Source organism: Halichoeres trimaculatus, unplaced genomic scaffold (genome assembly GCF_033239565.1).
Source record: "Halichoeres trimaculatus isolate MK-OKI-2021-1 unplaced genomic scaffold, fHalTri1.1 fHalTri1_scaffold_10, whole genome shotgun sequence".
In the NCBI taxonomy this organism is placed as follows: Eukaryota; Metazoa; Chordata; class Actinopteri; order Labriformes; family Labridae; genus Halichoeres; species Halichoeres trimaculatus.
In genome coordinates this window covers 18170023-18242111 of record NW_027437187.1, presented here as the reverse complement: position 1 = coordinate 18242111, position 72089 = coordinate 18170023, and the positions used below count along the sequence as shown (strand labels likewise).

The 72089-nt window shown below is 40.4% G+C and overlaps 1 protein-coding gene across 1 annotated transcript; it reads right to left on the bottom strand.

The window, feature by feature from the left end:
* Window positions 1-18802: 18802 nt before the first annotated feature.
* Window positions 18803-57456, bottom strand: wnt7bb (wingless-type MMTV integration site family, member 7Bb). Its single transcript, XM_074677516.1, has 4 exons — window positions 56976-57456; window positions 51114-51340; window positions 25430-25701; window positions 18803-21569 (listed from the first exon to the last, which is right to left on the bottom strand). Exons 1-4 carry the CDS (start codon window positions 57056-57058, stop codon window positions 21090-21092), a joined length of 1062 nt encoding a protein of 353 aa, XP_074533617.1. The 5' UTR covers window positions 57059-57456; the 3' UTR covers window positions 18803-21089.
* Between the last annotated feature and the right edge of the window lie 14633 nt (window positions 57457-72089).

The window sequence follows — 72089 nt, the reverse complement described above, 5'->3', positions numbered from 1 at the left end:
GACTGGTACTGGAGTTTGGGGTCTCAAATGCACTCCATGCAAATAATTTCCAGCAATAATGGTTGTTTTTGAGAACTTAAAAATCTTAGGATTTATATTTCCATCAAAGTAATTCTGTTAGCAGTACTGGAGCTTGAGTTGATTATCACATCTGTCTTTCCAGCTCTTTCACGGTTTCATTTTCAAGACAAGTTTACCAAGACAGGCTTAAGAATGCCCGTGTCAATGAAGACAGTCCATTGAAGGACAGATAAAGGGTGCTAAAATGCATTTGTTCTAAACAGTTTCACATGCAGAGGACTACTTTATATCCCCCTGAAGAGTTGAGTTTCAATAGTCTCTGACCCTGAATTTGCAGAATAGCCTTATTGAGGAGGTTGATGGGATGAACTACATTCCAGAGACCTGCTGGGAGAAAACAAGATGGCTGTGTGTGACATGTGGCTTTGTTGGCTAGCAAGGGATGCCTCTCATGGTCATCAGGGTGTCAGGACTGGTTACCTCTAATCGCCCCTGAAAGGCGGAGAGGGTCTGGGCACAACGGCAGGGCCTCGTGATTCAAATCACAACCGCTTACAAAAACCCACCATGACCACACATTGACAGATTAACATTCCGCATGTTTAACTCATATCTCAGGAGCTGTGAACAAGAGGAGGCAAGCTCCCTCCCAGATTCCAGATCACATTGTTCGACCTTTTTTCCCTTGCACCCTCCGTGCTGTGAACCTGAGCAGCGGCATTGGAATGTCCGAGATGGAATTCCTCTGAATGGCCGTTTGACCTGACTCACCACTTAGTGTCAGCACAAGGAACATACTCAATCATTAACGACTGGACCATGGTGACCGCTGACTAGAATGGCTGTTGTGACCCAGGCCTCATGACTGGCATGGCCTCTTGCATAGACTGACACAGGCAGGGAAATCTCAGGGCTCTGACTCCATCATTAGCCATGACCTTCCTCGAAAGGAAGCTCGGTGGGGTATTTATTTGAGTTGTCAACTGCTACCCAATGAATGATTATTGTGATGGTACGATTTGTTGGTTCCTGATGGGATAATTGAACCGAGAGCTTTAAGTAAAACTTCAAGCGGAAAACCCTGACTTGTGAAACTGTTATCTGCTAAGCTAAGATAGCTGGGGAAGAAAAGTTGATTCAAGGTCTGGCTGCTGTAAAGAATCAACAAGGGAATCATTAAGCATACAGGCCAATGACGTTGATGGATTGAACCATTTCTAACCTCTTCTTAGCAGGAATCGGTTCTCAATGTCCGTCCCTCTTCATTCAAGTAGAGTGAGCAGCACTCTCTCTTTCCTCTCTTAACTGAAGCTGGCAGTAAAGACACTTTACCATCGGTTGAAGGAGAGGGCAGTGATGGCGTTGCGTTAGTGGCAGTTTCTTTACAATGCAGCCTGTGAAATAAGATACTTAAGAATCATACGTGTTTAGGAATAAGATCACGTACACGTGTGAATCGAGATTGGGATCTTTTAATGTTTAAACATAAAGCCTTACTGATGGAGCAACGCTACTACTTGTACCAGTTTTAGTGGATTGAAAAAAAATATGTTATTTTATGTTCTATTCTATCCTTCTTTAGCTTTGTAATTGTTGCCCCACTTCCAAATAAATTGGGATCCTTTGTGGAAAGGGAATCAGAATTTGATGGTTTTCGCAAGAATTGATCCCTATATTTATTCGAAACAATTGCAATGCATCAATGCAGACCAGGACTGGTCTTGAGAACTGTTTGCCTAGTCACTTTTTTCTTTTGTTGGAGTTAATGTTGCTTGGCAAACCAGCTCATTTGTGCATTATTGCCAACATCGTGTGTACGAGAAGTTTGTCAGAAACAAATTTTCTTTTATAACATTAAAACATTAGCAAATTAATTTTTATTTCATACACCAACATGTTCGAGAAGATGTCTCAAAATTTAGAGGAAATATGCAACTACTTGGGCATTCTGGAGGCCTGACATGACTGGAATATGGAGTGGCATTGTCTTGCTGATACATGGACGCTTTCCTTTAACCTCCATGTGTGTATACATTAACTATCTTCAACAACTATGTTTGCTGGTAGCGCTTAAAGCCTAGCTGGGTCAGGTTTGTTGCCATTTTAGTGCTGCCCCTAAGGGTGCTAAGATAACAGTATAGATTCTAGCCTTGTTCCATCATGCATTGTAAATAACCTTTTCTTTCAAATTATCGTCAGGTTTATACCAAAGAAAGAGGTTCATCCTCTCTGAAATACCTGTTTTTTTTAAATTGTAGTGTCACACTAATTATCCATATAACTCAGAGAACTTTGCTACAGGTGTTTTCCAGAGTTTTGTTGTTACTTTTTTTTCTTTTAAGTAAAACATTTTGTGAAAACTTTATGTCTCTGGAGAGGTAGACGGTAGTTTTAGGCTTCTTTAAAACTAATCTCTGGTTAGAGTAGCACAGCATCCTCTAGACTGATGGTTCCCACTTTGTTGAGTTGCGAAACACTAAAAAAAATGAGTTAAATTTATATAAAACCATGCAAACAGAAAATGAGCTAAACCATCATCCAAGCACCCTATGTTTTCTAAATGTTTCTTTTGGTACCTTGGCACAGATCCTCTGCCATTACCAAATACTCATCTGTTACAGCTTGTTAAGCCACTGTAGTCTGACTCATAAGCATATGACCATGACAGAATAAGTGCAACTTGTGCCAAAAACTGTATTTATACGCCCCTTTACCAGTCTGTCTTTAACTTCTTCAACAGGTCTTCCAATTCATAACCAGTTGAAGTTAATGTCTGTTGCAATGAATTGTATTTCTTACAACTTTTTGCTGTTCAGGAAAACGTCAGTACTAACTTTCTAAATTCCTCCTGCAACATAATCCAGTTGCCTACGCTCCATCTTTGTTTTTAAATATTGTTTTTGCCAAATATGTGTGAATACACATGGACTCCAGTGCCTTTTCCTTTGTAATGTTACAGCTCAACTCCCACTATGATCAAAACCATTTGCAAGTCACAAAATATTAAAATTATTGATCATACTGCAAGTCATACTGGAACCCTCATTCATAAAACAGCTCAAAACAACAACAGAACAATGACAGCATTTGAAGTGTGAGTAAAACCTGCTGTTAAAAGTTTTTACAACTGCAATTCTTTTTGCAAATCCTATACTTATGAAAATAATAAATTCTGTCACACAATTTCTGAAACCAAAATGGCTGAGTTATTGAAAATAATTTTAAGGATAGCAAAGATGTGGCATTCAAATACTTTATTTGTCAATCAAGGATTCATGTCTTTGTAAGTAATTTTTGTTGTTTGTGTTAAACAGGGTTGTTGGTACTTTTGACATTGTTAGAGAAAATTAAGGCAAACACATAATCAAAGAATCCAACATCTCTCATTAATCCAGCATCCTGGTTCCATGCATTTATTAAACTTTGTCACTCTTATACGATAAACCATTCTGAAAACTTTAGAATATTTTTTCCTTTACCAGAGCTGGCCTATCTTTTCCTTTTAACTCCCTCTTTGACTGATGTTGATATTAATACAAAAACCCTTTGTAATATATCTGACTGGAAGCATTTACTGCATTAGTACTCCACTGTAAGAGTTTGACTTAAATTTGGTAATACTTATCCACCAGGTTACAAAACCATACCTGTGGGACTGTACTAAACTAGTCCACAGAAGTGGGGATTTAAGGTTGTTTTACATTGTATCACAGGCTTGAGAGCTAAAATATCAATTAGCCTTTTTAAGCCTACACCTTCATGATGTCAGAATGTAGGCTTCTGATCTGGCAGTTGTTATCTTAGCTCTGGTTAATGTTATTTTGTCCCTCTGCTTAACTAACACACATCCATGTGTCTCTCCCAGGCAGCTCTGCACAGCTCCCTTCTTTACCTGTAGAACAACATGTCAAAGACACAACAATCCTCTGTAAAAACATTTGTTAAAATTTACAACTACTTCACACTTCCAGACTTTGGTGCACACCAATCTGAGAATCCTATGCCCCATAACGTTGGCCCACTGGTGGTCCAGCCCTAGCCATGACTCCCTCTCCTCTTCCTTGAAACAAACCACACAGGTGGCACAGTACTTGTTTCATAGCAGTTATCTTGTTTCATGAGCGTTGGGAGCAGAAATTATCATTACCTCTGCCAAGGAGGTTGTGTTTTTAGTAGAGTTTGTCTGTTTGTTTGTTTGTTTGTTTGTCTGTGAACAGTATAACTCAAAAAGTTACAAATGGATCTTGATGAAATTTTCAGGAAATGTTGAAAATGGAATAAGGAAGAACTGATTAAATTATAGAGGTGATCTATATTACTGTCTGGATCCAGAATTTTCTAAAAGGATTCTTTTGCGTTGTGAGATAGGGCTGTTTTCGCCATATGTGGCCGGATTGCTTTGCAAAACAGTACAATGCAAGGTCACGGTAATTTCTGACAGATGTAAAAGTACAATACACATCCTGGAAATGTTCTGGATACTAAGATCCGGAATCTAAAATATGTACTTGGCCATAATAATTTTCAACACTGTCAGCTAACAATCGTACAAACCTGCAACTAACACCAAATTGTAGCAGACAGTCTGCTGAAAGGGAGTATAACATTAAAGTAGGACTTTGAATGCGAGTGTTGAATGAGAACCACCATATGCTTGGCAGAGTTGCAACTGAAATGTGAAATATTGCCCAGTTAAAACTGGAAGTGAAAACACTGCAACTGAATTACCCCCCCTCCAAAAAGATAATAATGATCAAATAAAAATAAAATAAATAAATAAATAAAAATCTATTAATTATTTAATTAAATAATAATAATAATAATAATAATAATAATAATAATAATAATAATAATAATAATAATAATAATAATAATAATAACAATAATAATAATGATGATGATGATGATGATAATAAATGATAATAATAATAATAATGTGTACCATTGCAGTCTGTTTGGAATAAAATCAGGTTGACCCTTAAATCTGCAACTGCTTCAAACAAATGACAGTGAACGCAGCATCTGGTAGAGTATAGAACACGTGGCTGCCAACACTGTGAGGCCTCCCTTCACCACTTTGACCACATGTGGCTCCCATATAGTTCTTCTGGCCCAGAACCATAACAGTATGCCATATCTCTTTTTCACGTGATATATATCTCCTACTGTCTTCTCACACAATCCACAAGGTCATTATGTGGATTGAGGGTGATACTGGGTTAGTTCTAGACATAAGCCTCTTTCCATGAGGGTCGCGGTGGTGCACCTGTTCATCCAAAGCCCAGAAAATGTTAGAGCTGCCGTGGCAGACGATGCCTTGTCTTTTTGAGTCAGTGTGAGTGTTAGTGAGTGTTGGAGGCATCTCATTGCTTAGCCAAAATTGCAGAGTGGAGTTTTGCTCTCCACACGAAAACATGCGCTGTTGGTTTCATTTGATATCTGATCACAGATTATGTTCCCAAGTCGTAATTAGAAAATATCTCTTTCAAACATTTTGTGCCAGCAACATTATATTATGGTTACAAAAACTATTTTTGCAATGTCGAAATAGCAGCACTAAAGAAATACGTCACTTTTGAAAAATGCACTCAAGTATTCCCTCACATTGGAGGCCTGTGTGTTTTTTTTTCTAAGAGCACCCAATTAGTTTAACCAGCACTTGTCATCAGCCAAACCATCAAATAACTTACAGGCAACATATTTGAAACCAAATGTGTGCACGCTACCACAACAACTCCAACAAAACCAAGCTCTTCACAGGCAGGGGGTCATAAATGATTCCAAATAATGACACAGAGCCACTGAGAAACAGCTGTTGGGGAATGATGGGAAAAGAAAGTGGATTGATAGAAGTGGACAAGGGACACATGTGGGGTCCTGTTCAGGGCTGGGGGAGGAGGAGGAGGAACCTGGGAAAGAGCTACCAAGAGGAGAGGATCCTCTCATGGCCTGTTCAGCACAAATACTGCTACCTCTAGACCTGTTCATTCAGTCACAGCCATCAGCTTAAATTACATGCACATATTTTTTTTCCATATATCTGCTCTTTGGAAGTTAAAAGCCTAAGTTAGGGGCCCCAATTACTGCAAAATTATCTTATGACACCCTACATACTGCACATACGTTTTATAACTCTTTACAAAGCCTCAACATAAATGACCAAAGAAAAAACACAAGGCACATTGGTAAGAAAAAAACAGGTTCATTACATGAAGCCATCTGATATTACTGATTTAGCTGAGGAAATAAGAGAGAGAAAACAGAGGTTAGCATACAGACAGTTACCAAAATATAATATTATGCAAAGTGGTTCTACAGGCCCATCTACACCATAAAAGCCAAAGGGAGTCCACACTTTTACCACTTGAGTTTGCCATATCAGCACCGTTGTTTTGTGTTTTGTTTTTTTTCTTCTGTAACCTTGGCCCAGTTTAGTTTAGGAGTGTCCCCTGGATAACATGTGAAACGGTGACTTGACTCGCAGAGGACTAAGCAGGAATGATGAAGGAAGTTTATAGCTATAGCTACTATATTTTAATTAAAAAAAAAAAAAGATATAAAAAAGATATGCGGTAGGAATGCATTGATAGTCCATAGAAAGGTTAAATATTGCGATAGTTTGCTGGATCTGTAGTTTGCACTCACTGAACCTTTAGGCAGGAGCCTCGCTAGCAGAGCAAATTATTGTGCAACAGAAACCAATGACACAAAAATTAGACAGACTTTTGGCAACAAAAAAAGGTTCCTTACAAGTATCATGAACATTACCTATAGACATTAATGTGTCTTTAGGGTGTATTTAACCACACTTCTCAAAGTAAATCAGTCAGAGATTGCTGAAATAATGAGTTAACTAATTTTGTGAGGAATCGCATGATTTCTTGATGGCTGGTATTTCACTATTGTCTTTTAAACTCAACGTAAAGCTTTTGAACTTAAAGCATGCCATTGTAAATCTTAACTCGAGCCAAATATTCTTGACTTTAGGCATTGTTAGTATTAATGTGATGATTTTGTTTTAATGTGAAGTGTGCCTTATGTAGTAATGCAGTACCCACTGTGAAGTGCTACAAGAGGAAGAAGACGGAGACGACAGGGAGAGGAAAGATACAGCACATTTTTAAAGAAAGGTTTAAGGTGAATGAAAATCAAAACAAGTGAAAAATAAAACAGCATTGCTGTAACTTGGGACTAAAAAATGCAACTTTAAAGATGATGTTCATAAAAAGAGACATCCAAGGTGCCTTCTCTTTTAATGCTCACACATTTTGCTTTTTTCTTTACCTGTCACTAACAGTTCAGTGTTTTGCAGCCGTCACTCTGAAAAAGACAGAAACGATGCTCAGCTCTAGGAATCGATTCTTTGCTTGCTTACATAAGAACAAGAAACACACACTATCTCATGGCTAATTATCAACACTTGAATTTATCTGCAACTAATTTTGACAAATGCATCAACTAACTGGTACACTCCTACTCACCTTGCAGTTTGGGTTGTAGAAAGAACTAATACATAAACACTTATGATAAAGCCAGCTGTGTAATACCTTAGAGGAGTTATCTAATATCACCGCGGAAATATGAAATGATCTTCACTTCCACTCCTTACCTTTACTGTGACTCAATGATCATCAGCTTCATGCTGACTCAGCTCCACTTTGATAATTGGGTCTTCTATACCACGTCTTGACTTTGTGGTTATCCAGCACTTCCATCACAGGGCCTCTGAAATACCAAGTGTTGAGCTTGCGGATTGTTTTGCTTTTACATCCAGCCTGTAATCTGCGAGATTTATACCTTTGCCCAGGTCTGTAATTAACAGACTTCCTAATAACTCACCTCATACATTTAAAACATTTACTATCCCCACATATCAGCACCAAACAGGGCCTATTGAGACATAAGCTCCAAACTAAAACATGAGGAGGTTGCCATAGTGACAGTCATCACTCATATTTCCCCAACCCAGCTTCAAGCTGTGTTCTCTATTTTTTCCTCAGCCAGATCTTAAGATCCCTGTGAGGGAACTTCAAGTAGCGTATTTTAAGTAAAAGAAGAGACCAGTTATGACCAGAGAACAGGATTACTGTTGGCCACAAATCACTGTTTGTTTAGCTGTGAACTTACTGTCAGAATTAGACAATCCTGAAGTGACCATGCACACCCAGGAAATCCAGGTCATCAAAGCCATCCAGTTTCATCCTTGCTTTCATGGACCCTGGAAACCAAAGCACTGCAGCCAGAAGTCTGAGGCAGGTTTTAGGGTCAACTCTCTGCCTGGAGCTCAGCGCAGTAGCACAAGTGTCTGGTCAGACCCGCTGGTCAGGCACCACGCCCTGCCAACAACCACTGTCTGACAGCTGCTGTTGCCTCACCAACCTGCGCACATGGGAAAAGTCCAAGGAAAGCCAAGCAGACAGATGGGACATGACAGGACAGGAGTGTCTGCACTGACTCCACGTGGAGCTGGCTGTGTTCTCCAGCGGCCTGAGTGATGAGAGGTGTAACTGTGGGTCACAGACGAACAAATTGCCAGGGGTTAAAAATGGATTTTACTGCTGCCCCATGACAGAACTAATAGCGCTTCCCATTGAGGTCTAATGTGTTTATGTATTTGTGGATTACGTTTTATTGCAATTCAGCTCAATAAAACGGAGAAATATAAGGGTAGGTGTTTTCTTTGGAAGGATGATACACCGGTCCATATGCAGAAGCCATGATACTCAGAATTAGAAACATATTAATTTTTCCTCTGCTTTCTGCCCAAGCCCACTAATTGATAGAACATATCCGAACACTGGTAAGGTAATCCTAGAATGAACCTACTGAGTAACTAATCTGTCGAACTGAATTCCATCTCATGTTGTAAAAGGCAAAAAGAAAAAAAACCTCCCTGGGCAAACCCAAAGAACTAATTGCACCAATTATTAAGAAAAAAAAAAGTTTTTGTTTCCTAACTCAAGAATATAAAACTGATTTGTTTTGTTTACCAAAGCAAAAGTTCTGATTATCACCATAAAATGGACCATTTTCCCTTTTATCCTTTCATGAGATTTATAACACATATGGTTCTTTATTGTCGTTTTATTATCTCACACCCACGGCCGCTATTGGTTAAGAGTAAAACAAGAGCTTTTCTCTGAATGGATAGGAAATATTTTTCAGCTTGATCATAAATAATTACAAGCCCCAAGTTCTGACTCTTAAAAAAACCTGTTCCCCTTTTCTAAGAAGTAACAGTGAACTCAATTACTCTGTGGTAGCACACAATATTCTGCTCAGAGAAAACATGGTGATGCTTGGTGCCAGTGTGGTTCCTGCTCAACAAGTTGACAATTGCACTCTGAATGAAATGATTACTTACATGGCTAAAGGAAACTGACTAAAAAGACAAGCCTCACATCTGTGTGTCCAATACACTTAATACCCATTATCCAAGTGTTTCTGGTACTTAATTTACGTTTCAAAGCAAAGAGGTCTCAAACTGTAGCTGTATTTAGGAAGTAGTTTTAGTTACATGTGTCGTTTTCTGTAAGTTTCAATCTGACTTTGTGTGTCGGCTGATGTGAAACCAGGAGGATAAGGGATGGAAAGACACAGTGAACAAAACTGCCGTGGGGCAAAGCAAGTTAACCAACAGCTGTGACATCTGGTTTAAAAAAAAAAAAACCTCTTACCACTGCACCAGAAACAGCAAAATACTGACAATCATAGCATCTGAATCACACTTTGTTCAGTTTGGATGTGATACTCAAATGTGTTTGTGTCATAACAGTCCATAAATTAAATTCTGTAAGGGTTTAATGTTTTAATTTTTTTCATTTTTTTTAATGCTTTGAAACACTGAGGATGCTCAAACTCCCTTTATCATAATATTTGTACAAAAAAAGGTCTTAAACAAAATCAGTCTTGAAAAAAGGAGGTTGGTTTGAGTCAATACAATACTTGATTCTACTTCAATTTATCTGAGTTAATTTTACTTTTTTCACTTTCTGCATGCAAAAAATGATATTTTATATTTCTTACAGATTGCTAACTCCCAGTCACTTATTACTGTAAAAGCAATGTTTCTAGAGTTTATGAAACACAGCATGCTGTGGAGCTGGTTTAGCCTAGCTGGTAGAGCAGGCATTCCGTGTAAAGAACTACAAGCCCCTGTTGCACTGTTTGTTGGATTTATTCCCCAGTCATAACAGGATATGGTACATGTCATCCCTAATCTTTAAGCAATACAGTATCATTGTTAACCATTGTACTATTTGAGATGCAAAGGTTGATGATATACCTATATCTGTCTGTTTACTGTAGTCCCTAAATTTGAGGCCTTTGTGCTGAGCATGCATCATGCAACTGGTGGGCTTGGCTTAGCACAAAGACCTGACTCTTGACAGCTAGCCTTGCTTGGACAGGTACTTACATTTTCCAGAAACCAAGAATATACGTATTATTCTTTTTGTTCACTATTATGATAAGAGAAAGAAAGAAAGAAACTCATCCTCAGCTTAAACTGCCATTGAGGCAAAATTTGAACTCTTGCTATCATTCAGTTTCACAGTGAGGTTAAAAACTTATCGGGAGAGTAGTGGCTGGATCTCCTCTCCATATCTTCTTCCTGGTAACTCTGATGGGGTTTCAACAGAAGGAGCTTGGAAGAGGACTGTCAGTGCCAGAGCTTTGCCTTAAACAAAGACATGTGTTACCAAAAGGATGTCAGCCTGCCCACTCTGCGGCTCTGTGTAACTCAATCTCCCCACATTCTCATCCACCGAGGGGGTTCTTAGGAAGAAAGGGTTAAGTACATTGATCAAAGCCCCAATGATGGACTGAAGGGACTCCTCAAATTCATCAGTGTGACCTCAGTGCATCATCAGCCTATGGGACATCCATACTGCAGCGACGCAAGGCCCAGTTGGTGTGGAGGCAGGGAAGGCAGGAGGGGGGGCTGAGGGTCTCATGAAGCTGGGTTGCTGACAGGGCCTGTGTGGTGCATGAGGAGCTGGTTGGGGGGAAAACAAGACCCACAGAGACAAGAAAAAGAAGGGGAAAACTGGGAGGAGGGTTGGAGGATTAAAGCCCCAACCAGCCTTTAACTTCTCCCAAACCACATGGAGCTGGTGTCCAATGCCCTACATATTCAAAGGCATGTACACGAGCCCACTTCCAGCCGGTGACACAGATGGAGACAGAAATATACAAGCACTGGGCAACCAGTTTCTCTGATGTTGCTTTCCATGCGGTGCATGCTGCTGACAGACTGAGTTAGCCATCAACTCTCTGAACAGGAGATGGACAAGTTCTCTTGTGTTGGGCTGACGTTGTCAACCGTGCTGCTCATCATTACCTGCCACAGCTACACTTACACTCTGTGTTTCTCTCAACATGTGGAGTTGGAGCCGTTTGTGTGTTGTTCCGGTGACCTTCCATTCCCATGGAAAGCCAGGGATACACCAAAAACTTTCCATGTACATGACATCCACATCATGGAACCTCTTCACCTTCATCACTGCTCTTTCCACTGGCTCGACAAGGCAGGATGATAAACTGGCACTGCCTGTGCACTGGAATTGGCTGTTCCTGGACCACTCTGTGGACCTGACTCTAAAGTGTCCCTGTTTAGTGCAGAAAAAAAAGTAATGGACCTGTAGCTGGTGCTACGTCTTCTTGATACATGGTGACTAGGCTGAAGCAAATGAAAAGACTTCTTATATAGTTTTGAGATGAACTCCAGTTGTTTGAGGTGAAAAAATTATTTCAAGACTGATTCTTTTGTGCTTGTTGACAACATCTGCGTGCTGTGTCAGTAATCCAAAACATTAAAAATGCCAGTATTTTCCAAATGGCAGCTGCAGAGTGTCGAGTTCTGTGGTTTCAGCTGTGTAGCATATTGATGTTTTTTTATCGGAACAGATCATTTAGAGAACAGCACTCTGAGTCTTTCTGAATATCTTTGGTTTGGACTGACTTAATTCTTTGCAATTTAGTAAGTTCAGTTTATTATTTGCTGCATTAAAAGCGAAATGCCAAATTCAATTTGCTTAAAAAGATGAATCATGGTTAAGAAGTATAAACTGCTGAGCAATTAGCTGTAAAACTTCATGCTGAGTCCTTGGAAATACTGTACCTCAGTGTATGTTAAAATCAACAGGCCGTGGAAAGTGTATTTCCAAGATGTAATTTTTCATGCATCATCTTTGTGAAAATTGCAATTTGCTTCATCCAAACCATTTGTCTTCTGCTTCACCTCACAGAGGGGTGAGGGGTGAAGTGCTAAGAAAAGGGCCCTTAAGGGTCTTTTAGTTTTTCCCTAGGTGGAGTCTGCTTTTAGAACCCCGGCCTCACTTCATGAAAACAAAACGTGAAGAGAAAAATAACCTCAAGGAGAAGCCGCGGCCTAGCCAACCACTGGACACTGAGCAGCACAAAAGTGCGTGTGGGCTGTCCTCGAACTCCCAAAAACCAAACTCCTGTAGAGATTTGTTGAACCTGCATGGCAGATGCAGAAAAAAAATGCTCGCAGGAACATGAAGGTAGGGTGAGTAGACGAATTAATACTTGATGCTTTTCAAAGTTGCACACATGAGTGCAGACACAAGCACTGCAGTGCCGGGGGTTAGACCCATCCCGTCATCTCAGACTGCTGATGCTGTCCTTACTGGAGCTGTAAGGCCTGAGGGCGTCACCGCATAAGTATTAACCTCCCTCATATTTTACAAGCACCGCTTCGTGCCCCAGTCCAACATAAACAGGTGTGCATGCCAAATTGGGCGTCATAGCTTCCCAGGACTTATATCTTGTCTGCCTATACTATATAACGTCAAAACTTTCGCTTTGCTATCTGTGAATCTGAAGGTGTTTATCACATTATCACAGATATTTTCTTCTGTCAGATTTTACATATCAGATTAGATGTGTTTGTCCCTATATGGTTGTAAAAAAAAAACTTTAATTTAATCTTTTCCTTTTTATCATCATGCAAAGTCTGTTGGATTAATTTTGACAGTTTATTCAACTTCTTTTTATTGTTCTCAGCATGTTGTTTTAATATCACGCTATAGTTGTTCTGACAAAGGCTTCTCAGATCTTGTCTGATTATGCAGAGGAGACAACACAGACTTCTGCAAAAATAACCTCAAGCATGCACCAGAAAAGGAGACTAACGCCAGCCCATTACTGGGACAATGCAGCTGCAGTTGAATGGAGGCAGTCAGGTAGTGTTCTGAGTCCTCAGTTTGGGGGTCTTAAAGATCCCTGCTTTGCTTTGTGGTCTATGATGTCACACAGCGTTTTGCCTTTGAATGGCCATATGTTCCTCACCACTAATATCAAGCAGATGATGAGGAAAACCTCCAAGTGATGGTCTTTTACTGAGACAAGCAGTCAAAACAAAGTTGAAGGAACACAGAAAACACACATTGATCCCATTCAAAAAAAATAACTATACCTTCCTAATTGTTGCAGGTTGTTTCGCAGGCATTCGCTTTGTGAGTCTTGGCTCTATAAACCTGCATTATAATGACTGTGTATTTCATCTTGTCCTCGGGGATTGCTAAGCCATGCTCTCAGCACAGTAGTACTTCCATGTTTTTCTGTTACCTTTGCCAAAGCCTTCACATCCTAAAACAACAAACAAGACTTAAAGGATTGCCCCAGACTAGTCTTTCACCCCTGGGACTGTTTCACATCTCATAACTCAATGGAGGAGAAGTCTGCAATTGAGATGCAGCGTCTGAAAGACAACAGTACTTTTCTTCATGCTTGGTATCTGGATAATCTCTTGACTCAGCTCCAGAGACCTCTGACTGCTTCGTTTTTTAATTTCGTGTCTCTTTTATGGCACCTTGTGTTTTTGCCACCCTTCCTTCAAGCAGCCTGCTCTGCAGATGGACCTTATCTCTGAGAGGCTGAGCGTTCTTGTTGTACTTTGCCAAACTTTTAAATCAAGGAGTGGAGCAAAATGTTGGAGCTAATTCAAAATGTTTAGGGAGGGCTTTTGTCACTTTTAAAATATGGAAGGGTAATAGGAACAAAAAAAAAACAACTTGGCATAAAGAGACGTTTCTAATTTTCAAGTTGTTTTATCTGTCTGGGCTGCGATCAACTCAATTACCTACAGTAGAAAAAAACAGTGAAGTCTTTTTATAGTAAATGATGAAAAAGTTTTGTCAGCTAAACGAAGAAATCACCAAGGGGGTTAAAGGTTCATTTCTACGTTTTTCAGAGGAAAAGGCAACCGGTAGTCACGTGTTTGCTTATCAAAACGTGTCCAGTTTTCTGTCCAACTCTCTGACACATTTTCAAAGAATGTGTGCCACATTATTCAGCTTATTTTGAGGCAGTCTGATAGAAACATGTCTGCTGTATCAAACATAATTTGTAGATTCCATGAGGAGGATCTGTTTAAATTGGACCGCCTCCCTACCTTCTGGCCTGGAGTCTCATGCAATGTTGTAGAGATTGTAGAATGTTGTAAAGATGTGACTTTTAACCAGGCATGTGTTTGTTGCTGAACAAATTTTCTTTGTTCAAGACAACTTTTTACAACTACGAGGTAAGGTATTTATCAGTACAGGTACTTTGCTTGCTTGTTGTTTGGAATCTGACAAGCAGTCAGGGGCTACAATGTGTCCATAGGCTAATGTGAAAAAATGGAAACTGTCAGTTTATACAGTACTTTAGTAGCCGTCCATATTTATTAATTCATTTTATTAAACCTTTATTTAACCAGGTAAAAAAAGAAAAAAAAAACCATTGAGATCATGATCTCTTTCACAAGGGTGACCTGGCTAAGAGGTCATATGTAGAGCCACTGTCAGCCTGATACTATGAGATGTGTCAGTAATGTGTAACGTTAGTGAATCCTGGTTAGCTATGTCCTGCCAGTCATCTACCAAGCAGAGCTAACGTAACCTCATTTTATTGATAGACTCTCAAGTTTGAACAGACCACTGCAGTTTGACTCACAAACAGCTTAGCTTTAGCCTTTAGCTCGGGCTGTATCACTCTCCTGTCAACATTCTTCTGCTCTTCTGTCCTTTATCTGTCTGACAGTTAGGTTCCTGTGTCAACCATCACTACAAAATTAGTCACAGAAACTATTTTCAGTTAAGAAAAACACAGATTCTTCTTCACACTGTTGAACTTCGTCAGCCAGCGTGGTGTTGTCATAGAGATTTAGACGTGCCATAAATCAACTGGTCCTGCTAGACCTGATCTGGAAGCTATGAAGTAGCATTTCTAGATAACCTATATTGGCAGTAATGATCTCATTTTAAAATGTGCATTACAATCGGGCATATATCTAGAAGGGAGACTTTTTTTAAGATCCCTTTGAAACTCCTCACAGACCCTTTAAGCTCCATAATAAGCTTCAGAAAAGCACAGTTTTTTGAACTGTAAAGGCTCACTCAAGTTTTAAAAGTTAAATCAGAAAACTAAACAAATTGGTTTTCTGATTTAACTTTAAAAACTTGAGGTACATCTGGTGAACGGTCAGTACATCAGTTAGCCAAAAAAATGTGGACAGAAAGTGATGCTGATGTAGCTGAATAAACCACAAGTTTTATCTGATTTGATCCTGAAAAACTCTTGTCGGCAATCCCCACTTACTGACAACAGTTGCTTTCTGAATATCTGGGCATGGGCTCCCTGGTTAGCAGGGAAGTCTCTCCCCTCCTTTATTTAGTCTCTTGAGACTCTCTCCGGCTTATAAAGTTGTCCTCCAGTGTCAAAAGTGAATGGCTTGTCATCATAGCTGTCAGAATCACTTCATTTTAGCTTGGTCGTGTTTTTGTCTCTTCTGAAGCCTGCAAACACAATCAGCTGGTTGGTGCTTTAGGCAGAAGAACATAAATATGTTGCATTGGAAGGTGGTGCCAAAACAAATGGGCTTTCTGACAGCAAAGTAAAGCACTGAAAAAAATCTAAATATAGCCTACACTTACGCCAACATCGGTGTTTAGGTTGGACTTTCTTGAAATCAGCTAAATTACATGGTACAGCTTACCCTGTCTGTAGCGGTTGATACCTTATCTTCTGTGCCAGTTCTCTGGTTGGTCTTTTGACAAGGGGGCTGAGCTGACCAGGAACTGGGTAATACAATTACTATTGACAAGCACCTCACACAACCCTTCATCAAGAAGCCTATCCCTTAAAATCTATATAAGTTTTGTGCCCCCAGAGTGAAGCAGACCAGAAGCATTAACTTACAGAATACATTCAAGTCAATTAATGATCCTAACACCTAAACAACAGAAGGCACACACTCTGTTTGTCTTTCTCATATTTCTAATGAGAAAGTGTTTTTCAGAAACAGTTTTATTTTTCTCAATCCACAGTATAGTATGAGGAGCTTATGTGGTTCCGGTCCCCAGGGCTTCAGACTACTAACAAAACACATCTTACTTCTGCTCTGCTGCCCGCCTACAATGCTTTTCACATACAGGAGGACAAGTGGGAGCGTCCAAATGAATGAAATAGCATGGCCGTCTCTCACACAGCCACTTTGCAGACAAACCTGGATGGAATGACAATAAGTTTTCCTTAGATGAACATTTGAGAAAACTTATTGTCATTAAGAAATCCTTCATTGACTCAAACATAACGGTCATGTTTTAACCTCTGTTTTTTTTCTTCCTTTGTGATCTGTGATTTTATCACTAGTTCAGGGCAACTTGAAGATTAAGTCACTTAAAAGATTGAAATCGACAAATAAGCAATCAGATAAAAAATAACTGTGATACCATATCTTTAACTAGGCTTTGTAATTAGTCTGTAAGCGAGGCTTAGCTGCTCCTTAGTGTACCCACTCTCCCCAAACTGCTCTCAATTAGCTCCTCTCCTAAATAACCACTCTTTTCACTCACCGTATCCGGCTACACATGCATCTCCTTGTTTCATCAAGCCATCCCATCCATCTCAAAAACTCCCGCACAAAAGAACTACACTCCTGTGTGTGTGTCCAGAAACAAGAGGCACACTGAGCCACTTCCTCTTCACATCGAGTCATTTGCATGAAGGTCCTCTTCCTATTTAGTGACTGTGAGCACTTCTGCCAGCCCTAGAAAGCACAAGGAGAGGCTCAAGTGTGGAGCCAGTTATTCTGCCACTCTGCATCCTGAATCCTTCTGCAATTTAGCCGAGTGTTGTGAATTGTATCCCATAATGATTTTAAAAAAATGCTGCTAATTTTGTCTGCAGCTCTATTACAAAATAAACATGCAAAGGGATGAGCTACACACTTAGTGTGGGTGTCACAGGTGGCTTTAACCACCCAAGACAGTCAGTCCCAATTATCCTGAAGAAGCAAGGTCGCTTTTCAGTCTGAAACAAAAAACCATCTATCTTCATGAATAATCACATCTTGCACAGCAACTATGGATTTATTTTGTGGGCAGCTTTGTCTTTCATTTTAATGGAAAATAACTGTTTTCCATAATCCTTGTTGCGCCTTGCATTTTCCTTCCCTTTCTGTGTCCCTGATCCCGTCTGCTGAATACAGGCAGTGGAGAAGACTCTCCTTTCCATGCTGGGAGAGATTATTGACTGCTGCTCCGTGCGTGCCTCAATCAAGACAGGAGACCACAGTGTATTACCAAAAATCTGCTGTGTACAAAATAACGTCAAAGTCAGCATACTGCTTGATTTATTTATTTTTGATCTATAATGATTTATGCTCCCTAACGCTTTTGGCAGTTTCTATATTAAGCGTGGTTGGAATGTTTGAATAGCAGACTTCCACACAGTTTGGCTTCAAACCTGAACACACACAATGGCCAGATGTAATGTGTGTGTTTTTCTTCAAAGGGAGAGAATTTATGAAAATAATGGCTTTGGATATTTGTTGGAACAGCCGACATGGGTAACTGCACACTGAACAGGAACATTCTTGTACCAACATGCACTGCTTGATAAAGTTAAATAAAATGTGGATGTCTCACTGGGCCTTCTCTTGTTTTGTTTTTTTTCATACAGCCATTCATCCTTGAACATAAGACACATTAGCATTAATATGAATGTGAAATGTCTTCTATGTTAAGTTATTTTGATGTTTTGATGCTGTGAGCAATTCAAGAGGAGAAAAGTAGTCATATGGTTTAAACACAAGTAACCTTGAGGCCACCTGAAATGTCAGCAAAGATGTGTTGAAGAAATACAAAGCAACAGTAGCCACAGCTAACATTTGTACCAAATAACAGATATATGAGATCTGCTAAGACAGCTGAATTTACAGAACTTGATGATCCACCTTTGTAAGAACATGCAACTTGCTGCTTATTTGAGTATTTGAAACAGTAGTTTGGGCCTCTGTTAGTGTGCAGATGTATCCCTGCCTGTCCTGTATGAGGTAATCCTTACACACATTTACAGTTTGATTGACATACAACAATAGTCATGTTTAGTTTGATCATCCAGTGACTGGATGAAGTCTTCAACATGACATTCATTATTGCGAGCACAGGACAGCTCCAGGCTACAGTTAAAAAAAAAAAAAAGGAAAGTTACGGTTCAGAACAGTTCTTTGAGTTTTATGAGCTAAGGAAAGTGATTTCTGGTCAGAATTTAATCAGTAAATTTTATTTTTTCCTATCCTCAGATGTGAAAGACACACTTCATAATACAAAATATGTAGGGAAACTATTGTCACTTTTTCCACCATTGGCCATTAGCAGCAGATTATTATCAGTCATCAGTTTTGACTTAAAGATGTCCATCATGCATCTCAAGAAAAACAGGTAACACTAAAATCACCTGTTTTTCATATACCTCTTTTAGAATAAAAAAATTAAATGAGTCATCTGTTGTTATGGTAAAAAGTCTTTTAATGATTTTTCTTCTGTTAGAAGAAAATATTGGTATGAATTTCTCACAAAGTTTGCTCCAAAAGTCACAGAGCCATTAGCTTTGCTTGGTTTAGCATATCGTAATAGGGTGAAACAGATAGATTGGCTTTTCCCTTTTAAAAGTTCAAAATTAAACCAGCCAGTAGCTCTAAATCCTTCTCATGGAAACAATATCTGGTCTGTAAATCCATTGGCAGACATGTAAAAATGATCCTCTGTGGTTTTGGGATAAGTTTTAAACTTTAACAATTTTTTCAGAAGCCAGGATGCTCTTTCTTGCTTGGTCAACTGCAGAGATTTACTGTTGTTTGAGAAGAAATGGTTTTCAGTTCTGTAAACTATGATAGCATGAGTACTTAAGAAGTAAATAGCTTCATTGCTGAAAAGGTTATCTGCAGTTATCTATGAATGAGATGCCCAGTGATAAAATTGTCTGACAAACTGTTAATCACAGACTACCAATCACAGTTGACGGATGAGTTCATCTTCAACCAGATCTACTTGCTGTGGTTGTATACTCATAATAACCTACAATTTGAGAGGCTCACTATTGTGCGCACCAACAAAGTGGTTTAGAGACTTTGGGCAAACTGTTGGCTCGTTTATCGTAACACTGTGTTCCCAGATCCGAGCAATTACTTTGGTAAGTTAAATATTTTCATAAATGGTAAAATTTTCTAAACTTTTGCAACAGGACACCCGTTGTCATAGAGTTTATTTTGTCTTTATGGTTGTTGAAGACTAGGGCTAATCTAGAGAGGAATCCTTGTTTGTTCTTCTGGAACAAACAAGAGGAAATGATCAGACCCAAGTTAGTACTCTGTTAAGTAAAACACATTTACTTTGAAACTTTTGAAGAGCAGCATGGATCAATAACAAAAAATATTCATTTATAAAGGTTTTGTTGCGTTTTCTTTCATACAATATGTATGAGTGTGTGGTGTAATCCTCTGTTACTACACTAACACATTTACCGAGTTCTTAAAATGAACAAACTTAAGGTTCAGCTCCAGGTAAGATTTTACTGAGTGAAATGGGAGTTAATTGAGTTTTTGTGAGCTGTAGCTGAGTAGAAAATATCAGTGCAGCACTCAACATCTCCAGCAACATATCAGTTTAATGTTAAATCAAATGAGGAAGGATCTTTGCAGTTAAATGCATTTGTTCTACTTTTCTATATCTACTGTCTATCAGCTGAAATGGCAAAAGAATCCAGAAAGGTGATACTACTTGAGGGGAAAAAGACTGGAAACAATCTATGCTACAATGAAAAAAACCAAAGTGTTTGAATGTGAACCACACTGTATTGATGTTTTTGATGTCACACACCAGTAGCAAATGAGATGTTTTTTCTTTTTAAGAAAAAATGAGGTGTTGGAGGGGTTGGGGGTTCATTTACTAATAGACACACAACTTCAGTCAGAGTTTCTAAAAAGTATTTTTCTTTACACTTAGTACAAAAAAGACATCTCTACCCGTTAGTGCTTTGTTTTAAGATACTATAACATAAATAAACAATTTATTTTCAGTGTTCAGAACAGACAGTTCCAGTGTGACTGGAAAGCTAACAAACTCCACCATATTCCAGTTGCCAGCAGAGGCTTCAACAGAGTTCTCCACTCAGGTTTTGGCGCATCCAAGCGCACTGATATTACAAAATGTTCTTCATTTCTACAAACATCCAACAGGAGCCCCAACCAGTTTGAGGGCCATTCATTTAAAGGTTCACCTTTGCTCCACTTTAATGAAAATACAACAAAACCTTTCAAGGTTTTCATTCAAAGACTTGACCAAGCTCTGCCAGTCACAACCTCATGAGCTGCTGTCATTTTGATCAACTCCCAGGTAACTGCATTTCCTTTCCATGCACCAGTCTCTCAAGAATTTAGAATTAGAAATCCAGGAGTGCAAAGCACAGTTACCACTGAGGGTGTCATTCATCACCTGTAGTTCCAACTTCACTGTAGATAAATCAGTACATGAGCACAATCTCTATGTGATAGTACAGTTCTGGGGTATTATCTACTGATACTTGGCATTTATTTTCTGAAAAGAAATTAGATAGATTCTGCTGTGCAAAACATTGCCACGAAGAGCTGATAGTGTAAATTCCATTCTTTAGTTTCAAAATTATTTGTTGGTCCACATCACACTATTATCTCCTTTGCTTGAGTCTTCCTCAGCTAGTTCCTGGTGCCACACTTCCTGGTGCTGAGTCTCTCATGTCCTTTATTTGCAGGTGAACACCTCAGTCCTCTCACTGCACGTGTTGCACTTGACAAAGCAGCACCATTGGAACTTACAATTACACTGCCACACTTTGGTGTACTGATGTGTATTGTAGCCCCGCCCACAGCACATAAGGTCACAGCCATCTGTATGTGGTGAGGTGCGGTTGCACAGGCGTCCCTGGGTGCCCACGCTCCCTGTGGCTGCATCCTCTTCGCAGTAGTTGGGCGACCTCTCGATGTAGACAAGGTCTGTCTCCATGGGCTTACGATAGCCCTGAGTCTGCTTCACTTTGAGGTGGGTGGGCTGGCGCAGTCGGCTAGCCCTGACCACCTCCACATGCACTGCTTCGTTGTACTTGTCTTTGAGTACGTAGCCAATCTCACGGAATTTGGGGAGTGTAGTCCAACAGGTCTTGGTGGTACAGGAGCCTGAGACGCCATGGCACTTGCACTCTAACTTCATCCTTTCTTCTAGTACCTGGAGAGAAAATAAAACAAGGTGGGCTGCATTAGAGTTCTCACAGCACCATACTTCTGAACTGTGATACTGTTAAGGGACATGAAGACTATGTTACTTTAGCTTAGCATTAGCAAAAGTACTAAGCAAAAAAATAGTGAAGTAAAAATGAATTGAACTAAGTGGAGGTACATCAAGAATGACAGAGAAGATTTTTGAGATTAGGGATCACTCACAAAACCTGCTGCACAAATAGCAGCCAAATGATCCAACACATCATACCTGATGCAGTTTTTCAGAGCACTACATGCCTAAGTAAAACATAATAACTGAGTGAAATCACAGTAAATTTATGAATCTTAAACACTGATATGGTCAGGAATTTGGGACCAAACATGTTAGTTTCAATTGAAGGTGCCAAAAACAATCTTTAAAAAGTGATGAAGTACCAGGACACTGATTGAAAGCAAGCTCAGTATTTTTTTCAACAAATGCAAACCTATTAGATCAACTGCAACACTTATAATGTTTCAAAACAATGGGGGTATTTCTTATCTGGACTTAAACTTCTAGCAGATTTTGATTCTACTGATGACTATGCTTCAAACTCAGTTCATTTATGCTGCAGAAACTTAAATTTGGCATCCAGGAATTGGCAGATCCCGCTTGAGTGCTGCATGACACAGCTCTTTGAAGAATAGAAGCACATTGAATATTTGGTAATAGAGGGCAAGCAATGGCATGTCCTGGTGGAAAAGACAAATAGACTTACTGGTAATATTCACATTTTTTTCTTTCCACCTTCCTTTAACCACATCAGAGAAAACTCAGTAAACATGAATCTCCTACAGTTATCAATTATCTTGGGAAATATGAATCAGGGTTATTGTGTCATTAAATGTGTTGCACATGTAGTACAAAACAAAGACAAACTCCAGTAATTGTTAACAGCTGGACGTGACGATTGCTTGACTGCTTAAACATCAATGTGATAAATAGATTAAAGTGGTGTCGCCTCATGCTTGAAAGTGGATCATAGTTATAGATTCAGATGCTTAAAGTCAAAGAGGCATTGCAGATAAAGTTTCTTTTTAGGTTATTCCATTATTCAGAGATGGATTTAATTTCTCTTTGAGGTTATCTCCAACATATGGCAAACAGGGAGGAATGTCCTGTCCTTTCTGCCTAATCCTGCTCGTGTACTGTCGTCAGCATTCAAGCACTGATCCTCTGCAAGGTGGACCAAGAAAGTACAAAACTTCAAAATAGGAGCTCAACCTTTTTCATTTTCTACTAATGCAAGAAAAGCAAAGAGTGGGTGGAGTTTGATTAGATCATATTAACACTTCCGTAATAGCCCTTGCACAAATACCACAACTGTGAGAACCTCAGACTTGCTTCTACAAAGCACGTGTCATTGTTGTATAAGACGTGAGTTTGGTTGGTAGGGCAATTTTCCAGTGCAGTTTTTTTTTTTTTTCCTGGCACTGCGCCTTGCCAGCGGCACAAGTCATCATTTCTATCAGACACTAACCAAATGAACACAAGACTTGGTCATTATCAGTGTCTGTCTTGAGTACAGACTCAAGTTGTCCCGGTTTTGATTTGAGAACATTTGATTGAAAAAGTATGAACTATGCGACTTCATAAAACGGGGTAAGCTGTCAATCGTGCTGCAGATGTTGACTCAGATTGAGGATTTCCAAAAATGTAGAGCACAAAAACCACAAGGAATTCTGGGCATAAGGGGTCTGACAGATGCATGGAAACATTTACTTAAAGTGTGTCCATCAAAGCCTCTGATCTGGGACTAATTAGCTCAGTGTGACCAGATTCCCATTCAAAGATTGCTCGTTGAGCACAAAGCCCCAAAGCAAGAAGAAAAAGGTCTGCTGACCTAGTCTTCTCTTAGGTTTGATTTAGTCACATTTTGTATCGTATTTGCAGTTCTCTCTTTCATTTGACTTATCATCAGTCATTAGGAAACAAAATAAAGTACCAGTGGTTGCACAGCTCCCTTCTCTCATACAAGAATGACTGTCATTGTTATCATGAGTTTTATACTGATGGGGACTTTGGGTCAAAACCTAACAGCACATTTTGACATTAATGTAGTGATGTATGAAAAAACAAACAACTGTGATGAAAAATTTGAAAAGAAGATCATCTGCATGAGAAGTTTTGTTTTGATTAACCAAAAAAAGACCATAGATATCTAAATCATATTTGTCAACAGTCCTTAATCCCAAATCAAAGGCCTCTATCCACCACTAGCATTTCGCTGGGAACCAGTTGCACCTTTTTTTCTTTCAAACACAAAACCAGAGGGGTCTAACAGTTTTAGGCATATATGAACAAGTTAATAAGGGGAAGTTTCTCAACAAGACAGACCTGCCTGACTGTGGATGTTTTAAACTGGTCCCTCTTTTAAAGACAGAACTAATTCCTCCTTGAATCAAAAAACCATGGTGACTGCCACCAATGCATACCAGCCTGTATCCACTACTATTGCGTCCTTGGATAAACTTTGCTGGAGTTTGCTTCCAGACTAGTGGTAGGCAATTAAATTATGATATTCTAAACATCTGAAAATTATGTTGAACTTTAAGCCACTTGAAATGGATCTTGGTCCTAGTCTAGCAGCCTGCACCATGTCACAGATTCTGTGGTTCTGATTGGTTGTAACATCTGGAGGCATTTGCTCACTGATAATATTGTGGCCAAAAATAAAAGAAAATACTTATGAGATCCCTGAAGACACTAGGCAAAGATTCAGTGAAAATCAACATATTCTGCATAACAGTTTAGCTGCTACAATACAGTGTTAAAATATTGGCAAGTTGGTAAAACTGTCTATTGCCAAACACAAATGTAGCTAAATTTATGATTCACTGTTTTAAACATCTAGATATCATCCATCTCAAATACTTCTTCAGAGCATCGAAAATAGTTCTGTGAGACCCAGTAGTTAGCCATCCAGGAACTAGCTGAGGAGGTAAAAGTGGGCCAAATAAACTCTAATTAAGCTTGGCCCATTTTTTAAAAAACTTTTTATTTAGAGGGATATTTTTTCATCTACTGTTTCAGTGAACAGGAAATCTGACTTTGACTTACACAGCCACAGTGCCAACCCTAACCCTGAGAGTCCAACTGGCATGCAGATCAGACCCTATCAGTTTGCTGTGTTAACACCCGCATTGTTGCCCCGCTTCTTCACCCTGAATAGGCCCACTCAAATAGCAGTGACATGTTTTGGTGCTGTGTAGAGAACTGCAATAATATCCTGTTCCTGACTTTACACTTCATAACTCCATGAAAGGAACTGGAAAGAGGAGATGGCAGTCCTCCATCTGGCAACCATTGGCAAGGCCCCATTTTCCCAGTGGACGCAATAAAGCCAGAGTTATTAATGAGATCCATTTGTCGACACAACACCATTTTTTTCTTTTATTTACCTCTCATACTCATTCTCTTTCTCCTTTTCTTTACTTTCCTGACTGTTCGGACAAACAACAAACAGACGTGGACATAATGAGGTTTGCCATCACTTAAAAATGCCATCACCCTTTCTTAAAAATAAGAGGCAGCCTTTCAGAGCGTATAGAAATGTCAATAATAGGCTCAAGCAAAATAAGCTGCTGAAAAGAAAACCAGGGTGATAAATAACTTGGCAACTTAGTTCACCACAGTCCTTAAACTTTTAGCTCTTTATCTGGGAGTGTTTGCTCCTCTGTAGAGAAATACATTTCAACATGCACTAATGCATCCATGTTTCAACACAGTCTTATTTCTTTGCAGCTGAGTTAGTAAAATACTTTATCACATGGGCTGATAATTTATTTTTGCTGGAAAACATTTGAGGTTATGGAAGACTCTTTTACCTTTCTCCCAGCCTCATTGTTATGTAAGTTCATCAGGCGGCGTGGAGTCTTTTTAATCTCACGGGCGTCCACGAAGCGACGAGAGAACTCAATGCCATACTTGATGTCAGCAGAGCAGCCTCCCCACTTCCAGCCCTCCTCCTGATTGTAGTAGCCCTGCTTTTCCCGGTCACAGCCACACTGGCTCAGGTTGCCCTGACTGCACGCTGCAGTGATGGCGTGAGCCACCCCTGCTGCTGTGATGGCGTAGGTGAATGCTGCTTCCCGACTGCCTGAAAGAAGAAAGGGAGATCTGTCTTGAGAAATTCTCAGATATGATAAGATGTGAAACTTTATTCTGGATTCCGTACATGTTCCATTTGATTACTTCTCATTAAAGGCTACTGAACTTATTTAGCTGCTTCTTGAAGCACTGAAAACCAGTTCAAAGATGCAAAGCCTGTCGGGGAGAAAAGACAGCTCTAATAGAAGTGACCTATCTATCCTTTTAATTCCCACGTCCCCTAAAAAGAGTTCTAAAAACTATTATGCCATGAATTTTAAAAAAGGATTTACAATTTTGTATCATACTGCCATGTGGCCTAATGGCAAACACCGTCTTTTACTGTGAATTTGGTTCTGGCATTTATGAAAAGCACAGAAATTCCTGTTTGGCGGCATCTCCTTGATAAGCATTTGTATGTTTTCCTTCCTCTCTCTAAACAGCTTCTCTCCTGCACCTTGGAGGAAATGTGGTCACATTTCCAACCGCAAAGTCCTTGGCCTCGTCTGCGAGAGTGCAGTGTTGGAATTCCAGAGTGAGGAGAGTTGGTCTAGGTGCTGTCCAAAGTGCTGAATTCCTCTACAGGAGCACCTTGTGCTGCTGCCCACACTGCAAACAGCTGGGGTCTGCAGGTCTCCCCGCTTCCTCCACGGACAGGGACAGAGGATCTCTGAGCCTATCAAGGTAATGTGAGCGCTTGTGTCCTGAGTGAGAGATTCTCTAACCTGTGCAGTTAGCTTTACTTTGGCGATGCTAAATCAATCTCTCAGAAATCCAGTCCACTCAAACATATATTTAACCAGATCACATTCACAGTGAAGAACTTCTTTCATTCATCAGTAGGTATAATAACAAATTTCAGCAAAGGCTCGATGCAGCTTGAGGGCCCTATAATGTGTTTACTGAACCAATCTAACCAACCCACTCTACAAACAAGGGGTTTTATTATGGCCGATAAATAAGTTGATACATAACTGGGTTTAATTATTCAGTGTACCATATCTTAAAGATTTAAAAATGTTTCTGAGGGAAATTTTCTCACCTCAAACAAGTTGACTTTAATCTCAAGTAAAATAAAAAAAAATAAAACCATTATCTCTATATTTTACAAAGCGCAACAAGCAGTTTTTTCTTTCATTTAAACAATGACAAGGCATAAAAAGGCCATTAATATATTTTTTCTTGGTTGACACAAGAGTACCAGTGGTGTACTTGAGACAAAAACAGATCCGAATGACCGCAGTAGTCCCGTAGCCAAAAGGTTGACAACAACCTCAAAGTCTCTCTTCCTAAAATTTTCAGCATCCTCTGGTACTCTACTCCTAATGGCTGCAGAGGGCTGACTTAAACATGCTCCCCTGCTCCTCAGCAGACTGTGGGCTATTAAAACCCCAGTCTCCCTTCAACTGGCAGTAATCTGTGAGGCCGAGGAGCAGAAACAAGGCTAACCACAATACACAGAGGAATGTTTTGTAAGCCTTTCATGTATGTTGTGTAATGTTCTCAGATGCAATTATTTGAATTTCTCTAGGTAAAATTATCTTTTTTTGCATTTAATGAAGCACATGGTTCCCTTGTTGATGTATCATTTCATCAGTGCCTTTAAGAGAAACAGCCAATGTGTTTGTCATATTAGTTTGGCTAAAATCTTACAGCATTTCTTCTGATCTGTGCACCAAGTCAGGACCCTGTGACTTTATGTCACTGCACCCAGCAGACACTTAAAGGCAATCCAGGACCATGTGAGGTCAGAAATGTCAAAGTTATTGATGGACAGGGATCCAACCAAGGAAATCATACATCACTGCATCTAATATAAAATACACGTTTTATGTGACAGGTTTGAAAACAGTGTCCAAAGACTGCTGTTTTAACAAATGTGCAAACAACAGCTCAGAATCTTTAAAGGCACATTGTGCTAAAATGAGCAAATGCAGGAGGTGTGTTGTATAGGTGTGCAGATTAGGGATGCACTGATCAGATTTAGGTATGAGGTATCTGATGGGTACTGACTCAAAAAGGTGAATCAGGTCTCAGAGACAACTTAAACAAGCATCATGTCGACAAATACAAGTTCAATTGAACAAAATTAGAAGCTAAATTTAGGAAGTCAGCAATGTTAGCTGTGAAAAGTAACAGAGGGTTCTCTGATTTATCATTCAACACCACCACAAGCAGCGGTGTCAAGGAACAAAGTAAAAGTACTTTATTTTAAAGTACTTAGGTAGATTTTGGTAGGATCCATACTTTATTTGAGTTTCTAAATTCAACGTGACTTTTACTTTTACTTCACTATATCAAAAAGAAAAAAAAAATACTTTTACTCCACTACTTTGACATTTTCACTGCCGTTACGCACAACAAAATAAAATGTGAATACTGTCTCATCATGTATTGATTATCAGTACTGTGTGTTCTTGGGCGAATAACTGGCACCTACTTGCCAAGCTGAGACTCATCTCAGCGAGACTGCTTACAGCCTGGAAACATTCCTCGGTGTCGACAGCATGATGGAAGCAACCTCACCCACTGGCGGTAGAAGAGATAAAGCTACACCACCACCTGCTAGTTTTGCTTTAGAAAAAGACAGACACCTGTCACTGTATCTAAAAACATTTTCGCTTGTGTTGGGATTCAAGGTTCATCTTTCAGGTGTGCCTGTAGTGCCTCCTGTGTTTGCTGAAAAATAAGGAAATATTGGCGCTCCAAAGGTCACCGTCAAATAATAAAGAAAGGGAGCAAGAGGAGAAAGAAGGAGGGAGGGAGAGTCTTAATAAGGCTTGTGAGAAACAACTATTTCTTGTTCTTTTTTTTTGTTTTGTTGTTCTTTGACTTTTGATACTCAAGAACTTTTAATTTCAGCTACTTCAAGACTTTTGCTCAAGAGATTTTTTTCACTTTAAGGGGAGTAGATTTTAAGTGAGATATCATTACTTTTACTCAAGTAAGATGTTATAAGGAGGATCTGTTCGAATTGCACTCCCTCGCCACCTTGTGGCCCGGAGTCTCCACACACTGTCGTAAATTACTTTCAAGTATTCAGCTGTATCACTCTCCAATTTAGCTTTCTTCTGCTCTTCTGTCCTTTTTCTGTCAGACAGTTAAGCGCCCTTCACACCGTCGCTCGGTAACCGCCCTGAAAACCGCCCCGAAAACCGCTTCTCTGCCAGCGGAGACCCCTGAAATGCAGAGCATTTTTCAAAGCGGCTCCTGCCGCCGCGGCATGAGCATGGGGTAACAGGCGGCAGTGACAAAGAGGTGATTCGGCGAACATCACAGCAGAGCCCGCCCAAAAGTCCTTCACAACACTCCCTCCTCAAAAACACTACCCCTGAGTAGTAGTTTCTGTTTACTGTATGATGTGCATATGAAAGATTTTATTATTATTGTAGAGCTCTGAATATTCAGATACCAGCAGTATTAGCTCCTCCATTGCTTGTTTTGCCTCGCGAAACCTGCTATTTCCGTCTTTTCTTCGTCCAGGCGGCTGTGGCCAGAAAGTTCAACACGCTGTACTCCGGGCGGCAGGGGAAAATCTGTGCGCGTGCAAGTGGGCGGCAACCGCTCCTGGGTCCCACCGCCGCAGCCAAAACCGCTTGCTGTCTGCCGCCCGTCCCTCAATAAAATGACTGGAGGTGGCGCATTGCCGCACGGGGGTGTGAAGCCCCCTTTAGACTCCTGTGTCCACCATCACAACAAAATCAGTCATAGAAGACCTCTGTGTTTTATCTCATCTTACTACTGAACTTCGTCAGCTGATGTGGTGTTGTCATAGAGACCTAGACATGCCGTAGATTCGGTCCTGCTTGACCCGAACTGAGAGCTAAGAAGTAGCAGTTTAAAATAACATGTAACCAGCAATATTGATGCTGATAAACTCAATTGAAAGTGTGGATTACAATCAGGCATATATGTAAAAGGGAGCCTTTTTCAAGATAACTTTCAAACTCCTCACGGCCCCTTCAAGTTCTTTATACACCACCAACCGCAAATCCCAACAGTTCAGTGGTTAGATACAAGTTCAGTGCTTCGAGCTTAAATTTCCACAGATCACCCACCAGTGACTCAGATAGCCATTAAAGACATAACCAGTAGCCAGTCTGCTGAATGAAGTAAATGTCAGGCAATTTTTTTTTCTGTGAATTTCCATACATTTTCTTATCTGCATCATTTAGAAGTTTACAGCTGAATTCTGATTCCTGCTAGTTAAGGAGATTAATTCATCAAACTTCAGATTTTAGACTGGATTCTGGGTGAGGTTGGAAAATGCTTCCCTTGTGCAGATACAGTCAGGGCTTCTAGCTTTGGTTTCAGTCTAGCTGAAGAAAACTTTGTTTGCATAAGGCAGAGGACTAAAATTGTACTTTTATATATTATTTGTTTGTTTGCTATTTGCCCAATTCCAAATTTTATAAACTTTTATAAACTTTTTTATTGTACTGTGAAAGTATTTTGCATCAAGTGCTTTAAAGCTGTTTACATGTTGTCATCTCAGCCTTTTTTTAAATTCATTTCCGTTTCTTACCTCAGAGGGAGTTTTTGCACCTCTTATTCTCGTCTCTGAACTCTCAGAGGCATTTTCACCCAAAGCCACTGTTAATTTCCTATCTTGGCACTGGTGCTGCAGAGCTAATTCCATGGCCACAAGTTTTCCCGATGAGGACTGACTCACAACCACTTGCTTCTTTGGTTAGCTGGAGAGCTGTGCCCCACCAGCTTGTGGTAACATTCAGCTGCCCCCACCTCACTCACGTAGGCGCACAAGCAGGATGTATGTACGTTCACAGGCATACACATGGACGCAAATGCTGTTACCCACCGCATAATAAAAATACACAACACACTCACACTTCCCTCCACCCTCACTCACTCACTCACTCACGCTGGTAAAAACACATTTGCACTAGGACACACAAACAGAGCGTCACTGTAATGTTTAAAACAGGATAAAGGCAGTTTCCAGAGAAAGGGTGTTTCCCCAGGCCATAGATGCATGCCCATTTCTGGGCCCATTGAGTCGGGCTGCTCATGGGGAAAATGATGATGATGATGGGGCTTGTACTGGTTGTCACCCCCTGGTGGGTCTGGCACTGCTGAGGGCTCAGTCTGGCCATGATAAAAGCCAATTACACAAGCCATGGAGCTTGGTGATAAAGACCCTGTTTTTTCTTTGTGCACTGAACCCAAGAACCCATCAAAAATGAGATTCTTAGCTCCTAAAAGTGACGTGCCAAGACAATCAAAGATGAGTCTTTTAACACATTACATACAGAATTTGACTTTAAACTGTAGTTAAGCTCATGTGAAAAATAAAATACTTTTGGTGACATCAAAGGACGATTTAAAGACCCAAAAGTTCACTACAGTGTGAAAAAACAACAAATACGTCGATGTAGCCACTATGAAAACACTTTACATTTTATCACAAAGCCCTGTTGTCATGTGTCGCATCCACATCCTTTCATTCCCGTACCCTCTGGAAAGGAAAGACCTTCTTTTCTAACAGCTGAGCAGTTGATGAAATGCGGAGGGGAAAAAGCACCCATAACAGCAGCAGAAAGCCCTGCACGGGCTGGCCCCAGAGTCCTGACAGCCCTCCAGGAGGAACCACCCTGGGATAGCCTCACTGGCTGCCAGTGGAAAATTGGAGTGACCAGAAAAACCTCAATGAACTTGGAAACATCCAGGGGAGAAGAATGGGGGAATATTAAACCAGATGTCTAATGGAGTTTAGTGGCAAGTGTCTGCTGCACTATCCAAGAAAGTAGGGAGGAAGAGGATCAGGCGTGCTTCTTTTAGAACAGGTACCAACGTCATGAACACACAGAAAATATCCTGTTGTATTCCTGCGTCAGAGACTAAAACCAAAGATGTATCACAGGCTACTGACTCAGGATGCCTCGGCCTTCAAACTCACTGACCACACCACTTTGGACAGCAGCCTCCGCTGCAGTGCCCGGCGTGTCTTTTGACCGTCTGCCGAAAGCTGGGACACAAAAAGAAATCTCTGGATGCAGTGGCTCGCCGCTAAGACGGCAATCTGTGTTTAAAGCCGGAGGCAGGCACACCACTAGACAAATTTCACATGACACAGCACCGGAGATTTACAACCGACGACACTGTACAGGCCACGCTGATGTAGTATAGGCTATAGCTGATGTAGTAACATGGCCACTGACCTCAACAAGCCTTGCTTTCTTCACCTCTCATAATCAGTGGTTAGGCAATGATGCTGACAAGTGAAGACAGGAAAAAGTCGTACCAAAGGGACATGGACAAGTGGCTATTGAGTCCAGATCCAAAAATCAAGGGGTAAAAAATTTAAACAGGGGAAAATTTTTTTATTGTAAACTAGGCCCAACACTGCCAGGTAAACTGTATTACTCAATACTTTCTTTTACCTCTATGTGACCTCTATGTGAGATTTAGCAGACTGAACTATATTCCTGCCAAGGTGAAATGAACTGGATGTTGTTATAAACCGGTCACTTCTCTTTGATGATTTAACATTTATAGTACTTTGCATAATGAGCCAGGCTGCTCGCTGGAAGAGGTTTTTTTGTTAGTGTGATGTTGCCATTTGTAAAAAAAAAAAAAACACTGACAGGCATCAGCAGAGCAACAGATGCTGAGAGAACATGTGTGATTTGTTGAAATAGCCAAACAGTCAGGAAAACACAAAACAAGCTAACATCGGGTTTAAGGGAAAGGACAACTAGAAAATTTGATATATTAAAAAAAAAGGTGTTAATTTGTAAACAGAAAGAGGTAGGGATGTCTTGATCTGATCACATGATCCGAGATAGGGACTCAGTATTGGCTGATACTCAAAATCAAAAACTCGGACTCTGGGGCAAAAAACCTGATCAGAACATCCCTACAAAGAGGTAATGATTAAACCAAAATCAGGTATCAGCTAAATGGTTATTTTAAACATCAGTATCTGCCAAGATACTGATGAGAGGCTCTTCCTCCCAACATATTTTACAATCCTCAGAAAAAAAAACAAAACAAGAAAGACAGCTGTCAGTCATCCCAAAACGTGATGTAAAGCCTTGTTTCTGACCTCTTATAACTAATGAAAACTAAACTTTTCAGAATAAAGAGCACTTGAATACACGGCAGCTAAATAATATCTTCAAATCACCACAACAATCGGACGTGAGAAACATTACCACGAGGTGACATTTTTTAACGTATGACCACAGCCCATCTGGATTGTCTGGGGAGATGGATTTTTTTGACCTATACTGCAGCCAGCCACCAGGGGGAGCAGTTTTTGTGGCGACCTCACTCCTAGCCAAGCAAGCGGACATCCTTTTTTTTTTTTTTTTTTTTACAGTCTGTTGTACTCTGTGACATTTTTTCTGATTTTGATGGTAATTGTTCAAAGAAATCCAACATTATTCCTAATCAAGGAGAATATAAAAACTGTGAAAAGGAGAAGCCCCCCTCAGTGGTGGTCTGCTATAACTAGATGGCTTAGAAAATAGAAGATGCAAGCAGAGAGAAATGTCAGACAGACAGTTTTGGAGACACACACTAAAACAACAGGTGATATAATGCTGGCTTATGGTCACTATGACAACAAGAGTAGTAGACATATAACTAACTTTATAACCACAGTGATCACAATGTAACTCTAATTCAGGAGGCTGTGTTGATTGCAACAGATTTTGAGGGTTTATAAATAATCAAAATTCGATGTTAAATCCAAAAAAGTACAAAGACATCAAGTTGGGACAGGGACAAGGAAACACTAAGAATATGACAAGGCCAAAAAAAACAATTAAACCGGGCTGGGAATCTTCTGGCCTCCTGGCTCTCGGTGGCACTTTATTAAAAAGAGACATGGCTCTGTAGTGGAAATTAGAGATAGACCAATATGGATTTTTTAGGGCAGATACCGATTATTTGGAGTCAAGGAGGCCCATGACTAATATTAGGAGCCTATATTAATTTGTAGTCAAAGTGCAAATATTGGTGTCAAAATTTTGAACAATACAAACTCCAACACTTAACTTCATTCAAATACCTTTAAGCATGAGTTTATTAAACAGCTCCCGGGCTTAGCAGCATGTTTTATTGAGTTAAATGAAAAGTTAAAAAAATAAATAGCTGAAGTTTTCTACAGTAAATAAAGTTTCCAAAATTTCAGTGTAACTGCAATAACTGTAATAACTGCACTGCTGATTGGCTCTTTTCCAAGTCATGGCTCTGCTTGTAACCAATCAGATGGTACTGTGGGTGGGACAGTGCTGGGGACAGAGTAGTCACTGCAGACAGCAAGTTTTAAATTTGTTTCTTATCGGCTGTCAGATTAAAGATAAGGCCAATGCAGATATGCCTCAAAATGCCAAATATTGGCCCCAATAATTGCTTGGCCGATAATCGGTCTATCCCTAGTGGAAATCACTGCATGGGCTCAAAATCACTTTCAATGCTAATCAAGTAAGAACACAGTCAATGACTGTATTCACAAATGCAGGTTCAAACTTTGCAGTGCAAAAAAGGAAACTGTGTATAAACATGATCCCAAAAGGCTAGGGCTCAGTCTGGGCCCAAGCTGAAATGAGGTAACGTTTCAAAATTTGATATTGTTGTGTTGGTGTCATGGACCCTGTGTCCTCAACTCAAAAGAAAAGCCATCATGTTTTAAAATAAAATACAATTAAAACAAAAGCATTTCTTCGTTCAAACATTTGATTTGTTGTCTTTGGACTGTTTTCAGTTAAACATGGGATTTTAATGATTGTCAAACTATCAGATTCTTTATTTAGGAACATTTTACACAAAGTACCTTTTTTTTGGAATTGGGTTATATAAGCATGACGAAAAAGGTACATGACTCGCAGCAGATAAAACAGGACTGGCAAGAAGTAGTTTATGCTGTACTACTGTCAGCGATCTTTCCATGCAAGTGGAAAACACACACATGCACAAACACACACAGACCGGCAGAGCCCAGCAGTGCAGATGAATGGCTTCTCTACGCAAGACAGGCCTGTCGGTGAAGCAGTGAAGGGGAAAGCTTTTTAAAGGCCCCCTCATCCCCGGACATGCACTCACACCCCCGGGACAGAGGGAGGAGAATTGGATTGCATAAGAATTACATCTCAACAACACAACGATACACAGGAGTTTGAGAGCTTCATATCCATTAAGCACAGGAACATGCTGTCATGGGGTAAATGGCACCACAGTGAACAAAGGGGAAAGTGTCACCTGCTGGTGGTCAGGAGTCTTTACACTTGTGGTGACAGTATGCTGGAAACCAGAGAGGACAAAACTTGTTTTCGCTGAAACTTACTTTGACTTTGCCTTAAACACCAGCCAACAGTATTTTTGAAAGAGTTAATTTTTGAGGCATTTTGCCTTTTCTGACAGTGTAAGAAGACATGCAGCAAAGGATCCCGGCAAAGAACCTAAACAGAAGCTAAGGTGATGAGTACTACAGTGTCTGTATATGAGGCACACACTTTTAACCAGCAAACAACACTTAAAGGCGAGAAGAAAGACAGCTGAAGATGTTACATTTACATTACTTTTATCCATCCACGATTCAGTTGAGGGTTTTCTCTCCATACATTACTGCACTTTAATTTTCTAAACAAGGTAGAAATCCCCCAATCAGTACCCATTTAATTCATAAAAGACAAGCAAAAACATACATTTACCTAAATATGTAGCATAACCTCAAAAAAGTGTCTCAATGAGATATCCGATATACTCGCTTTTTTAGCACTCTGTATCAATTCAGCACACTGCTATTTTCACACACGGCAAATCTTGAATTAAGTTATGACACCCAAAATACTGAAAACAAGCTCTAACCAATGCGGAGCTGGCTGGTGCTGGAGCTGTGACTCCAGGGCCCCATGAAAGGGGAAGAAAGTTGGAGGAAAACCCCTCGCTTTGTATACCAATCACTGAACTGACTAATGCGCTCTCTACTACTGTTTTCCGTTCCGCTTTATGTACTGTTGCTATGAACATATGCTCCCAGCAAATTATAGACAAAGTTGTGGTCTGTGAGGTTTGCAGCTTGAGGAATTAGCACAGCCATGTTCCTGTACAATAAAATAATATTGTTTTACCAGAACTAGACTCCACATTCTCAGGGCACTCGCATCACGTAGCTTTTGTAAGTGACATGCTTTGATACAGCAGCTCACCGTAGGGTCCCGAGGTTTGGTTCTTATAATGAGGAGGGCTTTGAGCAGTAAAGCTAAAACAATTATGAGGGTGTTTAATGTTGCTGGTTTTAAATGCGGAGAAGCTGAGTAAGCTGCCTCCCAGGCATAGAAAATTGGGCTGACAGAAGCATCTCAAAAGCATCTTTTTTCTCTTCTGATCTCCCCGAGGTGGAGATAAAGCTTTTGACTGACTACCGAGACTTGCTTAAACAGGCACAAATCCTTGCTCCCATTCTTTCATCCTAATAATGAGATGAATCAGGACCTCACCTGCTCAGATCTGGAAACAAGGCCTGTATGTTCTCAATGTGCTCTAGGTGGTAATCATCAAGTTCATCTCAGGACAATGTTGAGGATTTTCCTCAATTTCGATCTCATTTGACTTTCTTTCATCTTGAACGGAAACATATTTAGTGAGATGCGTATCAATCCCACATCACATCTTTCAACTTATCATTACCATCATGACTATAATCAGTGAGTCAAATATGCTACTGATGACATGTTTCTGCTCTTATTACAAAAGAAACCTCCAGACCTAACATTTCCATATTCGTTGATATTCACCAAACCTCTCAAACAAAGCCAACCATCTCTTCACATCCTCTCCCTCCTATGAGTGTCTGTAAACCACTAACTCTCCCTCTCTGTATGCTCTCACCTACGTGGGCCAGTAGCGCTGTGATTGTTGGCACATGTAAATGTCCAGTGGCGGCCCTGCGTGTAGAGAATACAGTGATCGGCCTGGGATTGTGTGGAACAAAGCACGCTGTGAGATTACAGTTGATCCTCTCGCATCCTGTTTCCTCCTGCGTCTGGCAGCACCGGCAGACACAGACAGACGCAGATCCCACCGATAACACAGCGTTGATGTGAGGGGGGGAGGGGCGAGCATTTGGGGCCTGAGGGCCGGAGCCCAGAACGACCCCAGGGCCACGTCAGCAGACAGACGGTGGGTGGGCAGGAGGGAAACGGAGAAAGAGAGAAATCCTTTTCACCCATGATCTGCACTTCTGAAAATTACTCAGTGTTGCTCTAGTGGGCTGCGTGCACGACTGTCGTCATCTGTTGGTGTGAGGTTTGACTTTTGGAAGTGACAAACCTTTTTTTTTTTACCACAGCTAAACTCTAGATCATAAATTCTGTGGATAAACTATATCAAAATGAATAACAGAGTATGGCTAACATTAGCAGAGCTAGCACCACCATCCATTGGTCTTTCTTGCGGGTTATTGTTCACGTGGCTGTGCTGGTCAAACATGATTCTAGCAGACCAGTTTTAAGATTTTAAGTCAGATTAATGAGAAAGCCTACACAAAACTCAATCTCTGATCAAAATAAGCTTAAAGACAAAAATCTGAAATCTATGCTGGTGCACATTTGAAGAGAAGAGCATTCCAGCCATTGCACTAGCCATTATCCTAAACTATTGCACCAGCTGGCCAATGGTGGCTGTGCTTAGACTACTAACAGCTAAGCCAGTGTAAAACAAAGACATAGCCTCAGTGATGTCTCATAACTTAAAATAACAAAAAAAACTCATTGGTTTTAAAGCCTGCACTAATTACAATTGCGGTATTCGAAATGCTGACTCATGCTAACTGTTTTCAACCTAGCAAGAGGAAAAAAGTGGAGATGGGGTGCGACTTCAGCCTTACCGCTAACAGCAATAAGGTGTCTGCCTGTCAGTCAAGTCTGTGCCTCTAAGTATACGTGTGCAGATAAAGAGATGAGTAATTTTTACCAAAAAAATTTAGGAACCAGTAAACTTCTGGGCTGTAAATCTGTTTATTTTTGCTTTAAAATGAGCTCTTTAAATGGGTGTCTGAATGGCTCCTGGGGCCTTTGCAGCCAGCTTGTGGCCACTCAAAGAATTGCAGTTTTTAGCATTTCTGCACTTGCTTCATTTTCTCAAGGATGGAGGTTGATTTTGGTTTGGAAATAAAAAACAGTCAGCATTTCTAGTTTTCAATAATAAAATTTTGTTAAAGCATAATACCAAAGAGTCATTCTGGTGCAACTAGCAAAAATGAGAACATATTAACCGCACACCCCTGGTGATAGCAACCCAGAAACAGTCATCATTACAGGAGACTATTTCTGCTCCTCTTATAGACTTTACCCGTGGGTCGTCCTCATCTAAACCAAACGGAAGATTTCAAAACTTGAGTGCACATTAAAACATCCCACTGTGTCAGTCATGTGAGACTCAGGCCCTAATTGTCCTGAAAGTCCATTTACCAAATTGTCAGGAATTCTTGTGTCAAAGGAGCAGAGAGAAAGGAGCAAGAGAAAAGAAAGGACAGGGACCCCGGCCCAGCTCCCGACACACCCACACGGTCTGAGACACAGGCAGAGCTGATGAATGAACAAGCGAAGAGGGCCTGGCGATGATAGCAGTGTTTGGTCGCGTAGGACGGGAGGCCCCACCCTAGATACCGACACATGTTGTGGGCAGGGGAAGTGAGGCGAAACATGGGGAGAAAAGGAGTAAGAGATGACCTTTACTGAGCCCTGGTGACCACAGCCCACACACTGTAGAACAACAACACATCAGAATCCCCTATCAGATAAAGTTAGAGGAAAGATCCTACACACTTGGACACACACGCACACACACACATACACACACTCACAAACACGACTGTGCTGTTTTCTCTGGACTCAAACAGAGAAGGGGAGAGAGGATTACAGCTACCCACATGGTGATGGGCTGTAAAACAGGCCTTTTATCCACCGTCGTTCCACCATAACACAAAGCATGCATCATTTCCAGGCTGTTATCCAAATGGTATCAAGTACTGGGAGTGAATCTGCAGTTTTGCCGGTAGCTCTGCACAACAATAAGAGATGTTTCAGCTTTCCACAAAGATAATGGTTAGAACAAATTTGTTGGGATAACAAAATACAGTGAACCATTACTTATGTCAGTCGATAACCCCAATTTGCCTGTAGAGAGTACAACCATCAAGAAATTAATCCCACAAAGGGAAAAATCTTGGCGGCAGTGAGATGATTGATGGTATTTTTGGGGAGTTCACCAGTGTCAAAGTATCCAATTTATCCAAGTGTGTGTTCTTGTAAAACCTCAGTTTGAAAAATTACTTTTTTGTCTGTCTTTATTAAGCATAAACACTCATAAATATCTGACTAAGCCTGTATGTCAAAGAAGTTAACAGTTTTTCATCAAGAATTTGGCCATGAGGCCCCATAATGATGATTGCCTTTGAATATTTAGTTGGCTTTTTTCTTTTCTTAATGTTGAAAAGTCATTGTCTCGAGAGCACAGGCAGCTACAATTACATTGCACAGCTGACATATTTGTTTCTAAGAAAAGAGCGTTTTTCCTGTAGGTGATATTTAACTTAAATGTCTATTTTGGGGCAGCAGCATTGCCACATGATTTAAAAGGAGTCGGTTGAAACGGTTCAGCTGGTCGAAATTAATATTTCATTTTGCATTTATGTTACGTTTGTCAAAATGAGGAAACAAAGCTCAGATGAAACCACATGGTCATTTGAATAGATTTTCTTGTCCGTTCATTATTAGCCTTAGGTTGGACTGTGATGTTGTACTCGCATTCTGCGGGGATATGATTTCACCACAAATGACCATCAACGGATTCCGAGAAGGGGAAGGAGCTCAGCCAGTGCATTTATAATCTACAAGCATTTCGTTATCCCCAATAGGACGCTTAAAGTACAATTTATAAGAGGAGAAATGGTATAGAGGCAAAATAAAATACATGCCTATACTCAACATTCAACAACCAAGCACTTGTGAGGCTTATGATTATTAAATGAATGCATTCAGTCACCTCATTCTCTCGATCTGATGTTTGCCTAAAGAAAAGAACTGCTCAGCCATTGCCTCCTTATAAAACAGTCAAAGGGATCTGAAATGAAAAATAATTGCCTCCTTTGTGGAAATTTGATCGACAATCCCAACAATCATTACGTAAGAATCAAGGCTGTCGCTTATCTGATGTTACAATATAGTTCAAAACTAACTACAGCAGCTACCACAACAATACACACTGACAGTACAAGACCAACATTAACTGCATCAGTAACCTGCAATATAGGAAACACAATAATGAAAGGCTCAAGAAACAACCCCACAAATAATGTATTAACCTAATCATTCCTTAAGTTATCCTCCCACAGTGCATCAGCTGTAGACACAAAAGCTTCAGCACTGAGTTGTATCGTTTATGGTGACCTTCACCCTGAGCTAAGACCGATCATCGCTCTAAGGCAGCGGTCCCCAACCTTTTTTGAGCCACAGGCCGGTTTAATATCAGACAACATTTTCACGGACTCTTCTATCTCCTCACTGGCTCTTCTACCCTGCCTAAAGAAACTCTCCAAAGATGTTTGTTTTTTGTCCGTTTTGCTAGCTTGGGGCATTTGGCTTCAAGTATGAGTCATAGACGGGTATGACAGGGAGAATCAGGTCATTTTATTTCAATAAAAAATAATTCAGAATCATATAATAAATCAAACTGAAATAATGTTAGTTGAGTATTTTTTATGTACAGCCCGGTACCAATTGACCCACGGACCGGTACCGGTCCACGGCCCGGGGGTTGGGGACCACTGCTCTGAGGAATCTAGCATTTCCAACTCTGTATCAACCATGTGCCTGCTTGTCCAAATTCTCAACAAGGGTCCCCCTAATGAGGTACTGGCTTTGCCAAGGTGCGATGATATAATTTTGCTCTCTTACATGAATGAACAGCATTTACACTGCAGCCATCTTCATGTGACACCATGTTCAGGCTGGGAAACTCGTGTTTTTTGTATCATTATCAGTCACTGATAAAATTGTTATTTCACTCATGGGAAGTCAACTTTGATTTATTTTATATATATATACAAAAATAAGTGGGGAGTGGCTAAATGCCAATGTTAGCTGTGTGCTGATGTTAGCTAATTGGCTGTCAAGTATGGTTTTATTTTTGTTTGTTTTTTTATTATCACTAAGCCAGAGTCTCCTATATTTATCATCGTGTCACTGTTGCTGCTCATAAATCAGGGGGTGTCGAGTCACCACAGAGCATCCAATGATGTTACGTTGCAATATGTTCTATTGACCATATGCTAATATTATGTTCCTCTGAAAGTTTTGACAAAAATGGATGGATAGCACCAAGGATAGCCAGTAATATTTCACAGGGGGCCCTCTTGGGTGGTGAGCTCATGGCCGTTCCTCTAGAAAAGCTCCTGCTGTCTAGGAGTTCTTTCTAGAGGGAGGTTTTAATGAACCTGCTCACCTACTGCTGCTGTGAGGAACTTTAGGCTCATGCAGTTTATACTTCCCTCCAAATTTCACCCTGGTTTCTTATCACTACCAAAATTGTTACTCAGTGCAAATGTTTTCTCTTAAAAATGTAAAGTAAAAAAAGGAATATGGGTGAATGAGTGGCACTAAGGCCTGGATAGGAGGTGTTGCTTTCAAGGACAATAGGAAAACACACACCCTATATTTGCCAACCTCTCTTCAACCCGTCAAATACGGCAGCTTGGTCTGTAAACAGAGCTTCAAAATATGAAACTCTTAGTTTCAGGTCTCAGTGTAACTAGGGCAGGTCTATGTGTCCAAATCAGCTTTGTTACATATCAGGGTCTAGTAAGTTTTTTAAGAAAAGCAGTCATGTAGCAATAAAAAATAAGAATTGAGTAGTTTGTAATTCAAGGTAAAACTTTCTAAAGTGTTTTACATGTCCTGACTTAAGGATGTGCAGATATCTTAAAAATGATGTTGCTGTTGCACGTGGTTAGGTATAGGCCACATAAACTTTCAAATAGGCTTAAACAACAAATTGGTGTGGGTTCAATTGTTCACTAGTTCAATAATATAAAACTGATACATTATACAACCATATGAGTTGTAACCAATAATTTCCATTACAATATCAACGACTCTAAATCAAAGCCAGTTTCAGTGACTATTTTTCCCACAGTAAACAGACCCCAAACAGTTCTGGAGTGACTGACCGATCCATCACCCTGACCGCCACCCAAAGCAGACATTGTGTTCTTTATTCTGCATCACTGAACTTCAACACTTCATCAAAACAACAGGCTAGAGGACTCGTCCAGGAATGATGCTAGAGAGCTTCATATTTGCAAACTGAGCCACTGGATGGACTGCTGTTTTTAAAGGCTTGGGAGGGAAAACTGGCTGACAATTCAGACATCTCATCCCACTTCCCCATCCTGTTATCCCTCTCTCATCGTAAAAGTTTGTTGTAAACCACAGCTTGAGGCCATCACTCAGTGCCTATCTTGGGTTTAAAAAAGGAGAAAAAACTGAAGAAAAGGCAAAATGGAGAAAGGTTTGATATAGGTCACAGAGCAGGACAGAATTCTTCCTAAAGAGGTTTTTTGTGTGTGTTTCAGTTTAACATAAACAGAAAAGTGTCTTGCTTTGATTTCTACCTTAGCATGTCAATTCAGTCAATCCTTCGTTTTAGCACTCCTACAACAATACACAGCTTTCTTCCTTCTGCAGCAAAAGGCTTACCTGCTCAAGTGTTGCATGTATTCTTGTGCAATGGGCCAGAGGCAGCATGATTGAACTTTTGTAATATTTCACTGCCAGGCCAACAAGAAACCTCTTTCAGATGAAAGCATGAATCAGGACGGTGACAAACTGACTGGAAAGTCAAACAGAGAGTAACCAGAGCAGGCTGTTTCATGACAAGGGGGCCAGTGTTGGCCCTTTGATGCTGAGTGTAGCCGATGAAAGGTGTCCACTTTCAAGCACTAATCGCCAACATCAAGTGCAGTGTGATCTGAACAGAGCTGTAAGGTGTTCATAAGCAGGCCTTTCGGGAGAAGGGCATCAGTATCCCAGGTGGTTAGGCAAAGGAATGTCAAGTTATACTTGTGATTAAACGTTTCTAGTCAATAATAAGACAATTAAAACAAAAACAAAAATGTAGTGCTTTGGCAAACAAAGCATGTATAACTCTCTTAAACTGAAGAGAAATATAACTAAAGAGCATTTTTATATGAGCTACAGCTGAAGTAATGGCAGACAGTTTTACATCAGCAGGCAGAGCACTGAGAACCCTATCACTGAGACTTAATCAAAGCAAAAGAATGGATTATTTAATTACTGATTTTCATAGTTGAGTTGTTAAGAATTTAGCATCAACTAAGCCAACACTTGCCTAGCATCACCAGAACCATCAGACAGATCATTGTTGTTATTCAAGATGGATTTCACCGATCCCATACTTGACCAATCAAAGAGCTTTGTTTAGAAATGGATGGGTTCTATTAGATGAAAATGAAAGATCACTGCTTCAACCTTTCTATAAAAATCTTCCTGGGTTAAATCAAGTGTTGCAGCCATTTTAAACAAACTACATGATGTATTTTTACTGCAACAAGAAAAAAAAACAGAACTTACAGAGTTTATTTGGAAGACAGATGTCTTTCCTGCTGACCAGATTGAGCATCATTTTGATTTACCAAACCCGCTGTTCTGTGCTGTGGCATGTGCTGCATAGCTCTTATTGATTGTTGGTCACTTACAATACTACTGCTTGTGGTTAACGTTATGCAAAGCAGTCAGAAACTTAGAGACACCATTACTATCTCTGCTGGAGCTTGCTCCGCTGATTTCTGTCAGAGATGGTCAGGTTTAAGGTGGCCCGTCTATCTCACTGCTCTCACAAGTGTGCCCGGTAACTGTCATTATAGCTGTCAGCTCTCAACACCAGATTGAGACAGGAACCAACGGTTTGCATCAACAGGCAGAGGTGAAGAGTGTTTGAGCTCTAATCTGCAGATTAATATAATTAAGTGGATGTAATCAGGTTATGTGTTGTTGGGAATGAATTACAGTGGTTGTGGAATTTTAACCAATCAGATTCAAGTATTTAATACAGCTGGATAACAACAGAATGTACACAACAGGAAGCTATAGCATGGCATTATAATACCGTATGCCATAAAAATTGAGGAATGGGGTAAAGATCTCTTCTAATCTTAAAACTGTGATCCTATAATTTAACATTAGGAACACAAAACCACATCTGGCATGGCTCTGCATGCGCTTCACGCATAGGTAAACACACTTGAATATCTAAGAAGAAATAGTCACGGGATGAGTCTTAGCAGAAATATTTCAAATAGAATGATTCATCTGTAAAACCAGGCTATGTATTATGATTGGAGCATTGACCACAATTACTGTCGTGCAACCCCCTGATTCCCTCCTGCCTCGGTGATGGATCTGTCTCTAATTTTATTATTACTTCTTAATAGACTGCAAAAAGCCACTCAATAACACCCGTTTCTGTTAGCACAGGATAATTCATTCCACATTTTTACAGACTGGAGGTACCAAGTCATGCCAACACCAGAGCAGGGCACATGCGGAGAACTGCTAAATCTGCTTTTGCAAAGGAAACAGAGACACGCTGAAATTGCCAGTTTCAAATCTCACTGCGATTTTATGACATTGTTCTCCAATTTGTCGGTTAGAGCGTAACAAGCAAGCCAACACTCTCTGCGAAACAGAGAAACTGTTGAGGGATACAGCTGAAACAAAAATGGGGTGTTTTTATTTTTCCATCAATCCATCCCTCCTCGGGTCTTGTGTTCAACAGAGTGTCAAGCAGCAGTGACAGTGCCAGCGGAAGCCTCTGTCTGAACTGAGGACGCTTTCTGTTCACAGTTAAAGGTCTAAATGAAATATCAAATGACCAGCCTGTGAAACAAAATCACTTCTCCTGAATGAAGATATCTCGGGCTCAGTAATGCTCAATAACCCAGCTATTAATGTGTGCTCTCTTGGAAAGCGAATGTAATACCATGGAGCAGCTCCAGAACAGAGAGGCTGCCTCCAAGCTCAGGCAGCACAGAGAGAATGCATTAGACTTGCGGTTGGCTGATCTTTAGCTCTTGAAAAAATGCCGACATCTCCTCCCTGCAGTCCAAAAGTAAGACTGGATCACAGAGCTAGGGGGAAAGGTTTAGTGTTCATAATTTGGGGGATTTGAATAGAAAACTCAAATGGGAGCGGAACGGGAATAGCTTCTCCCCACTACTTGATTATGATGATGTGGGAATTTGCAGATTGGGAGAAGGGATTGGAACATTTGGTTGAAGGGGTGTATTCCATGATTTCATATGCCATGCTAAAGAATTCCATAATACACGCAGACATGGTCCGAAAACATCTTCAATCATGAGAAACAGACTCTGGAAAACTATCACCATCACAACTGTGTATGTTGTGTTCAAGCAGATGGCACTCTGACAGTAAGGTGTTAAGAGAAAAACGATAAATCGCCCACTTTTCCACAGTGTCTGACTGGCGGGGGAGTTCTGCAGTAGCTGTGGTGTCTGTGGTTTCCCATGATGAACTAGTCAGACACTGCTTTAATGAATGAGCACTGTCAGCTCCCAACCTACAGCACTGGCAGTCAAGATCTGTATCTTTCTGTCTTTAAATACAAAAGCATATTACACATGTGAAAGCATTGTGTTAGGATTAGGATCCTGACAGGGTGAGCAAGATCCAGAAGTAAAGAGGAGGGATTCGCTTTCACCCTGAATATGCTGTTGTTGTCTGGATTACAGGAAAGGACCTTGCTCCACTTTCCACAGTAGAGACAGCTGCTGAGAATAAATTACCATTGCCACGTGGTTTAAACCAATCACAATCAAGTATAACACACAGCCTTTAATAACTAAAATGTGTAATCTTCATTTGTAGAAATGAATTAGTCTGATTGCAGAAGGAATACAATATTGAAACATCCACTGATGGTGAACTTGCAAAGCTTTGGATGAGTAGATACTTCAAAAAGCACCTAGAAGGGTGACATAGTCTGATGACAGTCTGATGTCATCTTAAACAACGACTAAAGCAGCAACAGGTTGTCTGTATGGAGGAGAAACAAACCACACAAACTTTTGGATAAACAATATCCAGATCTAGAAATTGCTGCTAATCCCTTAACTCCATCTTTTCGAACATTTGTTAAGCTTGAAATGTCATTTGATGAAAGCAAATATGAAGCAGACATGGCATTTTTAAAACAGACACATCAATCACCAATAAGAAAAGAGGAAGTGCTGTTGAAGTTTTCAGTCACATAGAAACATAAGTGTTGAAGGACACAGTCCCTGATGCTGGTGTCCTGCTTTAACAATATATCTCTTCCTCTAGACTTTAGACCACTCGAAACACTTTAACATTTTGTCACCATTCACTGCACATTCATACACTGATAGCCCTGATGTCTCACACCACTGGTACAGCTACTGGGAACAATTTCAAGTTACATGTCTTGTCCAAGGGCACTCAGGAATTCAGACCTTGGGTCTCAACCTTTCATTTAAGAAGCAACTTACAACTAACAGCATAACCAGTCCATGACAAAAGTCCCTGTTATAACCATTTGACAGCCATACCATAAATGGCCTGCTTTAAAGATTCTATGAGGAGGATCTGTTTTAATTGGACAGCCTTGCCACCTTCTGGCCTGGACTCTCACACACACTGTCGTGAAGATGTGACTTTTTACAAGACGTGTTTGTTTTGGAACAAGTTTTCTTTGTTCGACAACTTTTTGCTGATGAGGTAAGGTATTTATCAACAGTTACACAGTGCTGTTGTTCGTATCATGACAACAAGCAAATGTAAATTTGTACCGTACCTCAGTAGCCGGCTATATGTAGCACTACCAGCAGCCCAGTGCTACGACATATTCGTAGGCTAACGTGACAACAAGCAAACTGCCAGTTTGTACAGTAGTTTAGAAGCTGTAGTGCCACCGACAGCCCAGTGTTGTGAGACATGTGGGTATTGTGTAATGTTAACGAATCCTGGTCATGTCCTGCCAGCGCTCATCTACCAATCAGAGCGAACGTAACCTCACTCTTCATTTTATCGATAGACTCTCAAGTTTGAACAGACCACTGCAGAATAACTGCTGCATGTGGGTTCGAATGAACATAATCAGACACAGTTTAGCCCTTTTAGCCTTTAGCTTGGGCTGCAATACTCTCCTGTTCAGCTTTCTTCTGCTATTCTGTCCTTTTTCTGTCTGACAATTGGGCTCCTGTGTCCACCTTTACTACAAAATTAATCACAAATTGTTTTCAGCAGAGAAAAACACAGATCTCTCTTCTCAGTGCTAAACATTGTCAGCCGGCATGGTGTTGTCATAGAGACTTGGATAAATAAATGAAAAATGAACAGAGATGAATCCGGTCCTGCTTGACCCAATCGGGGAGTCATGGAGTAGCATTTTGAAATAACATATATTAGCACTAATAATCTTATTTTAAACTGTGGATTACAATTGTGTATATATCTGGTAGAGAGACTCTTTCAAGATGACTTTGTGACTCCTCACAGCCCCTTTAATCTCTGCTACATGTGTCACATGTTGACAAGTGACAGTGGTAGTTGAAATTCCAAGTCCCTTTACCTTTTCCCCTATGAAATGCACGAGATCATTTGCAGTTTAACTTCACTGCTTTAAATAATATGATCCTTAATTTTCCATCTAACCTCCCTCCAACGCCAGTACTGTAATTATCTGTACTGATGGCAGCAGCAACACTCTAGATATTTATCTCAGAAATTTTTTACCGTTGAATCAGTTATGAAGACAAGCTTGTGATAACTTTTTACATCTGCTTGCTCCTTCTTCAAAGTTGTAATCAATCATCAGATTGGTTGTTTATTTGAGATGAAATGCAGCTCAAAGAAGATGTATTTTTTTAAGACAGTATCCAGAATTTGAGTCCAGGATGAGGATGTGCTCAGTGGTGAGAAGACTTAAGCTCACTTCAATACAATGGTACAACTTTATTTTCTGTGCAACTCATGTCCCAGCCTGTGAGTAAATTTATCGCTCATGTTTGAATTGTTGGCTTGCTTTAAACCACAGTTTATCAACAACACATTTATGACCCTGAAACATGTATTTGAATGGGTTCAACCCGCCCCTCGCCAGTGGATTAATTAATAGAAAAAAACTTGTATTGTATTCACAGATGGGACAGCAGGCTTTTGGGGGATTTCTCAACCAAATTTTAACCTCCTTCAATTTCCATGAAGCTCAATACAATCAGAAAACCAAAGCACAAGTTTCTGTTTAGACAGTTTACCAAGTAAGCAGACAAAGAACTGCTGTGTGCAGCCAGGGTTCCACAAAACATGCCAGCACTGTCAAAAGTCACAAATGATGCGACATTTTCTCCTGCAGGAATAAATGGATTGACTTGAAGGAGGCGGGAAGTATTTTGGGTTTGTGCATGGCTGTCTCAGTGCAGAAATGGGTTCATAGCTGCAAATTTTTACAAACAATCAAGAATGGCTTAGCAATGACCTTGGCAAGGGTTTAACCTTGCCACATTTCAAATCTGTGCCAATTTAGCTTGCTATGTAGTCTATCATCAAAGCTAACAATTGGCAGACATGGTCATGCTCACATGGAGCAAATAAAAGATTAAGAGAAAAAAAATAGTTATTATTCATTGGTTATTTTCGTTATACGTCAAAAACCCAAATCAATCATGCCTTGTGATACTCGTCATGGGAAATGAGCGAAATCAAGTTCTAAGGAAGGATGGAAGGAAGACGTCATCATTGGACTACTTTATGAGAAGGCCACCAAGTCCCATCATTATTGGACAATCAAGGCTGGCCATATAGTCATCCATCTCTATCCAGAACTGGACACCGACATCATGTGCTCATGTGGGTACATGAAGCGTTGATCCACTATGGAAACCAAACATGAGGGCAAAAGTGAGAGCATGACATTCAGAGGACACCATTAAGGGGTATAGACGTACATGTTTAAGGGCCTCTGCTGAGGACTAAATAACTTTGCATGCACTTTAACTGGAGAACAACAAGTTTAAAAATCACCAGCTATGGGGAAAGTTGCTGTTTGATTTATTTTGCAATGAATTTTGGGTAGAGAGTGTATAAATCACAGGCATGAGCATGAGGTCTTCAAAAGAAGGGTAGATGTAGTGATGCTTTGGATGAACAATTTAATCTCTTATTGTCTGCATCCCTATGAAGTGCTCGATATATCAGACTGAAAAAAGAAGAACAGGGCATTCTGAGTGTTGAGGAAAACAACAAGAGCTCAATTGCAAAACAAAAAAGAAAGTGCCACATTCACAACAAAGAGGAAAAGCTTTTAGAGTGGGAGCTGGAGCTAATTCGGCTACTCCTTAAGAGGGGTGATTGTTAACAGAGGCACTGGATTAAATGCACAGCTCAACCGCAACATAATGGCAACAAAGCATCTTAAATGAAAGGAAATACATAAAAGTCCCAGTTTGAAAAAAAGGCAATGCAAATGAGGTTTGTGGGATGCCAAGTCTCCTGAACAAAAACACCATAAATGTAAATATTTGTCTGCTTTTCTGTATGTATACGCACACTCTCTCAAGACCAGCCGTGGACTCAACCAGTATTGCCCCATTAACAACATATGTTACCCACATTTTAGTTTACATCATTCCCTACAGTGGCACCCCATTTGCTAGCTGATTTTTAATCTTACGGCTTTTACAGAACTATGTCTAAACATCTACCACTTGCCGCTCAGCAGGAACCAGAGCTTGTGAAGAAAAACACCAACATTGATAGAAAAGAGTGCGACTAAGACAGGCTGACACCAGCAGTATATGAAGTTCTCTTGATCAATGCCAACAAAAATGGTTATACAATGGAGAGGCAAAGAGACTGTTGCTGGTTTGAGTTTTGACTGTGTGATGTGTGCAGCTTGGGTTTGGCTTATGAAGAGCCGTATTTCATGGGGCTCAGAGGGCCGGGTGCTGGTACCACATCTTTGATCCACTACTTGTGCTATTACTGAAAACTAAGACAATAGCATGGCTCCAAACACACATTACGTAACCGCTGTTCCCTCTCCGATAGGAAATTCACTGGTATTATCATTGTCAACTTTATCATTACGACCGAATGACAACCAAAAACATCCTCTGTTTTGCATCCCACAAATACACAGAATCCACATTTCCTGGGTCCAATTACATTTAAAGATCAACTGGGAAAAACACACACGCTAGTCCAGATCTGTTACTGATGAAATTAATGTTCTTGAGCAACAATAGCATTTTAAGTTTTTTCTTTCCTCTTCCCCTTATAACACTCCAGAAACAGCTTATAAAAGTACAAATTGTTTATGTACAGAAAACTGTCACATTGCAATGTAATGATTTAAAACTAGGAATGATTCACGAGTTTGAAGTTGAAAAGGAGTTTTTAACTTCCAACTCAAGCATCAGAAAAAAGAAGGGAACGTGCTACATGATAATCCAGCATATTTCAGACCCAGCACTTTCCTTCTGACACGAGGCAGCAAAAGCCTTATGATGATGATCAGGGCCCCACTGATTTAAAATCATAAAAATCAAACATTCGATAATCGCTATCTGATATCTTGTTGTGATGGGAAACCCCAAGAGCAGCAATGAAAACCCTGTGGAAAACCACAATACCACACTGAACAATGGGTAATCAGGAAACAAGCTGTCTGAAGAAGGAAGCACATCAAACCCAGTCATGGCAACAAAAGTAACACAGAGCCGTCAGATACTGAGAAAAAATCATGTTTAAATCCCTGTTGCTTTATATTTACGAGGTGGCTAGCAGCTAAAAACTTTTAGCTTAAAACCATCCTATTGTCCACCACTCTTTAATCTAAACACACATTTCTTGAGGGGAGGTATTTAGATATTTCCAGTTTTCAGAGTCAGTGATCTGGTGCCTTGTGTGTGTGTTCTGTACTGTGGAGGTCATCTTTCTGCCTTCCACCCACTAAAATTAAACACTGTCGTTGTTTATTAAGTTTCTAAATTTTTCAACATTTGTCAATTGCTGGCCAGGCCTGAAGTAAAGATTTTGTAAGATTTTTCTTTTTCTGAGACTTAGGATTTGCTGCAAATTTTTGGCCTTTTTTGTGTTAGTTGTCTGCAGATTTGTTTTAGAATTTGTACAATCAAAGTTAATTATCAATCATAGATAACAAAAAGTATTTCTAGTTTTATTCCTATTTTTGCAGTTTTCAATTTAGTTAGCTTTTTTCAATCAACAGCTCATTTTATTTAAAAAATAATTCAATCTATGTAAAACACATGCACAACTAACACAGGGAAGAAGTGCAGACTGTGTCTTCTCCATTTATGGTAGAACCCAGACTGACCTACTCGCAGCTCCTGACCGAAGACTGTCCTCTCCCCCAGCGCTGAGCAGTTCCAGCGTCCGTATCGGAACTGGTATTGACACTCATTGATGCCCATCTGAGCGCCTTCACCCACAACAATGATGGCGTCTGGGCGGCTCTGGCAAATGGCCCGTTGGCGAGGTGCCAGCCCGGGAATCTTGTTGCAGATGATGTTGGCACCCAGAGCCACCACCGAGGACAGGGCCCTGTTGAGGAAAGACAAGCGAATCAGTCGACATCTGCATGCAAACAACACACACAGGCATGCGTGGCTGCACGCAGACAAACACACAAACAGATTTGTTACATCTTCCACAGGATGGTCAGGCTGACTCACTTGTGTGAGGCTTTCCAGAACAGGATTCAGTTCAGACACTGATTGATGCCTGTTCTGTACTAAAGTGAAAGCTGCTCTGCTCTTGAGATTTACTGAGCAACGGATTAGGAGTCAATCAGAGAAGTTAACACTTAATGCTTAGCCTGTAAAACAGGAGGAAAATCTGAGATGTACACTTACACTTTCAGTTTTTCACCATGGGATCAAAATAACAGTTCCCGGCTTTCCATTGTTGCACACAGCAAGTTTTACACAGTACCTGTTTGTTAAAGGTAGAGTCTGCAGGATTTTTGCCCCAAATAAAGTGTCAACTTTTACAGGACTAATCCTGCTCAATCGTCACTCTGGCCTCTAAACATGTGTCAGTGTCTGTGTTTGCCTCAAACCTCTCCTCAGCCTGTATATTGATGTTTCGGTTGTTTCTGGACATTTCTGGGTGGAGAGTAATGGTGATTACCTTAGCCAGTCACAGTGCACAATTGACTTAAGGTGTTGATAACAGCGAATGGGAGAAGCTGTTTCAAGGGTCTGTGATAGTGGATGTAGCATGGAGCAAGAAAAACACAACCAAAGTGAAACAAAATGCCAAACCAATAGTTTCTTACTAAACAAGGGTGAAGCTTGGCTCAACTTTCACTTTCTGGCGCTTGGAGAGGAGCTCCTGATGAAGAGCGGCGTGAGTTGGCTTTCTGCTAACCTGGTGTGTGTCAATACCTATGATTAGCTTGCGCTAACATGCCAAGTCAGGTGCTCTCAAGTCCCTCCTACTTAGAAGGGGGATTCTACAGGTGGCTGCTGGGCTAGTGAGTGTTTTCACGTAGTCATGGTCAGAGGCAGTGGGTGTGCGCTGCCGCTGGCACTGATCCAAGGAGGAGGAGCCCAGTTTGAATTTATGTTTACCAACAAGTAACAAAATTCCTGCAGACCCTACCTTTAAGCTGGGTATTGAGGCTGATTTGGATTTGTTTTTGAGTCATATGATGACATAAGGACTATAACTTGGCTTGATCAGCTGCTACTGACCAGTCACATGACTTTCTAGCAATCTGGTTCGCCAAGCCCAACCTGGTGAACTCTCCGACTTTAGGGTTTAGCATTTGGGCTAAATGTGATGTGGACATCTGTAATACACATGAGGCCCTAATGACTGAAAAGCTAATCAGCAAATTTACAAAACCAAGTTTACACACAAGCTGATATTTCTGCTTGAGTCAGGGTTTGAAATCAGCCAAATTTATCTGTTGTGCTGACCCGAAGTGGTTGAAAGCCTAGCTACAGGTTGACTGGTTGTGTCCTTGACAAAGGGACGAACTTGTTCAGAATACCCAATGAAATAAATTGAATTATTTTCTGATATGCATCCTGCACCCACATCTTTAAAGTGAAGTTAACTTGCAATTTATTCTACTTCGTTGTGCATGACACAAAGTTCTAGTTTGATGCGTTTCAATCCTTGGCATGTTTGTCCAGGTGATGTGAGCATGAAGAATAAAATGCTGAATTAACTGATCAAAGTTGTCAGACTTGACTCATACACACAGAAAATACACTTGTTCCGTATTCTAAGATATAAATGCAGGGTTCACTCTGTAACCAAATGTCACACGAAATTTTATCCCGTATAATTTGCGTAACTGTGTTTATAGTTATTCAGGGTGTAAAGTGCCGCCTGTAAAACTCATGAGGGACTACTTTTTTCAAACCACATCCTAAGATTGGTTTGCACGGAAAATATGCACGTTTTCCAACACTGCTCGCTTTAATTTGTTGAGTGTTAACGTGCTGCAGAGGCGATCACACACTTCTGTCTCGTCAGATCTGATCACTTCATGTGATGATATCAAAACAAATGTTAAAGACGGCTTTGCAACCGCTGAGAAAGCCAAAACAGATCACAGCTAAACAAAGCGCTAAGTTTCTCCATGACTCTGTTTATAGGTCTGGAAACCATGTAGATACATACTTTTCAAACATGTCAGGGACAGAGAGCCAGAAATGAGTGCTGGCTTTGAAGTATGACGTCGACCTCTGAAGGCTTTACCACAAACAGGGCAAACTAACGACGGCAAGTTTTGTGTTGGAGGAAAAGTGATGGCAGAATAGAGATGAAAAGGAAGAGCAGGCAATGAGAAAGAAGCTGAAGATGAGAGACTGAAACAAGGATTTTTTTTTGAACGTCTGTGATTTTTGAAGAAGACCCCAGGCTAAGAACAAAGATGTGATCTTTGATTAAAAATGGCTCTCAGAAGACCATGTCCCCTTTTTTCAGGGAGTCTTATTACTTTCTCTACAAAGGCAGAAGAACAAATCTCAGTTTCAGATAAACAAGTGCCAATAAATCCTAATGTCAGTGAGTCCAGTATCTGTCAGCAGACAGAGGACCGCACACATTCTCCTGATGTTCCCAGTGCAGTCGGGGGAACATACAGTAAAAGTGCCATTGTTCATACATGAATTAGCAGCCATGCTTTCAAAACTGCCATGAAAACACTCTTTTTGTATAAAACATGATTCTGCAAATATACTTTTTATGAAGTGGAGCAACCAAAAACTTGGACAAAGAGCATCATCCTTTTTTTGTGCATTACTTCTTAGTCAACTTTCCAAATGTAAAACAACAAAAAGAGAGCCATGAATGCATCAGGTGCATTCAGTGTCTGCAGTAAACGCTCTGGTCCTGCTGCCGCTCTGAGACCCTCTTTGCTCTCTCTGCTGTTAAACAAGCTTGAACTCTTCTGACCCTCTGTGACCCTCTGCTGTATATGCGGTCGTTCATGGCAACAATGACATGAAGTCTGAACCAACAAAGAGGTCAGGCTCATTAAGACGAGTAATGTGCAACTGGAGACAAATTCAGGCCCGCACAACGCATGCAAAAGAGGGGAGCAGCGCTGGTTGTGTGTTTAGATCCAAAGGCAATAAAATGCATTTGAGTTATTTATATCCCTGATGTTTCAGTGCCCAGCTTTAAAGTTAACACACCAGCACAGGGATGTTTTCAAGTTAAACAAACAAGCTTCCTCTCCCAGCACTTTATCATGTCATTCACCTGCTTATTAATGGAAACAGAGCCTGCTGTGAGCAACGCAAACCTGAGACAACGGCAAATAGAGAATTCCACAGCTAAGCTTTTAAATCCCTGAAATCATCAAAGTGCACAAATGCGATTCTGTTTGCTTAGCATGTGCTGTGTGTGTGTGTGTGTGTGTGTGTGTGTGTGTGTGTGTGTGTGTGTGTGTGTGTGTGTGTGTGTGTGTGTGTGTGTGTGTGTGTGTGTGTGTGTGTGTGTGTGTGTGTGTGGCTGCAGCTCAGGGGCACATTACCCACAGACAGAGATTGACCATTAGATAGACCTGCACAGAAACTCTAACAGCACTTGAAAACGCAGCTCACTTGTCTTTTAGATGCTGCTGTTAAACAGAAACTTTTACAAATTTATGCAAAAATATCATCAGGCAGGATTTGTGGATGACACTTAACATTAATGATAATCAAATTGATGCAAATTTAGCGTTCGACTGGTCGCTGATTCCATAACAACGCAGCTGTGATACACAGGTGAAGGAGGTGCCAAGAAACAGATGTCATTGAACCAGAGTTTGAGGAGTGCATGTCCAAAAGTTTCAGGGAACATTTGTATATTACGTTCGATTGCATGTTATTGCATTGAAAAAACTGATTTGCCTGTGTTCTCCTCAGCTGCAGCTTTTCTGTGAAAATGTGCTTGTGATGAATATCTATTGTTCAGAATTTGAGTTTTCAAAGAAACAAATTTCACTTTGCATCTGAAATAAAATGTCAAAGTTGCTCTTGCGAGGTTAAAATTACAATACTGACAGTTATTTCTTGAAGGAACACAAAACTGAAAAATATATTAAAAAAAACAACAACAGCTGAAACTATATTACAGTATTCTGAGTCTTGAAGGAAACTGTAGTGTGTTACAGCATGCAGTGAGCTGACAGCCAGCTACTCCATCATGTTGGACACTTTGAACCTAACAGACACACCGTTAAGCTCTCAGGCATGCATCTCTCAGCAAGGAATGCACTCACAAAAATGTTTAAGACACAACGTAACTTAATCAAAATGCTTCTCTTTTCCCAACAGCAGGACTTTAAGATATTGATACTGTGCATTATTTTTCTGTTTTGTGCTCGAGTACTAATACAAGAACTTCAGATGAGCAGTATACAGAAGTGTCATCCTCATTACTAAATTCTCTTCTCAATTCATCATTGAACTCGTACAACCTAACTGGGTGATACGAACATCATAGTCAACATGTCAGATTATTGTCTTTGGGACATTAAGTGTGAGATTCTTCATCATAGAGTTTGAGGTGTGCTTAGAATCTCTCCATGGTCAGATCCTTTTGCTGACGGCTCACTTGCCACCCACAGCTCCACAGACTAACATCCAAAACATCAGCCTTGCAGCTTTAAGGCGTTGTTGCATTATTTCCACGTCTAAATATGCTCCAAGAAACGTATTCTGTGGTTAATGCTGAACAGAAAACATACTTAAATAATCCAAACAAACAATGGCATGTTTTAATCTGCACGCCATCACTATACTTAGCAGTGGAGGCCACTTTTAACAGAAAACCAAAAACCACATCTATTTCAGCATCAGGTTTGGGGTCTCCGGGCAGCAGAGGAAGGAGCGAGGCAGCATGGCTGAGTAATTATTTTGGAAGCTTTCAGAAAGCCAGTGTTCTCCTGCAAGAGCAATTCTCATTTGATTTTAAAGCCGCAGCGCATTAGAGCGTCAATCACGTGCGTGTTGCTGGCAGATATTTAAAGATGTGGGTTCAAATGATAACATCGACATACTAAGAATGAACCAGGGATGAGGTAATGCGCAGAGATGATCTCTCACACGCTCTGACAGGTTAGCATAAAAAGTGCCCAGATAAAAGTGTTCAGTCTTTCTCTCAGGAGTCTCAGCATCCGATTGTCTTGAACATCTCTGCCACTCCGTGGCCAAAATGAATCTGTGTAGCTGATACTTCAATATTTTACCAAAAATGTGCAACACGCTGAATAGGAACCATCACTGCTGGCTCAGAGCACATCCTCATCGGCACATTAACGAGCCCAGGTTCTCACCTAGTGAATGTATTCCCTCACTGATTATTTCCCGGCTTCATTTTGACTGATACGGAGTTTGGTTGATGTCTGTATCACATAGAGAACTTTTTCTGAACATACTCCCAGAATTTAATCGCATTTAAAGCGTGAGTTTGACGTTATTTTCGCTACGAGTGCCCCCTCTCTGATGAAACAGCATACATTTACATCTATTCTTAATCTGTGGAAGCGCAGAGATGATGAAACTGTCTCAGAACCTGTGTCTAATGGTGATGAAAATGGTTCAAAGCTCGTGTTCCGGTAGGAAAGCTGCACGGAACCAAAACCAAATCCGTGCGTCTTTGTGCTGCAGAGGATAAGCGCGCGCTCTCTGAAGTTCATTAAGGACTCTATTAATTGGCTCAAACTTACAGGTAGCTGCCACTCGTCAGGATGAGGAAGATCTGCGGGTAATAGACTGACAGCAGTACACTGCGCGACGAGAAGATGATCATGATGACATTGAGCAAATGGCCACAATCGACGGCGCGGACTGGATGAAAAAACTCCTTAATTCCTGGTTTTAAGTCCTCTTTCCGCACAAAATGAAGAAGATGTGCCGTGCGTCTCCTCGTCTCTACGCAGCTCCAAGCTCCCAGGGCCGTGTGTGCGCTGAGATTGGCTCTGACATCTCTGAGCAGCGGAGGCTGTTACACAGTACTGTGGGCTCCCGAGCCGGAATGATGATGGTTTTAGGGATTTCGCATGGCAGAAAAGTGCCTCTCTCCACTCTCATGAGAGTCGTGCCTGCCATTGGGCAGCGAGAGACACTGCTATCCGCCCACTTTGCCACAGTGGGACAATAGGGTGACACCGATCTGATCCCCGTTGGACGTGCAGGAGGTTTTCATTCATTATCACCCCCACAGCCCCTCTTCCACCACCACCGCCACTCTGCTGCACCATCCATCCAGACAGAAGTAAACAAACAAAGACCCTGGCTGCTCGAGCCTCACACCATCATCACAGTTTCATCCATGTGCAAAAAATCAGCACATTTCTTTGGACGGATGCGTCACTCTGGATCAACAAGTTGGTGTCAGATTTACACTCAAAAGCTTTCAGATTGAGACGGCTCCCATAATATTTCTGTATGTTAGAGTGACTTTAATGTATAATTATTATTATTAGTCCCGAAGATAATCCAGTGAAACCCGTGGGATCTATACAATATGCTGTCCTCTGGAAACAAGTTTTTCTTAATATTTCCTACGAGACACAAAGTATTTTTGTGGTGTTCACATATGATTTTCAGTGGCCTTATGATTTCCTGTGGTCGCACTATAATATTCCTATAGGCGTCGATAATGTTTCTGCTCCGTCTGCCTGTCTGCTGCGCTTTGATACAATCTCACGGCAATCATCCTATAATACCCAAATAATCGTTTTGATACCCCGATGTTACACTGGATAATAATCTCCTCAGACGGCTGGATTGCAAAAGGTGAAGGCAGATATAAATCGCTCTCTTGTTTCCCGGCATGTGAGCTGAGAAATCAAATACTTTGAGAGATTTTTTTTTGTCGCAGAGCTTGAGTGAGCGGATGAGCTTTTATCGCCTTAGCATCGTGACCCTCACTCAACACCTGCAGGCTGCAGTGTGTGTGAATGAAAAGGGTACCATGAAAGATGAAGAGCTCAGTCAAAGCCTGGGAGGAATGAGCTAACAGCTCGCGCGCAGTAAACACGAGAGATGGGTGACTTTCACCCCCATACTGTAGCTGCTGTCATGTGATAGGAGCATCTGTCAGTTCCACGCTTCACTCCACATGAGGTCCACAGAGGGTGGGCTCGCTCTCGTGGGGGTGTTGAAGGGAGCTCTAAAAGTACGGTACATCTAAAGATCAAGAGCCTCAAGTTTCTGTTCTTTTTAACTTCTAAAATACTCTTTTACATTTGCTGTTGCCTTGAATATTTCATGCGTAAAAGACTGTTTAAGGCACCGTTGTTTGGAGATGATGTATTGCATTTAAATTATAAACTGTAAAGGGAAAAGAAAATAATGTACAGATTGTACCATCTCTTCCTGTGCTTTCTATTTGTGTTCATAGATGGTTGTTTACCTGCTAAATTAAATTAAGCCTCATCGACTTACAATAAGCGTGTGTTATAGTTTAGGAATGTGTTTTTGGAAAATTGATATCCACAATAGATGTGCATTTTTCTTTTAGTGTAGAAAATGAGTGCACAAATCAGCTCGTGAATCCACAGACAAGACAAAAAGATAAAAATTAAACCCTGCAACAAAGCTCAATATTGATTTCCATGAGACTGAATTTGTCATGATTCTATTGTGTGCACTTCCTAAAATCGATCGTTCGTAGGAGGCACTACTCTCTAAGGAAGCACAGGCTGCACTGAGGTCCTTGAATGTGAGTATGCATCAAGGTGAGCCATTGCAAAACAGGTAAAAAGTCTGTCTGCGGCGGTGGAATGTGGAAATGCAACTCAGTCTGCCGCTATTAATGAAGGTATGCAGGGTAGAGCTGGATCTGCAGCACAGACAGCGGCTCAAATTATGTTGTGCCACAAAGGAGCAGGAGTCTCATGAGGTGAACTAAAACGTCCTCCGTCAGCAAACACCAATCGTTTATGCCGCGTGTTGGCGTGAGATCTGATCTGCCACATTTACGCACCACGCGTTCCTGGATGCAGAGATTTAGATTTAATAAATAGTATACCTTTCCGATACACACCTGTTGATCAGAGATTTTTTTTTACTCCATGCTCATGTTTGAAGTCACTTGCAGGAAATGAAAAGAGATAAATAAGCAAAGGGTCGAATGCAGATATCCAGTTCTGCGCATGTGAAGTACACAGTGCACGCAGGTAAACACAGGTAATCAAAACTCACCCAAGCCGGAGGTAAAAGATGCCAAAACACAGCAAAACGTAGAGACTCCGCTTTCGGAGGGGTTTGTGCATGATCGTTCCCACTTTGTCCAGAGGCCATGCACTGTAACATAAAGTGGTAACGCGTTCCGTTCACATTGGCAGCTTCTCTAACCCTTCCAGATGCACGTAGAGCGCCTGTTTTCCGCGACATGGGGCTGAAACGTTTTTGAACTCTTCGACCGTGTGAAATCCATGGTCCGGCCGCACAGGTGAGATGCTAATGACGAGCTGAGAGGTGTATGCGGAGTCCAAAATGAAACTTGAGAGAGGGTCGGACTTGAAAGGTGAATGAGTTCTTGGAGGAAGTGCCTCCTATTCGTCCTAACTTTCACGATGGAGCCTAATTAACATTCCCATTTGCTGCGCCTTGCAGGTAGAAAAGTTGCCCTGTAGTGACCTGCCAACCCCGTTTCGTTCAAAGCTTTTGCGCAACACTGTTTCTATTATCTGAAGGCATCTTATACTCAGTCCCTGTTACTAACTTTTAACAGCCAGGTGCTCTAATACAGGTAACAAAAGGGCTCAACGCCTCCTCCTCCTCCTCCTCCTCCTCAGGATGGATCTGCAGAGAATGGGACGGGCTTCAACTCGGAGCTCAACACGTGTAGTTGTTGTACAGAAAACTAAAAGGAACCAAGTGAAATGGCCTTTTATAGGCCTGCAACCCGGGCTAGACTGGTTCCTGTCGCTTGCAACACTGGGCATTGCCCCACCAGTGATGCACTTCACCACAACAGTAAGCCCTATAAAGCCAAACAGACGAGGAATGGCTTTCCAGCTGCATGGATAAAAACTACCATTGCATGACTAATAATGACTAATAATACTGAACTGGCGTCATGATAAATATCTGTCAGTGGGATTCTGTCAGTCACTTTGATTAACAGTGCAATGCATGAACAAAACAACATAAACAAAGCATTAATATCCTCATTACTTTGGCTTGAGTCAGAGAGATGTGAATTTTGTGCAGATGTTGGGAATACAGAGTCAACTCCTTTGGGTGCCATTATTTGACTGAGAAGACTCCCTCTGGTGGTAACATGCAGAGACAGTCCTCACTGCTGGAGGATCACAGGCCTTTCACAATCCAGAGTGAAACAAAGCAGAGCAAGATTACATCCGAATAGAGATAACAGGGCATTAATATGGGATATTATGAAATTAAATTAATGGGATGCTGCACAAGAAGATATCACAATGGAATAAAGAGGATTTCCATGCCAGACACTATCAATTAAATTCAACCACCTCATGTGTTGTAATGTGCTGTAGATTTGTGCAATGACTGAAACATTTCTTAAAGTTTTACCTTGGCTGAATTAATACCAGTGATAGGAAGTTATACACGTCAAAAAATAAAAGTGTTAATCAGCATTTTGTTGCAGCTTTCTTTTAGATTATTGTTGAAATTAAGACTGGAGCACCTGTGGTCAAGCATGCTGCTAGTGGGTACTATAAAAAAACATAGAGTTGGACCTCACGACTTCACTACTGCAAATTTTTGAGAACTATAGTTTGAGGTCCCTGTCAGGATCATCCTCCCTTTTTTCCTCTGAATATGATGATTATAATGCCAGCACTTATATCTTGCTACTGTAAACTATGTACACAGACTTTTGGCTTCAGGCTTTAGAAGAAAAAATAGTTTTAAGTTTAATATTTTTTATTCCTTACTGTTTCAGAGTTAATGTCTCAGAAGTATTAAGGTGGCTGATTCTCAGAACACCTGTCACACCTCTTGGTTTAATTTGAATTCTAATCCCTTAAAACATGAACTGGCTGTAAATAAAAAAAAAAAAAAAAAAAAAAAAAACAACTTTAAAGCGTGCAGTGCTTGAATGTTTGCAACAGTCTTGTTGCAAAAAGAATTCTTGCATAATGCAAATAAGTTTTTTTTTTCTTTTCTGGAGGGGTGAAAAGTTTTCAGATTACTTTAAATACGTTTTTAAGATTTTTTTTGTGCATCATTTAGCCAAATGTTTTGTTCCTTTGGCCATTTGAAAAACTAAAGAATTTCAAATTATTTCTGATAAAAGTGTTGTTGAAACTACAGATCACTGCCTTTGTAGTCACATGATGCAACACTCAAGAATACAGTATGATGCCAAGATATACATATGATACAAAGTAACATGAAATCAACCAAAATTAAAGATGAAGAAAAGTTTTGAAGTTACAAAGTGTAAGTTAAATGACGTAAAAATAAAGAAAAATGCAAATTTGATAAAAAAAAAAAAATCTCATTACAGTTGTGTTTTGAAGAAGAAAATGTAATAGGCTAATATAACATAGGGTACCAAATTATACAATATGATACTAAGTTGTGATGTGATGTGATGTGATTTGATACACCTCTTGTCTCCTCGAGGAAGTTTGTCTCGATTGAAGTGGTGCATACACTTAACTGCTCCCACAGTAGTTCCAAAAATTAAAAGACTAAAAACCCAATTACAATTCACACACAAACAGAAAAATATATAGTAAAGAAATCACAAACTGTGAGTGCACATTGATTCATTATACAGTATATCCAAAACTTAAATAAAATACATAAATGAGAGAGAGGAAAAAAAAAAACGTAACGAGGCTATCACACAGGTCAAACGGAGTCAGAAACTTGATTTAGATGTCTGATTGAGGGTCTGCACAAAGAAGATTCTAAGTACTAATTTTACAGAGCTCATACTCAGAGTGGAGGATCAGCTTCCTTATTGACAGACGGCTCATTTATTGACTGTAAGAGCAGGTTTTCAGTCTGAGAAAGCTTTGATTTTTACTGTGCAAACAGTTTGTGAATAATGCAAGTTGTGGTCCCTGATAATGCTCTTACAGAGCCTGATGAAATAAAAACATAGCAGTGGTCATGACCGATCGTATACATACTAACAAATAAACTGTTTTGGCTTTAAAGAAGAACACAAATCAGATCCTGTGCCCACCGGCTGCTCATTATTGTTTTTTTGTTAATCGAAATGGAGAAGTAATTTCATTTTGGTGTGAAAAATATATTCAAACTGACATTTGTTTTAGCATGCAGCTGGTCCACTCCTTCCAACTTTCAACACTAAAGCAAATTGCATCAGAAAAAAGTCTTCATGCATCAAAAGGCACTCAAACAAACAAATTCTTAAGAACTTCATTCTCTTTGCTTCAAATTTTATAGCCTTAGATCAATTTCTTGAAAGGGTACATAAATTTCCAAGAAACTACATGAAAAACGACTAACGTGTTGTAATAATGATGGCATAAACTAAAATTACAGACATGAGCTATCTGAGCACACTCAGACTGAGAAAGAGGGAAAGAGTGCTCTGCTGTTGTGGACCACGAGAAACAGACAAAACCGCAGAGACCTTTTGTTTCAAGACATCCCTGCGTTGTGGTTTCAAGGCCTTTTCCTGCAAAACATGCCCATCAAAATTCCAGATGGATTTTAGGAATAATGAAAGTCAACATGCAGGCCCATGGTGACATAAAAAGAGACATGTATTTGATGTCTACCCTGCAACAGATGGTCTTGTTTGTCTTCAAATGTACAGAGCTCATTGTGGAGGCCTGGGTGGGGATGGTCCTGTTTTAGTTTAATTAAAATGTTCAAAGAGACAACATCTTTTTTATTAAAGCAGCATCGAGACCAGGGACAGAGTGCGTCAGCGTTATTTGTCACCCGCCATTGTCATTACAGACATGTCACACACATCCACGCTCAAACATCACACTCATTCCTATGCTCGCTAACACACAAAATCTGTCCCTCTGCATCCACGCTTACAGTAAGTACACATGCAGACTCACAAATCAAAGTGTAGACACAAGCACTGCGGACACACACAGAGGCTCTCACACACACTGGAGCACTTGGGTGGTATGTGGAGGATCTTGTGACACACTGTTTATTTAACTTCAAAAAGCTGAGGAAGGGATGAGAGCATCTGGGTCAAGGAGGACGTATCAATCTGAGCAAGTCATACGCCACATCACCGCTTGTGCTTTATGCTTCTTTACAGGCAATTGTATTTGAAATATTTCCTCCTGAAAGGCGGTCGCTGTCCTCTTACCCTCCACTCAGTCTGCTCCATTACTTTAAAAACTGTCAGCCAATTTTTTTTCAATGTTGCACCATTGTGTATCTGTTCCTTTTCATCTGTAAGAGGGGAAAATGTCGGGAAGAGGGGGAAAAAAAGAAGTGGGATCGTATTTTGGCAAGCTGGGGATGATATGTCGCACTGTCTTTTTGAATATTATTAAGTACTCTTGACCGACAACTAAATAAGAAAAACCCACCGGCTGCCCATGTGTTTGCATGGGAGCCGGTTCAGCTGGAAACAGTGAGAGGGTTGAAATGAGCTGTGTGCCAAACCATGGAGTGGCGTCTGGGGCTGGGTCCACCACATCTACACTGGGCCCCAGGCAAGAGGGGGGAAACGGCTTTAACACGCTCAAAAAAGTCCCCCTCTCCATCTCCATAAGCCTTGAGAAGTATTGTATGTTCTCTTTGCATATAATAGGTAATTTGTCTTTTTCAAAATGGCCTTAAAATTCCTTTTCACCTTTTGTCTTTTCATAAAAGTCTCCTTTGTTGGGTGAGATATTAATCTGCACATCTTTTGGCTCTCTCAGTGCTTTGCTGTCTGTGTCATTGGTTTGGTTTTGCAAACTGTACTGTTTAAAAAACTCTTGAGGCCTTTCTTCTATTAGAGTTTGAATAATGGTGCTTGAGGCTGTGAGGGTTGTGCAGTAACTTCATGCTGTTTCCATCGGTTGCTTGTAGTTATCAGGTGTGTGCATGCAAGTCAGTTGTTGGTGGTTTATTATGGTTTGTTGAAGTCAATTCTTCTTCTTCTTCTTCTTCTTCTTCAATCTAAGGCCAGTATTATATCATTGTGTATTAAAATTATGTTTTAATTTGTGTCCTATGATTTGATTTCATAAAATATACTGTATGGTATTGGCATTGATTTAGAATTTATGCTCCTGTAGCTTAGTGTACTGCATTCTATATAAATTTCATAGTATCCTGCCCCCACATGTTGTGTCACAACATTTTGTTTTGAATTGTAGACAAGGTTTTGTTTCAGGAGGTACTGAACTGCATGTTATTGGATGGTAATATTTGTTGAATTTTGTCATATTGTAACCTAACTTAATGCGATGTAATGTAACAAAATGAAAGGTTATGTAACATGGCTAACTTGTATTGTATAGTATTGCAATTCAACGTGATGTTCATAACATACTTTACATGTTCAGCAACATAACTTGTTGTCAGTGTTAAGATCCATGACAGAACATAACGTAACTAGAAAAGCACTCATAGAGCGCAGACCTCTGCCAAATATATTGTGATTGTCACACAACACTTTAGTCCTACTTTAATGTTATACTCCCTTTCAGCAGACTGTATGCTAAAAATTGTTGTTAGTTGCAGGTTTGTACGATAATTTGTTTCCTGACAGTGTTGAAATTATGATGACCAAGTACATATTCCAGATCTTAGTATCCAGAAAATTGGCAGGATCTTGATCGTACTTTTACGTCTGTCAGAAATTATTGTGACTTTGTCTTGTATTATTTTACAAAGCAATCAGACCATTTATTGTGGAGTTATATACACATATGGTGACACCGGCCCTACCTCACAATGATAAAGAATCGTTTAAAATTGTCCTAGATCCAGACAGTGATCCAGATCACCTCCAAAATTTGATCACTTCTTCCTTATCCCATTTTGAACATTTCCTGAAAATTCCATCAAGATCCGTTTATCAGTTTTTGAGTTTTGTCGTTCAGACAAACAGACAAACTCTCCAAAAACCTAACCTCCTTGGCGGGGGATATAAGGTGACCTATTGTATTTGGCCGTATTGCAACATGACATATTGTACTGCATGGGAAAATACTGCATCTTATCATATTGTATTGTACCACATTGTAGTAACTGATGATGTTTCCTATCTTATATGGTGTTGATGGTATGGTATGATATCATACAGTAATGTACGGTGTGGTTTCAGCTGACACCTGTGGTATTCAATTGTCCTCTATACTGCCACACTGTACCATTTTACTTTGTGATGCAACTCAATGTGTCATTTTCAGTAAAGTTGTCCTGTAGGGCAGCAGTTTTCAACAGGGGGTCCGTGGCCCCCAGGGGATCCGTGGTGGTACTGCAGGGGTCTGACTGAATGTAGTCTTTGTTCTTCCTTCAGTGGGCCAGTTTAAGAAAGAAAACATGAAGAGAACATAACGCAGTAAAAGGATGTGTGGAGACAGAGAAAGTGACCTCAAAGACCCAGATGTCAGATGTCTCCTTGTACATCTAACCATGGGGTCAAAGGTTAAACCAACTCTCCCAGTCCTTCCTGCCGTCTTGACCAATGAGCTTGACCTTTTTTCCTCTCTCCTGTTTGGACACAGCTGTGAATGGGGAAACAGGGTGTGAGCTTATTAATGCCCCACCATGCTCGCTGATATACTGGCTCCTTGGTGACTCATTTATGTTTGTGTGTGTGTGTGTGTGTGTGTGTGTGTGTGTGTGTGTGTGTGTGTGTGTGTGTGTGTGTGTGTGTGTGTGTGTGTCTGTAAGCAAGAGAGAGAAGAGTCCATGTGTGTCCCAGCCTGCTTCTTAGTGGCTGATTAGCCCGGGCTGAAATTCTGCCTCATGGCGTCTCAATGGAAAGCAGGTTTTGGTTTTTTTTTGGTCTGAAGGTTGGCCTCACTAGTGTCCGCTTTTACCACGTGGTGAGTTTGTTTGAAGTTTGAGCTAAAAAAAAAATCAAAGGAAGAGCAGTTTGTTTTTTTCATGTATAAAAACTTCAAACACTCATTTGTGATGTTGCCATTTTAAATAGGGACTCGTTTCTTAGCGAGGCTGCTCGCCAAACTGTCATGGGTGTTTTCCTGATCAGGCCAGAGCCTCGAGACAGAGCAGAGAGGCAGGATCAATTTACCTAAATCTGACAGTCTTGGACTCAACACCAGAGCTGTAGGCTCTATTCAAGAGCCTGCTTGGTAAAGTGAATGAAATGGCTTAAAGGAAAGAAAAGAGTCCAGTTTCAAGTTGGAGAGGCCTGAGAATGAGTGAGATTAGGATTTGTAGCTACTGTGCCATGTGTCTAGCCTGGCTCATAAGTATGTATGACTGAAGATGTTTGTTCCCAAAGGGATGATTAAACACACACTAGACCTCAGGAACAAATCTTGCTGGAGCAGAGGCTCATGCCACCATCAGTGTACCTCAGTACATCATGGAGTCATTTTTCTTCTCTTTATTCATGTCAACTGCTTGAGTACTGCTGCCTAAAGAATAGGAGTACAACACTGTGTGAAAGGACAATGTGTCTGCAGGTGCATCAGATCAGTCTATTATTATTGAAAATTTAGTTCTATTTTTTTTTCTTATGTTTGTGCACGATTCATTGTACCTAGTTGAATTTGCATTCTGTCAACATAGAAAACAAATCAAAAACTTCCCAGGATTTTTTTCCAAAGTTAATTTAAGTTGACAGCAACAAAACCTGAAAATTTCCAATATTCCTCACATTAAAACTCCTGTGTACATTTTCAAGAAACTTTCCTATAATGAACTGGAAATTTTCCATCCTTTTGCAACTCTGTTGTCTACTATAGGCATCATTACCACCATTACATGAGCTGCCCGATCTGAGGGAAGTTTACTTGAGCATGCACAGTGTACAGGTACACAAACACAAACATAGTTTTTGGATTTCTGGCAAAAAGGGTCAAATTTATCAGCTGACTCCAAAGCAAATGTAGCCGCAACAAGAGCAGTAATTAAAATGTGTTGAAGTCAAAAGTACAACATATGTCTTTCAATAGTGGAGGGGTATATACTTAAAGTTCCCCCTTCAGGTAATACTCAGGTGCTTAAGTGCAGAACTGAATTTACCATGTTGCTGCTGACTACTGACTTTAAAATGTCAATGAAGCTATTACAGAGCATAATGTAGAAGTTAAAGGTAGGGTTTATTCATAGTCTTTTTTCAAAGGGAAGTCATAAAGTGCTTTACACAAAGATAATGAGACATTCAGATTAAAAAAAAGGAGAAGAAAGAAAGGAGGTGAAGGCAATACAAACAGTGCTTCCATGTCATTCTTTGCCAAGATCTGTTTGACCAGCCTGTCTGATTTGATTTAAATGATTTGTTTGTAGACGCTTGAAGTGAATACAAACAAGTTTGCAAAGGGCAAATAATTAGTTGCAACAAGAAGGGGATGTCCCAGAGAAGGGTGTAAGTGTAGTGTTTCTGTAGAGTGTTTTAACAGAACTGGTGTTTAAACTTCTTATGGATGCAGTCACCCTTGCCAAGCAAAAAAAAAGGGAAAGGGGAGAGAACAATGCATTTCATCACCAGAAAACAAATCAACAAAAGCGAAAAAGACTGATGTTTCAATGAAAAATGCACAAACCACATCCTGTCCCCTTGGTCAGAGAATGGGACCCAGGCATTTACATTCACAATAAAATCTGACAGACATATGGCTTGTGTCTGCAGCAAAGGCTCTAAACCCCGGGTGCAGTGGAGCGAACACAAGCAAGACTTTCACCGGCCTCTAATAAGCCTGAGGATATGAAGAAAAGGTCTGAGAACACACAGAGGCCGCATCAGTTTGGCACTTTGAACAAGATTTCATCTGAAATATTGATATCTTGGATGTTCCTTTTGTCCAGGAGCAACAACTCAACTGGATAATCACTGTTTTGTTTTCAAAAAGCTTTTTAAAGGGTTATTAATAACGCATAAATGACATAAAACAGTGAGTTTGAGGTTCATTTTATGACATTTTAAGTACTCTTAGCCCTCCAGCATGACCTATAGCTCTGTAAATAACAATGCTGCATCACTGACCTCGTTGGCAGAGCTCTATTAATGAATGTTGGGAGAATTTTTTGCCTCAACAGGCAGGAATATGAATGAAAAACATTGCAAAACTGAATTAGGTATTAACTTTGCTCTCCTTTTTGGGCAAACTTTGCGGACACATCAAATGCATGCTTTGGCGTTTGCAGTTTACATACCTGTGAAAGTTAAACAGAGAGCATTGACTCAAGGTGTGGCTCCATATTTGTGTGTGACCGCAGGTATGGACAGGCACAAGAGCATGAAACGCACACATGCACATGCACGTAAACCTCCCTCTGAACAGCTGGGAGTGTTTGCCGTGTGAGCGTGTTGTTGGCTCTGCTCTCTGTCTCGTACATTGACCCATGCACTGTCTGTGTTTGCACTGCTCCCAGCTCAAACAGCGTGTGTTTCCGTCCCCTCGCCATTCAAGCACTCTGTGACGCTCGCTTTTGTGAAGACACACTCAGTCAAAAAAGGAAGGCTTGGCCTCGGGTCACACTGAGACAACAGAGGCCAAGTTCATTGAGAAATCGAGTAGAATGTCAGAAATGCACCTGATAAATTTAGCAGGGAGAATTGATATTTTCTGGCATTCCTACCAGGGTCACAGAGATTAAAGTCAAGTGATATTTCATTGCCTTAACAATGGTGGTCACAAAATACAAACCCTGTTGTTGGGTCAAGGCTGCTTGACCATAGAGAGGTAAATAAAAGGCAGTGAACGCTCAGAAGCAAAGAAAGCAACAAAAACAGATACATTAAACTTGTCTGAAAAGCATATTGAACATTTCGTGTCATATTCATTTTTAAGCAAAACCTCTGGAGCTGGATGTGGCAAACATGCAACAACAGCCCAAAAGATAGTTATTATATCAAAGTGGCTGCAAATCAGAAACAGTGTAAACTTGGACAACAAGTGAAAAAATGCTGGATTGGCAAAAATATATATTTTAAAAGTAAAATTTTAAAATGAATAAATTAATAGTGCAAGGTAAAAAAACATGCAAACAAACCCATAAAGAAATGGAAAGGGGAATGACTGCAAACGAAATCAGTCATTTCTTTTTGTTAGTGGCATGTTTCTCTGTATCATTTATTTTTGATAAACCGGTCCATGGCTTTACATTGTCTCCAATTCAGTTTTCATCTCTGGGAGTAACATTGCAACCCAACTCTGGTCCAACTGCAATTAAGGCATCTCATCCTCCAACCAGTAGATGGTGCAAGTTGACCAACCCCAGTCAAAAAACTTAATTCACTTTAAACAATTGTAACTTGCTAAATCTTCAGATTTGAAGGGGCTGTGAGGAGTTTGAAAGTGATCTGAAAAAAGGCTCCCTTCCAAATATATGCCTGATCATAATCCACACCAGGACCGGATTGATTTACAGCATGTCTAGGTCTCTCTGACAACACCATGCTGATTGACGAAGTTAGTAGTGTGAAGAGATAAAACACAGAGATCTGGGTTTTTTCCTCTGCTGAAAACATTTTCTGTGATTAATTTTGTGGTGATGGTCGACACAGGAGCTTAACTGCCAGACAGAAAAAGGACAGAAGCGCAGAAGAAAGCTAAACGGGAGAGTGATACAGCCCAAGCTAAAGGCTAATTAGCCACAGCAGTGTAACATGAGTACCAATTTGAAATGTCAACAATGCATCCTTTTATTGCGGCAGAAAAATAAACAAGAAAAAGTCAGGAACAGGTTGTTTGAGAAAGAAAACTAGTAGCCACCATCAACAGAGCTCAGAAAGGTAGATGCTGCTCTATGTCCTTCTCAGCCACCACCTGTTCAATCTCTGAGGTCAGATAGCGCCCGCCCACCTCGATAGAGTACAGAACGCAAATGCCTAGCTGCAAATGAGGATTAACAGGAAACAGTTAAAAGTTACAAAGCATGAGACAAGTGAGTTGTCCTGCAAAAGTCATACAAACAAAGAGACAAGAGATGATTTTGAACAGTTCACAGAAAACAGTGAGGCACTGTGGAGGACAGCTGATGAGTGAAGACTGAAGGTAACAGATGTACATGTACACTGTCTATAGCATCCACAAGAATAATATACCCCTCAGACATCAGCCTGCAAATTTTAGAATATGGTCTGTCATACAGCAGATGGCCACAACTTCACATCAGATTGAATAAGAAGTGACCGTTCAACTGTTTGGGTTTGACTTCTCAGAATTTCTCCATTCTGTTAATGAACCCAGTATAAAATCACTCTGCATGATTGCATCAGCTTAATGTCTAAAACATTGTTAAAAAAGTGTTTCCCTCTCCCCAGTCCACTTCATCTCTGCGTTTGCCATTCCCCTCCATCCAGCCGTGCTGTTTATCTTCAGCATTGGGTTTGGCAGATTGAGGTTTCTATACCAATGGCCTGATATGTTTGGATATAAGAACGTGGTTTTCCTGTTTTGGCACGGTCAGAGTATCTGTTCATATACCATCCTGACATCAAACACTGGATATATAATATGTAAAGGCCATCTGTGGCATTCCCTCTTGCTCTGTGATGACTTGGCAGCTGTTTGGTGAGGCCTAATAACGTCGACCTGATACATATATGCTGTGGTATAAAAGAAATGTTTCCTTACAGTGCTGTCTTTTTCAGGGCCACTGATATTCAAGCTAGATTTGCTGTTGATATAAGGGGGCAATTAGCTCAACCAATCATCCTTCACATCACATCATGGCCTGTCCAAGTTTTTGGGTTATGCAATAGTTATATTTCTCCCAGCAGGTTTTTAAACACAAGAAATACTGAGTACATTTTGTTATTTTAATGTTTCTGCAAATTGCACAACAGCTGAAGAAGTTTTTCTCTACATTACATTTAATGACAGTGACAGTGACAATGCCACAAAACAAAGAGAAAACAAAGGAAAGTATGTTCAAGCACAACTAATGAGTACCGAAAAAATACAACATTTGACCACCTGGTTAGCTTTTTTCTTCTAGAGCTTTCTACCATGTTTCACGGTCTTTCTGTGTAGATTTAATTTATAAAAACCAAAGTATTACGCTCCAGTGATAGCAGGCAATATACCAGAGAGACCATGATCCCACAGGGCATCATGTGACTAACTTTATATCCTCTTAGGACACTTTTAAAAACTCTGGAATAAGTTAACTGTTGCTAGTTCGTGCCTGAAAGTCCTGCGGTGACATTTTTTATGTTGTGTGCACTAGAGAGTATTTTAGGAAGTGGTTAGGACCCTTTCTTTTGCCATGTTGAACTAGGTATTAAGTCCTACTTTTGGCTCCAACATGCTGATATCAACAGAAGCACTCACAACCACCTTTGTTGTAGCAATGAGCCATGAACATTGCTGAAAGCAACATTCATGGTTCATTGTGAAATACCACAGATAGTAGATAAGATTTAGCAAGTAAAATATAACATGGTGAGCTACAAATAATCTACACTAATTCCTCATCATCGCATTAGTGTTTGAGATTAAATTCAGAGGTTCCCCTGAATAAACCATATGAATCAGCAGTAGCTCAGTCCCTTGGTACTTGGCTTGGCAACTGGAGGGTCACTGGTTTATATCTTTGTATTGACCAAGATTGGAAATTTGACTGATAGCTAGAGGTGTCAGAACCTACAACTTCTCAGGTGTGTGCTGATGGTTTAGTTCCCTCATTTTGCACTCTCCAGCCATGCATTTTTTTTATTTTATATTATTTTTTGCAAAGTGCTGTTTGTGCATTTG

Excerpts from the sequence above, each read along its gene's own strand:
- wnt7bb (XM_074677516.1), bottom strand. The coding sequence starts at position 57,058 with ATGATCATCTTCTCGTCGCGCAGTGTACTGCTGTCAGTCTATTACCCG. Across the intron at positions 51,341-56,975 it reads CTGACGAGTGGCAGCTACCT|GGCCCTGTCCTCGGTGGTGG; the intron begins GTAAGTTTGAGC and ends TTTCCTCAACAG. Across the intron at positions 21,570-25,429 it reads ACAATGAGGCTGGGAGAAAG|GTACTAGAAGAAAGGATGAA; the intron begins GTAAAAGAGTCT and ends TTTTCTCTCCAG.